This window comes from Ovis aries, chromosome 6 (assembly GCF_016772045.2).
Source record: "Ovis aries strain OAR_USU_Benz2616 breed Rambouillet chromosome 6, ARS-UI_Ramb_v3.0, whole genome shotgun sequence".
NCBI classification, from domain to species: Eukaryota; Metazoa; Chordata; class Mammalia; order Artiodactyla; family Bovidae; genus Ovis; species Ovis aries.
In genome coordinates, this window is record NC_056059.1 from 5,788,230 (window position 1) to 5,860,079 (window position 71,850).

Genomic DNA, 71,850 nt, shown 5'->3' on the forward strand with positions numbered 1-71,850 from the left:
CTTTAACAGAAATATCTGTTTTACTGAAATGCTTTCTTCTAGCTTCATGTTATATAAAGGAATGGAAATAGATTATAAGTAGGGGCTTATATTCTATATACAAGCATTTTACTTCGTCATTACCTGAATTATAAGCTTTGCCTTTAGAATATAGATAATAATTTAACAATAGTTATTTACTCACTTGTTTAAAAATGTTTAATTTATGGCAGCTTTTCTCGCTTCTTTTTTTACAGTCTGTTACTATAACAGTGACAAATTCAGACACAGTGAGTGATGTTATCAATATGTCACTTTCAAAGCTACGAATAACTGTAAGTTACCTGCAAGTTATTTTTAGTTAAAAAGCAACTTTGATTTTTGAGATTTGTGTGTGTGTGTGTGTCTGTGTTTGTGTATAATGTATCTGTTATCACAAGATAGCCGATTATTTCAGATAAGTCCATCATATTTTGTAGAATTCGAAGGCAGCCAAACTATATTTAATAACCTATGTGTGTGTTAGTCACTTAGTCATGTCCGACTGGTTGAGAGCCCATGGATTATAGCCCACCAGGCTGATCTGTCTATGGAATTCTCCAGGCAAGAATACTAAAGTAGGTTGCCATTCCCTTCTTTGAGGATCTTCCCAACCAAGGGATCAAACCTGGGTCTACCATATTGTAGGCAGATTCTTTACTGTCTGAGCCACCAAGAAAGCCCCTTAATAATCTATACAGATGTGTTTCTTGTGTATTCCCACTGTAAATTTTGTGTGAACTGAAGTCATAGCATAATGAAATCAGGCTATAATTTTACAGTGTTAATGAAAAAATTTATTTTATTATATATATATATATGTGTATATATATATACACACACACATAGACAAGAAAATATTTATGATTCTAAATATTTCCTCCTCTATTGGATTATTCTTTTTGTATCTTCTTTCCTGATTCCTCTTGTCCCATCTCCATTTACCCCGATTGCACCTGAGGACTCAATCTCAGTATGAGAAAATCCTAATTGATATGTTTTTTGTTGTAAATTTGACATAAAGACCACCTGGCAAGAGGCTACATCCCCTTGCTGCAGGTCCTAGAATGCAATCGCTAATGCTTCTTGTGAACTGCTGAAGAAGACAAGTTCTGAATAAGACCATGGGTCTGGGGGTGTTTGTGTACACATCTCTTTCATCTCATTTTGTTTTCAAGGGTCTGCTCTTTTATGTTTCGATAGGACTGTTATGCTTGTTAAAAACTTTTTAGTGAAAGAGATGGCTATGTTTGAGGATGAGGGAAAGAGGAAAGAGGAAAGAGGAGTGGAACATTCAGATGGACAGAACTGAAGAAAGCACTTGTAAAGCATAGATCCTTATATAAAATTATATATATATATATCAATGTGTAAAATGTACATATAAATATAATTATGAAAACATATTTATACATAAATGTGAAAATGTCTTGCTATTGTGATATGACATAATTATAATATTTGTATTTGTGTTTCTCAATGGTATAATAAAGCCCTTAAAACCTCAAGGCAGCCAGAATTTGGCATAAGACATCAAGATTTCTGTAAAAATATAATTTAATAATACATTTTAAATAAAATTGAATTCATATGCATCGAGTACAGCACCCCTCTGCACTGATTTCTAATCTATATGATATATATGCCCTGAATGAGAATTAAATCTTAGAAGAAAGTGGCTTTAGGGATAAGGTTGGGGAGACTGATTAATGTTAAAACTCATTTTATTTCATTTCTGTAACTTTCCTTTGCTTAACGTGGTCAATCTCACTAGACAAAAATTTCTATTTCAGTGAATAACTAAGGTTATTTGCCTATATACATATGCCTGATTTAAGGGATTCCATCATAGTTTTTCCAATTTTTATCTTAAAAGATTTTTATCAGCTCTCTCATTTCTATTTGCAATGCAATTTTGAGCCTATTTAGTTACGTGTGTGTTTGTGTGTGTGAGATTGCGTCCATGCCTGGGAGTTTGCTTCCTTCGTGGCAAGGCCATGATTTTTAATCAGGAGTCAAAGGTAAGCATAATACCTAGTACCTATCACCAACAACTCTATTTCAAACATTTTTTGCTTCTCTTCTCCTGGAGGGCTCTTTAATTGAGCAGTCTTTGTAATTTATACTTGTTTCAAATGGAATATTCAGAATTCCTAGGCAGTGATTCTGCTGGAAGAAACTGTTTTCTTCATCTGACTCCTTCTTCAGGTTAGAGTCCTTGTCCCTTCTCTCTCTTGAGTGGTGCTTGCCTACATCACAGCCAGTAGGCTGCCATCTACTCAAAGCCTCTTGGGCATCTGTCTCATTTTGTTAACGGTTGCTGAGCTAATGCTGCCTTTCAAGTTTTACTTTGTTCAGGAATAGTCATGGCAGAGTATGTGGCTTTCTGGACAACATGCTTGACTGGGCAGGGGCATTTTAAGGCAAAAGCCAGCATTCTCCAAGGAGTCTCAAAACAGCAGAAAGCAGGATTCTTGAGATTAGACTTCTGTTGCATAGTGAAGAGAGGTTTTTTTTTATTTTTAATTTATAAATTTTATTTATATATTTATAATTTTATTTAAAATTACTATGATTTTTTTTATACATGGACCACCCACAAAGTGAGAGGCTGACTGTGACTGCACTGTGGTTCCACAGATCCTCACCCTTTATCAAAAAGGACAAGAATCTCATGGTCCTTTGGAGGCTATGAGAAAGGGACAGGGGCTACTGGAATCAGCACTGTTAACTCCAAAATTGTTGCCACTCCCATGGACCCAAAAGCATTTATGCTGGCCCCAATTCTCCTTTTGAAAGTGTAGAAATGCTAAGGAAATGAGCTCTTCAAGTACCCACTATGCACTGCTACTGCTACTGCGACACATAGTTTCTCTTTCTTTCCCAGGGCTCTAAGAAAGGTTACCAGTGGGTCAGTTTCGGTGAGAAAAAGGCCTTATATCCACTTACTGGTAAGTGTCAGGGGAAACCTAAGATGGAGCTGGTTGGGACCCAAATTGCAACTTTAAAATCTCAAAGTAATGGTTGATCAGTCTTAAGCTTAAATGCCCTTAAACTGAAAATCTCTTGCACTATTCATTCATACATGTCTTAAATAATTCTAAGCACCTGCTCTATCCCAAGCACAGAGAGCATCTCTTCATGCAGCAGCTGATGGTCTATTTGGGAACAGCAGTGTAAATTTTTCTTTACTTTTTCCACTTGACAAACAGAGTTGTCTTGAAAACAATTACTTACTCTTTATTTACTCACTTAGGTATGAAAGCAACACACGCGGGAATTTCTTTTGCTCATACATTATTTTTCATATTCCAGTCTTGACGTTCTCAGTTCCACTTTCTAACTACTAAGTTGTCTCTATTTTGTGATAATCTTCTAAAATCCAGCCATACCTCTGACCTGAAATACATGTATTTAATACCGATTCTGTGCCCAAATCTTTTTTCAGCATCATAAAGAAAATGAAATAATCACCCTCCGATGCTTAGATTCTTCACTGACTAAACCACCTGCATGCGCTTTGCTGTTTCTCAAGCTGAGTTCACTAGCACTGCTCTTGAAATTTTTGATAAATAGACTACATCTTTCCTAAAGTAGTTATCATAGCTAGTTAACTACAAATAATAATGCCCATTCTTGGATGAGCAAATCTGGCAGGGTGGTCAGTGAAAAAAGGAGGGATTAAAACAAGGGAAAAGACAAAACCTGTAGTGGAACTTGCAGTATAGTCACGGTGACAATGACTTCTGCTAGAAACCTTAGAGCACTTCTTCTTTTAACTTTTTTCATCTGTTCAACAATCCTGTGAGTCTGTTACTCCATCTGAGAAACATTTTCATGTGGTCTGGAGAATCTAAACAACTAAGTTTTTTCATGCTACGTATATTCCCAGTCTTAGAATACATGGAGTCACCAAGTAGAAAGCTAAAGACAAAATCACCTCACCCATTTCATGTGTTTTTCTTGTCTTGTTGACATCCTTGTAAAAGTCAGTCAGCAGTAAATTGAATATTTAAACATATTTAGTTTAATAAAATGTATTAATTTAAATAAAACCATGTAGGTGACAACTTTTTAGCTTAGAACAGCTTCAAACACCATGGCTGGCTCTAAGGACTCCTCAGAGGCTGTCTTTCATGATGCTGCCTCAGCAGTCATTCTGAATGCATTTCTTAACATGTCCTCAGTTCACAATTATGGATTAGCTCCTGGTTATCCTGGTGACTTGGTTGTATTTTATTACTCTCACAGAAGCTTCTTTTGCCTTAAAGGATGGAAGTCGCTGTGATTCTTGTTCTGAATAGAGCACGGACATTGTGTTTATGCCAGATATAAAGCGAAAGCAAGAACTCCAGTTGCATTTAATAAATCAGAAACAAAAGAAAAGGAGCTTTCATGCAATTCTTTAAAGATGGAATCCACAGGACAGCACAGGGTCTTAGAGAATTCTATGGAAAGGAAGCCATCTATAGCATGAAAGAGCAAAACAAATCACTTGGCAGGCACCTCCCGATGATTTCTGGTGTGGTTTTCCACCATGTAAACACTGTTTTGCACTTTACTTCTGGGTTTTCTCAGCCGTGCAGGCTTGTCTCTGATCACTGCCTCGTAGGAAACCCCTTAGAGGGAAGCAGCAGTGGGAGGAAACATTAAGGCAAACCACCCCACTGCACTCTGCCTGCTGAACTGACAATAGGAAATGGAAAATCTGTTAAACTGACATGTGGGGCAGAACACTGATCAGAGCCATTCTTAACATAATAGTCTGATTAAAAATATTAAGCACCAATGCTTATTAATATATTTACTTTGATCCTTGTGAGTCTATGTGTGAGGGTCAGTGTTTCAAAGGAGGAATGTTAAGGCTAGCACTTTGCCTAAGATGTACAGGTGTAGTGTGTCAAGGCAGAAACTAGAAGGCCACAAATATTCTCGGATGGAAACATGATGAAAGTCAATACTGTGCAACTCACTGATGAATATATACCTTCCAAGCCAAGCAAGGTGTCTAAAAACATTCTTCTTGTGATGTTTTAAACTCTTCTGCATGGGCACCTGCTTTTGCATCGTCCCCTTGAGTGCACATTGTGCTTACTCGGGAGTCACAGCCTTCTCTATCTAGAAGCCCTGAAGGTCAGCAGTCACACCAGTGTGGCACACTCGCTCACGGTAAGGTGGGTTTGATCACACCATCACCATCGGTCTGAATCTATATTTAGATTTTTCTCCATATAGGTCGTGGACATCCCTATGGAATTAAAATGAGAGATGTTCCAGATACTGGGCTGCTGCAGCAGGGACTGGAGGGCTCCATTTCTGGTTCTGCCCTCCAGGAGGCCTTACTGGAGGGGCCCGAAGAGATCCAAGAACAGTTTATCCTGAAACCCAGGCACTCAGCCACGAACCAAGCCTGGAAGCAGCAAGGGAAAGGTGAGCCCCTTCCCTTCCTGCAAGTGGCTTCTCTCGGCTCGTCTCTACTCCTGAAAACAAACTCTTGACGTTCAGACAGTTCTCCATGTGGGGCTGGAGGGCAGTAGAGGCAGGCACCAATTCCACCCAGAATCAGGCCCAGCGAAGCCCCAGTGGTTTGAAATCAAGACCCAATTCACTTCTAGGAAGGCTTTTTTTTATATTAAATTCCTCGAGGTTGACAGCATAGCACTTCCTACATATAATTACGTATTCACACATCTGTGTGGGCTTTGCTGGTGGCCTAGATGGTAAAGCATCTGCCCGCAACACAGGAGACCTGAGTTCAATCCCTGGGTCAGGAAGATCCCATGGCAAAGGGAATGACTATCAGCCACACCAATATTCTTGACTGGAGAATCCCACTGACAGAGGAGCCTGGCAGCCTACATTCCATGGGATCATAAAGAGTCGGGCACAACTGAAAAACTTAAAGACACATACATGCATACACACACACACACACACACACACACACACACACACACAATCTATGTATCTTATTAAAACATGAGCTTCTTATGGCCTGGGAACACACGTTCCCCATCCCAAGGTTTTGTCCAGTATCTTGGGCCCCTCACAAGGAGGTACTTAGATGACTGTGTGGTTTAGATAAAACCCAGAATCTATTCTGGGCTTAGGCTGAAGTGTCCTTGGTCATTCTGGTTAGACTTGAACTCTCTCTCTTTTTTTTTTTAGTGTTAGTATAGTTATTGAAGAAATATGTTTCAAAAAAAAAACAGTAACTAAACCATTTGCTATTTGCTAGCAATATTAATTTTCTCTCAGTGTATTTTGTAATTATGAAAGTCCAAATGCTCCTGCATATACACTATAAGCATAGAAGGTAAATTAGCAAGCACCTTGGTCACATATCTATTTATAGAAAATCTAATATTTGGTTTTAACTAGTTTAACTTAGAGTCTTGCAATATAATTCAGTTATCAACATTCTTGTTTTTCCTGTCAGTAAACTGAATGTGCTAGTTCTCTCTGGGGAAGACTATTTTACTCAATATTTTCCTACGCTTTTGATTTTCAAGAGAAATCTTAAGACACTTGTGTTCAAATGTCTGGTATTGTGCCTACTGAATACTTTACTAATACTAATTAGTGTTATCATTAGTAAAATGTTCATTCTGATTACTTATGCTGGTTTAAAGTGACCTATGATAAAAGACATATATCAATTAGGTATGTTTTGGGTTGACATGTACACACTGCTCTGTTTAAATGGATAACCAACAAGGACCTATTCTGTACCACAGGGAACTATGCTGAATACTCTGTAAGAACCTAAATAGGAAAAGAATTTGAAAAAAATAGATATATGTATAATTGAATCATTTTGCTGTACACCAGAAGCCACCACAACATTACTAACCAGTTATACTCCAATATAAAATAAAGCATTAAAGAAAGAAAATAAACTTTCGCAGAAGACAAAAATAGCAATAAAAACTAAACAACATTGTTCAGTTCAGTTCAGCTCAGTCACTCAGTCATGGCCAACTCTTTGCCACCCCATGGACTGCAACACGCCAGGCCTCCCTGTCCATGACCAATGCCCAGAGTTTACTCAAACCTGTGTCCATCGAGTCGGTGATGCCATCCAACCATCTCATCCTCTGTCGCCCCTTCTCATCCTGCCTTCAATGTTTGCCAGGATCAGGGTCTTTTCAAATGAGATAGTTCTTTGCATCATGTGGCCAAAATACTGACGTTGCATCTTCAGCAACAGTCCTTCCAATGAACATTCAGGAATGATTTCCTTTATAATGGACAGGTTGGTTCTCCTTGCTGTCCAAGGGACTCTGAGGAGTCTTCTCCAACAGCACAGTTCAAAAGCATCAATTCTTTGGTGCTCAGCTTTCTTTATTGGAGAAGGCAATGGCAACCCACTCCAGTACTCTTGCCTGGGAAATCCCATGGACGGAGGAGCCTGGTGTAGGCTACAGTCCTTGGAGTCGTGAAGAGTCAGACACGACTGAGCGACTTCACTTTCACTTTTCACTTTCATACACTGGGGAAGGAAATGGCAACCCACTCCAGTGTTCTTGCCTGGAGAATCCCAGGGACAGGAGCCTGGTGGGCTACCATCTGTGGGGTCGCACAGAGTTGGACATGACTGACGTGACTTAGCAGCAGCGGCTTTCTTTATAGTCCAACTCTCACGTACATTCATGCCTACTGGAAACATCATAGCTTTGATTAGACGGACCTTTGTTGGCAAAGTAATGTCTCTGCTTTTCAATATGCTGTCTAGGTTGCTCATAACTTTTCTTTCAAGGAGCAAGCATCTTTTAATTTCATGGCTGCAGTCACCATCTGCAGTGATTTGGGCACCCAAAACATAAAGTCTGTCACTGTTTCCCCATCGATTTGCCGTGAAGTAATGGAACTAGATGCCATGATCCTAGCTTTCGGAATGTTGAGTTTTAAGCCAACTTTTCACTTTCCTCTTTCACTTTCATCAAGAGGCTCTTTAGTTCTTCTTCACTTTCTGCCATAAGGATGGTGTCATCTGCATATCTGAGGTTATTGATATTTCTCCTGGCAATCTTTTTTCTTTTTTAAAAGATTTATTTATTTTAATTGGAGGCTAATTACTTTACAATATTGTATTGGTTTTGCCATACATTGATATGAATCCACGACAGGTGTACATGTGTTCCCCATCCTGAGCCCCCTCCCACCTCCCTTGCCATCCCATCCCTCTGGGTCATCCTAGTGCACCAGCCCTGAGCACCCTGTCTCATGCATCAGACCTGGACTGGCGATCTGTTTCACATATGATAATATGCATGTTTCAGTGTTATTCTCTCAGATCATCCCACCAGCAATCCCACGGTGTGTATGCCCAGAAGTGGGATTGCTGAATCATATGGCAGTTCTATTTCCAGTTTTTAAGGAATCTCCACACTGTTCTCCATAGTGGCTGTACTAGTTTGCACTTCCACCAACAGTGTAAGAGGGTTCCCTTTCTCCACATCCTCTCCAGCATTTATTGTTTGTAGGCTTTTGATATCAGCCATTTTGACCAGTATAAGATGGCACCTCATTGTGGTTTTGATTTGTATTTCTCTGATAATGAGTGATGTTGAGCATCTTTTCATGTGTTTGTTACCCATCTGTATGTCTTCTCTGGAGAAATGTCTGCTTAATTCTTTGGCCCATTTTTTGATTGGGTGGTTTATTTTTCTGGAATTGAGCTGCAGGAGTTGCTTGTCAATTTTTGAGATTAATTCTTTGTCAGCTGCTTCGTTTGCTATTATTTTCTCCTATTCTGAAGGCTGTCTTTTCACCTTGCTTATAGTTTCCTTCATTGTGCAAAAGCTTTTATGTTTAATTAGGTCCCATTTGTTTATTTTTGCTTTTATGTCCATTACTCTGGGAGTAATGGATCATAGAGGTCATAGAGGATCCTGCTATGATTTATATCAGAGACTGTTTTGCTTATGATTTCCTCTAGGAGTTTTGTAGTTTCTGATCTTACATTTAGATCTTTAATCCATTTTGAGCTTATTTTTACGTATGGTGTTAGAAAGTTTTCTAGTTTCATTCTTTCATTCATTCATTGGTTGGCCAATTTTCCCAGCACCACCTTTTTAAAGAGATTGTCTTTCCTCCATCGTGTATTTTTTCCTGCTTTGTCAAAGATAAGGTGTCCATAGGTGTGTGGATTTATCTCTGGGCTTTCTGTTTTGTTTTATTGATTGATATTTCTGTCTTCGTGCCAGTACCATACTGTCTTGATGACTGTGGCTTTGTAGTAGAGCCTGAAGTCAGGCAGGTTGATTCCTCCAGTTCGAGTCTTCTTTCCCAAGAATACTGTGGCTATTCAAGGTTTTTTTGTATTTCCATACAAATTGTGAAATTATTTGTTCTAGTTCTGTGAAAAATACCATTGGTAGCTTGATAGGGAGCATCCCAGGGACAGGGGAGGCTGGTGGGCTGCCGTCTATGGGGTCACACAGAGTCGGACACGACTGGAGTAACTTAGCAGCAGCAGCAGCTTGATAGGGATTGCATTGAATCTGTAGATTGCTTTGGGTAGTATACTCATTTTCACTATATTGATTCTTCCAATCTATGAACATGATATTTCTCCATCTATTTGTGTCCTCTTTGATTTCTTTCATCAGTGTTTTATAGTTTTCTACATATAGGTCTTTTATTTCTTTGAAAGTGAAAGTGAAGTTTCTCGTGTCTGACTCTTTGCAATCACGTGGACTGTAGCCCACCAGGCTCCTCTGTCCATGAGATTCTCCAGGCAAGAATACTGGAGTGGGTTGCTATTTCCTTCTCCAGGGGATCTTCCCAACCCAGGGATCGAACCCAGGTCTCCTGCATTGCAGGCAGACGCTTTGACCTCTGAGCCACCAGGGAAGCAGGTAGATATATTCCTAAGTATTTTATTCTTTTTGTTGCAATGATTAATGGAATTGCTTCCTTAATTTCTCTGTTTTCTCAGTGTTAGTGTATAGGAGTGCAAGGGATTTCTGTGTGTTAGTTTTATATCCTGCCACTTTACTATATTCATTGATTAGCTCTAGTAATTTTCTGGTGGAGTCTTTATGGTTTTCTAGATAGAGGAGCATGTATTCTGCAGACAGTGAGAGTTACTTCTTCTTTTCCAACCTGGATTCCTTTTATTTCTTTTTCTGCTCTGATTGCTGTGGCCAAAACTTCCAAAACTATGTTGAATAGTACTGGTGAGAGTGGGCACACTTGCCTTGTTCCTGACTTTAGGGGAAATGCTTTCCATTTTTCACCGTTGAGGATATGTTTACTGTGGGTTTGTCACTATGTTGAGGTATGTTCCTTCTCTTCCTGCTTTCTGGAGGTTTTTATCATAAATGGTTGTTGAATTTTGTCAAAGGCTTTCTCTGCATCTATTGAGATAATCATATGGTTTTTATTTTCAGTTTGTTAATGTGGTGTATTACATTGATTGATATGTAGATATTGGAGAATCCTGTATCCCTGGGATAAAGCCCATTTGGTCATGATGTATGATCTTTTTAATATGTTGTTGGATTCTGTTTGCTAGAATTTTGTTAAGGATTTTTGCATCTATGTTCATTGGTGATATTGGCCTGTAGTTTCCTTTTTGTGACATCTCTGTCTGGTTTTGGTATTAGGGTGATGGTAGCCTCATAGAATGAATTTGGAAGTTTATCTTCCTCTGCAAATTCTGGAAAAGTTTGCATAGGATAGGTGTGAGCTCTTCTCTAAATTTTTGGTAGAATTCGGCTGTGAAGCCGTCTGGTCCTGGGCTTTTGTTTGCTGGAAGATTTCTGATTACAGTTTTAATTTCCGTGCTTGTGGTGGGTCTGTTAAGATTTTCTATTTCTTCCTGTTCAGTTTTGGAAACTTATACTTTTCTAAGAATTTGTCCATTTCTTCCAAGTGGTCCGTTTTATTGGCATATAGTTGCTGATAGTAGTCTCTTGTGATCCTTTGTACTTCTGTGTTGTCTGTTGGGATTTCTCCATTTTCATTTCTAATTTTGTTGATTTGATTCTTCTCCCTTTGTTTCTTGATGAGTCTGGCCAACGGTTTGTCAATTTTATTTATCCTCTCAACGAACCGGCTTTTTGCTCTGTTGATTTTTTCCTATGGTCCCTTTTGTTTCTTTTGCACTTATTTCTGCCCTAATTTTTAAGATGTCTTTCCTTCTAACCCTGGGGTTCTTCATTTCTTCCTTTTCTAGTTGCTTTAGGTGTAGAGTTGGGTTATTTGTTTGACGTTTTTCTTGTTTCTTGAGGTAAGCGTGTATTGCTATGAACCTTCCTCTTAGTACTGCTTTACACTGTCCCATACATTTTTAGGTTGTTGTGTTTTCATTTTCATTCATTTCTATGCATATTTTGATTTCTTCTGTGATTTGTTGGTTATTCAGAAGCGTGTTGTTCAGCCTCCATATGTTAGAATTTTTAATAGTTTTTTTCCTGTAATTGACATCTAATCTTACTGCATTGTGGTCAGAAAAGATGCTTGGAATGATTTCAATTTTTTGAATTTACCAAGGCTAGATTTATGGCCCAGGACGTGATCCATCCTGGAGAAGGTTCCGTGTGCACTTGAGAAAAAGCTGAAATTCATTGTTTGGGGCTTGAAATGTCCTATAGATATCAATTAGGTCTAATTGGTCCATTGTGTCATTTAAAGTTTGTGTTTCTTTGTTAATTTTCTATTTAGTTGCTCTATCCATAGGTGTGATTGGGTATTAAAATCTTCCACTATTATTGTGTTACTGTTAATTTCCCCTTTCATACTTGTTATATTTATAATTGTTAAGTCTTCTTGGATTGATCCTTTGATCAGTATGTAGTGTCCTTCTTTGTCTCTTTTCACGGCCTTTATTTCAAAGTCTATTTTAATTGATATGAGTATTGCTACTCCTGCTTTCTTTTGGTCTCTATTTGCATGGAATCTCTTTTCCAGCCCTTCACTTTCAGTCTGTATGTGTCCCTTGTTTTGAGGTGGATCTCTTGTAGACAGGATATATAGGGGCTTGTTTTTGTATCCATTCAGTCAGTCTTTGTCTTTTGGTTGGGACATTCAACCCATTTACATTTAAGGTAATTATTGATAAGTATGACCCCGTTGCCATTTACTTTGTTGTTTGGGGTTCGAGTTTATATACCCTTTCTGTGTTTCCTGTCTAGAGAAGATCCTTTAGCATTTGTTGGAGAGCTGGTTTGGTGGTGCTGAATTCTCTCAACTTTTGCTTGTCTGTAAAGCTTTTGACTTCTCCTTCATATTTGAATGAGACCCTCACTGCATACAGTAATGTGGGTTGTAGGTTTTTCTCTTTCATCACTTTTAGTATGTCTTGCCATTCCTTCTGGCCTCAAGAGTTTCTATTGAAATATCAGCTGTTATCCTTATGGGAATCCCCTTGTGTGTTATTTGTAGTTTTTCCCTTGCTGCTTTTAATATTTGTTCTTTATGTTTGGTCTTCATTAATTGGATTAGTATGTGTCTTGGGGTGTTTTGCCTTGGGTTTATCCTGTTTGGGACTCTGGGTTTCTTGGACTTGTGTGACTATTTCCTTCCCCATTGTAGGGAAGTTTTAAACTACTATCTTCTTGAGTATTTTCTCATGGCCTCTCTTTTTGTCTTCTTCTTCTGGGACACCGATGATACAGATGTTGGGGTGTTTCACATTGTCCCAGAGGTCTCTGAGGTTGTCCTCATTTCTTATAATTCTTTATACTTGTTTCCTCTCTGCTTCGTTTATTGCTACCATTCTCTTTTCTACCTCACTTCTCCTACCTTCTGCCTCTGTTATTCTACTGCTGGTTCCCTCCAGAGTGTTTTTGATCTCATTTATTGCAGTATTCATTATATATTGACTATTTTTTATTTCTTCTAGGTCCTTGTTACCTTTCCTGCATCTTCTCAATCCTTGTCTCCAGGCTATTTATCTATAATTCCAATTTGTTTTCAAAATTGTGGATCATTTTTACTATCATTACTCTAAATTCTTTTTCAGGTAGACTCCCTGTCTCCTCCTTTTTTGTTTGGTTTGGTGGGCATTTATCATGCTTCTATACCTGCTGAGTATTTCTCAGCCTTTTTATCTTGTTTAGATTGCTGTGTTGGGTTGGCCTTTCTGTATTTTGGCAGCTTGTGGCTCCTCTTTATTGTGGAGGTTCCTCACTGTGGCTGGGGTTGTGCGGGTGGCTTCTCGAGGTTTCCTGGTTAGGGAAGCTTGCATCCATGTTCTCTTGGGAGGAGCTGGATTTCTCTCCAGAGTACAATGAAGTGTCCAATAGTGAGTTTTGAGATGTCTATGGGTTTGATGTGACTTTGGGCAGCCTATATATTAAAGATCAGGGCTATGTTATTGAGTTCCTGCAAAATTTGTGTGGTATGTCTTGCTCTGGAAATGTTGGCTGTTGGGTGGTGCTTGGTTTCACTGTATGGAGGCTTTTGGATGAGCTCTTATCCATTAATGTTCCCTGGAGTCAGGAGTTCTCTGGTGTTCTCAGGATTTGGACTTAAGCCTCCTGCCTCTGGTTTTCAGTCTTATTCTTACAGTAGCCTCGAGACTCCTCTATCTGTACAGCACCAATGATAAAACATCTAGGTTAATGATCAAAAGCTTCTCCACAGTGAGGGACACCCGGAGAGGTTCACAGAGTGAGACGGAGAAGAGAAGAGGGAGGAGGGAGATAGAGTTGACCAGGAGAAGAAGAGGGGGACTCAAAAGGGGAGAGAGCAGGCTAGCCAGTAATCAATTCCCTGTGTGCTCTCCACAGTCTGGACCCCTCAGAGAGGTTCATGGAGTTACACAGAGAAGAGAAGAAGGAGGAAGGAGACAGAGGTGACCAGGAGGAGAAAACAGGGATTCAAAAGGAGAGAGACAGGTCCAGCCAGTAATCAGTTCCCTAAGTGTTCTCCACAGCCCGGAACACACAGAGATTCACAGAGTTGGGTAGGGAAGAGAAGGGTGAGGTGGAGATAGAGGTGACCTGGTGGAGAAAAAGGAGCGTGAAAAGGGGGAGAGAGCCATCAAGCCAATAATCACACTCCCAACTAAAAATGGGTAGAGAAGATTGGGTTCCTAAAGGTACAAAATTGATAACAAATACCAAAAAGCACAGATTAAAAGTCTAGAGTTAACGTGAACTCCCCAAAATACAATATTTTTAAAAAAAAGGTCACAAAAAATGATAAAATAAATATATGAAGCTTGTTTTAAAAATAGGGTCCTTTTTTTTTCCCAAGGTAATAGTAGGTTATAAAAATGAAAATGGAAGGAGTAATAGAAGACTTAAAAATTAAAATAAATTTTTTTAAATGACAATGGTAAAAATATATCTAAGAATTTTTCTGGAGCTGTTGTGGGCAGTGTGGGGTTAATTCACTTTCAGATAGTTCCTTGATCCAGCTTATACATCACAAGATCTATAGGCCCCTTCCAATGTAGTCAGTGCTAACTACAAGGTTTGAATCTGTTGCAGCTGTCATTTCCAGAGCGGTTCCCTCTGTTTATTTTAGCTTCTTCTGTTTGCTGGTCTCTTCAGTGTCTAATTTCCGCCCTGACATAGGGGATCGAAGGTGGTCACTCATTTAGGCTAACTGATTCAGTCGTGCTGTGGGCAGGTTGGAACACTGCAAACCAATATCACTGGCGTATGCTCACCAGGTCCCGGCCGCACTGGGGTTGCCCCAGCTCACGGTGTGTGTGCTTTCCCAGTCTACACTGCTCAGGCTCCAGGTTGCTCTGCCTGGAACTGTCTGAGGTGGGCCCTGGAATGCATGCACTTCCCAGGTCTAAGCCACTCTGGTTCAGGTTGGTTCTCAGGTACTCCATAAAGGCTCAGACTCAGTTGGACCTGCCTCTTCTGCACTTCCCCAGTCTGACCAGCTTAGGCGACCAGGTGGTGGGCGAGCACAGTCACCCCCAGGTGTGGTGCGTCTTATCACCTCCTCCATCCCAGCCGCTCGGTTTCCTGGGTGGCAGCAGGTGTGCCCGTCTCAGGTATGCCATGTGTCTCTTCTGGGGAGCTGATCCCTGGCTGCGACCCTCTCGGCGGATGTCAACCACCCAGAATCCTAAGATGTCTTGGTAGGCAAATGAGAGCCTGCTTACAGTTTTGTAGAGGATGCCCCTCTGGGGCTGAGATTGCCCCTTTCTGGCTCTGGCTGCCCCCGCCTGCCTCCCTGTCTCCAGCCAGTGCACAGCCAGCTAGCTCTCCTGTGCTCAGTCCTTTGTTCTGTGAGTGGGCCAGGAAGTGCTTTAGGTTAGGCCTTTTCCCAGGATAGTTCTCTCTCTCTCTTTTTACTTTCTGTCTGGCTATCCCACAGTTTGGGTCAGATTGCCCTCAGGGCATTCAGGCCAGGTGCTTACAATGCAGCCCACACCTCCCTGTTCAGCCCCCTGCTTGCTGGTGGCAAATGTGAGTGTCTGGACTACTTCTCTGCTGGAAGTTGCTGTTAGGCACGTAATTGGTGGGTTTTATTTATTTATTTAGTGTTCCTCCCCGTTATGTTGCCCTCTGAGATTCCAAAACTCCTCACTGACCTGCCAGTGAGAGTGTTTCCTGCTGTTTGGAAACGTCTCCTCTTTTAAGACTCCCTACCTGGGACAGATCTCCGTGCCTACCTCTTTTGTCTCTCTTTTTACCTTTTATATTTTTTCTTACCTCCTTTCGAAGACAATGGGCTGCCTTTCTGGGTGCCCGATGTCCTCTGCCAGCATTCAGAAGTTGTTTTGTGGAATTTGCTCCGGCTCAAATGTTCTTTCCATGAAGTTGTGGGGAGAAAGTGATCTTTCCATCCTATTCCTCCGCCATCTTACGACCGCCCCTGAGACTTGAACTCTGGATTCTACCTCCACAGCAAGCTCACTTTCCATTCTGCTTCAGACCCAGGTTGCAAATGGAACTGGACTGAATGTTTATATGTCTGTTTGTTTGCTTTAAAATCTTTCCTCTCACAATGATCCCTGATACCACCGCAATTTTGTCTCATGGACATTTCTTCATCTGAATAAAATGTCTGACTATTTAAGGATGTATTCAGGCCAGAATAGAATTTCTACTGAAAGTATTTGTCTTCTTATAATTGTTATTCTACACCCACAACATTTCACAATTTCACTTCTTAACGTTCAAACCCTAATTTGAGCATGAGGAAACACCAACCTAAATCTTGCCAGGACTGTTTAGGAAAGATGAGGTTATAAAGTTAACCTTTTTAACAGTCCCTGGCAACCCACTCCAGTATTAATATCCGGGACATCCACAGACAGGAGCCTGACAGGCTATAGTCATGGGGTCGCATTGTTGGACACGACAGAACACATGAGCACCATACTTTTCATGGCTATACTATATATTTTTCTTGGTCACAGAGCAAACAAGAACTCTAACACCAACCAATGTACATAACGAAAGGTCCACCTAGGCCTGAAAATAAAAGTATAGGGCTTAATGTCTATTTTGCTTTCCGACTATGTTTATAAATGAGCTGGACGTAGAGCTTTGTAGCAACTAATAGAGCTTTCTTCCTACGAATATTCTTATTAAAGCTGAACAATGAAGGAATACATTTGGAATATATGAATACCTGTGGGTAGCTTAGAAATAAAAGAATCAGGTTAAGAGTAGGGAAACCAGGGTGCATAAAGCAACTCAACCCATATAAACATGTATTTTTGTTTAACATTTGTACATGTTAACTGGGAGAATCTCTTCCTGAATTTAAGAATGCATTTGCTTTCTTCATTATCTCCTTTTAAAATGATGGCAGTATGAATCGCAGGGCAGGAGGAGCCTAAGGCAAAATGATGGCATTCCTCTAGGAATGTACACCTTCTGGAGGCTGCAAAATCAAATGGAGAATGGGGGTGGAGTCTGCTTGGGGGGAGATGACTGATGTCTAGGCTGCCTTAGGCCCTTTGAAGGATGGAAATGACCTTTATTAAGGCTGCTATGTGCCATGTCTTGTGATGAGTAGTACCTGATGTTATGTAGTCCAGTGAGGTGTAAGTAGCATCATTTCTGTTAAGTCTGAGCAAAGTGAAGCTCAAAGACTTTTAGGCAACTTATCCAATTAAGAGGCAGAATAGGAGCCTTCTAGTTCTCTCACCCAGCACCACAAGTGGTTCAGTCCCTTGAAAGGACATGGTGATGTACTCACTATGTCTCAGAACAGACAAGAGGATGGGCATTTTAAAATATTTGGTTACATTCTCCTGTTGGTTTTTCTACAACTTGGCTCCTCTGTTGACTTCTTTAGCTGGATATTTAAGCAGGTTATTTAAGGAAATATTAAGCAGGTTTATTGAGCAAATACCAGGGAAACATGCTTAGCTGGGCATGAGAAACTCTGAACTCCATTTCTCATTGCTGATCACTCTTTCTTTGAAAAGCCCTTCATCTGCATTCCTTTGACAGGGGCTGTTAATAGTTAACATTCATCTTTGGGTTAGCTGAGTAAGGTGTTACAGACAAATGGCCAACTGTAATCCTACCAAGTAGTCTGCATTTAATGACTACTTCCCAAGGACCCTGAGGGCAGGAAGTCATCCCTGGAGCTGACTGAGGTGTGTGGCCTCCCAGAGGAGAGGTCCAAAGACTGACTGAAAAGCAGGATGAGGCAGGATGTCTCATGAAAGGCGATTGTTTTGATGGGAGAAAATTGGGCATGACTGGTGTTCAGAAAGCCAAACAGGTCATTGAACCGAGGAAGGAAACTTACTACAAAAGTAAATGATAACCAAATGCTGCTTGATATGAATATTAAATATTTTGCTTTTAAAATGTGATCTGATACCAGAATCCACTGATAATACTTACCATTAGGAAACCTGTATAACTACAGCTTAAGTGCCTCATGACACAGGGCAAAGGGAATAGATAGCACTGTCTGGGGAGTACTGTCACAGGGAGAATCACCCCTGAGTCTGATCACGCCTCTAGGTTTGCAGAATATGGGGAAGAAGAACATGTTAACACCACAAGGATGCAATTAGCCTGTTTCAGAGTGTGGGGAATTCTATATAACAAATGGTTCAGTTTCTCTCTTTCAGCCTCTGCCATGAACATGCTGCTGAATGTAACTGGTGGAAATAGGCTAAATAAGCTAAAGTACTACTACTGAAAATCTCTCTTCTACATTTGATTCAGACAAGAAGACAGTTAATAAGAGTTCTGTCAAAAACTCGGCCTTTTGGTGTAGCTCCAGGACTCGCGAGGACAACCAAGACCCACCTCTACCACCCAGAAAGCAAAAACAGCTCTTTGGAGCTCCTCTTGAAGCTGTATGTGATAATGACACCCTGCCCACCCCAATTCTGGTAGGTCGTCTTTTGGTTTTGGTAACCTTCCTGAGGAGGGGAGTTCGCAGAGATCAAGTGTTCTCTTCCCAATCTACTCCACATGAAGAAGTCTGGCTTTGTCCGATAAGTTTCACAATGTTATTTCAAAGAAAAAGATCTGATTTAGGTACTGCAGCGTCAGAAGGCAAATACAAGATGAAAAGTTACTCTCATCCATTCCACTGATTTCAAGAAATACCATCTATACCAGCTCAGACCAGTTAACGTGGGCTCTTTGAAGTAAGGCAGTTAGAGAAGGCGAGGCTGAGAAAAACGATGACACCTGGCACCTTACAAATCACCTTTAATGAGGCGAGACGGGGCAGCAGTCAGATTAGGGAGCTGCTGCCCTTACCCAAGAAGAGGAAGTCTATATAGGCACGGATGTGGAAAGCTACTGTCTTAAGGGCGCCCATTCTTCTGCAAGGTTATTCAGAGTAGTTATCTCTTAAACATCTGGGGCAAGGAATTTTGGAGATCGGCCAGAGGCTGGGACCGGGTGGGAGCCGGGCATAATCAACCCTATGTCCATTTTTTTCTTTGGGTGAGAGAGCTCTTGGTTTTGCATAGAATGGTGGGGAGGACCTGGAGGGGAGTTTAACTCCAGGCTATGTTGAGCCCTGTAACTTTCCTCAGACTCTGTGTGTAAGAAGCTCTGAGAGTCCACCTCATCCTCACATTGTCTCCTGGTCTCCTCCCTTGAAATCCACACTAGTCTCAAGTCTCCTTCAGCTGAGTCTGCTCGCCCTATGACTCAAAATGTCTCACACGGATTTGATATGTAACTCAAGTGTTTAAGCATAAAGTAGGCATCCTCTGCAAAGATGAATCCTTTGATCCTGCCAGAATGTGTCAAAAGAGAGTCACAGAGTTTGGACTGTGTATTGAACTGTAGTAGTGTATTGAAGTGTAAGCATTAACTCTTGTTCACTGTCCACTCTCTCTCCAAGCACTACACTAGATGCAGGGAATTGTATGCTATATATGGAGAAATTTATCATACCAGTTATGTGCTAGCTACTACCCCAGACCTTGCGCTTTCACAGAAAATTTAGGCAGTAGCCATGACTATCACCACCCTCACTTCATAAAAGAAAAACAAAAGAGCCTCACCCAAGAATGTGCTATGCCCACAGTCACACAGTGGATGAGGAGCATAACAGATTCCACAATCCTTGAAACACCTAGCTCCAATATCTGTTATCTCTCTAACTTTGCAGACAGCAGAGGACATGAAAATACAGGAAAAGGAACTAGAAAGGCTGATGAGAAAGGAATGAGATCAGAGGAGGAGGAGCCTGATTAAGCCTGAGTTTGAGGGGAGGGAATACAGGAAACAGGAATGAATGGGGTGGACAGTCCCTGGAAGGGGAATAAACAAATGGAGCATGAATATGGCAAAAAGATTTCCACACTCAGGGAAGAGCATCTATAATAGGGAATAATGAGAAAGCAGCGGTGAAGGAGGAGAGGGTGACTCCTCAAAGGCCTCAAAGCAGAGACAGTTAATACAGTAAATTCACTGAAACAGAAAATCTGACTACACAAGTGTTTAAAATGTTTCAGTGTATGACTCAAATCGATTGTTGGGTAGGAAATATATTTACAGACACTGAAGTAAAAATTTCAAATTAACTTGGGTGCTGTTCTAGAACTGTACCCTCATATACCACAACTCTGTCAAAACAGGAGCAAGCTTGTGCTCTGGGCTTCTAGATAGGAAATGTCCCACAGTTTTCTTCTCTTTCCTTCCCTATAGGAGATGCTTTCCTTTATCAATCAGAAAGGGCCGTTCACAGAAGGCATCTTCAGAAAACCAGCCAGTATAAAATCCGCAATAGCCCTAAAGGAGAAACTAAACGCTGGACACAAAGTTAACTTTGATGATGAACCCATTCTCGTAGTATCGTCGGTCTTAAAGGTAAGGAAAGCTTGAGCATCGTCCACACACAGAGTCAGTCTAAAGCTGTATGACTGGTCCTTCACTATGAATGCCCAAGAAGCATAATAGGCATAAGAGAGGAAGGATCTGAAACGTGGAAAACACTTCACAAAGTCAAAAGTGAAGGAAGGTACCTCAAATGTTATGAGCCCTGCCGCGGCCAGCACAAGCAAGAGTCGCACCTGCACAGGGAGAGAACGGAGCGTCCCCGCTAAGAAAATAAGAGAGAGACAAAAGATGGGGTTGAGAGGATCAGCCCCAAATGGCTGATACCTTGCTTTATTGTGCTGCGGTATATATAGGGTAAAGTACGTGACTTAAGGCACTCACAAGGTTGTTTTTTAATCTCAGGATACAATCACCAGACCCTTACCATTGTATACAGAACACAATCAGAATATCTATCATCTATGAAATATACACAATAAGATAATCTATCTTCTATGAAATGTTGCCGAAACCAAACATCTTGGAGCCTTAAGGGTTATAAAAACTCTTGAGGGTGGCGGGACAGGGAGCTTAGGCACGTGTCCTAGGGCCCGGCATACCTGCCAGGGAGCTCCCAAGACTTAACCCTTCACGGGTCGTCCCCCGCAAGCCCCATACATTAGATATATTCCTTTTTCATTGCACATCTTGGCTCCTGAACACCCCATGAAGAAGAAGAATAAATTTCAAAATACCCACCTACCACGTTGATCGTTTACCAAACAAGCTTCCAGCTTTGGATGACTTCCTCATCAGCTTCCTAATGAAGGCAACATTTCCAAAATAAAATTCATATTAAGCTTTTGGAAACAGTTAACAGAAGTAACTTCCAGGTGGCTCAGACAGTGAAGAATCTGCCTGCGATGCAAGAAACCTGGGTTTGATCCCTGGGTTGGAAGGATCCCCTGGAACAGGGACTGGCATACGACTCCAGTCGTATGGACGGAGGAGTCTGGCAGGTTATAGTTTATGAGGGGGCCCAGAACTGGACACGGCTGTGGCAAGTGAGCATGGATGCAAGACAGATGTTTACTCACTATGGTAAACTCATGAGTGTGTGTGTTAGTCGCCTAGTCGCATCCGACTCTCTGTGATCCCATTGACTGTAGCCCAGCAGACTCCTCTGTCCATGCAACCCTCCAGGCAAGAATCCTAGAGTGGGTTGCCATGCTCGACTCCAGGGGATCTTCCTGCCAGGGATCAAACCTGCCTCTCTTGCATCTCCTGCATTGGCAGGCAGGTTCTTTACCACTAGCCCCACCTTGGAAGCCCATTTCTCTTACAATGAACCAAACAATGCTCTGATCACTTCGAAAATCTCTGATCACTTCATCATCCTTCCTTCCCCTGTCTCTCAATGGTTTTTACTTTAAAATTAGTGTAGGGATGACTCCACCATTTGTTCCCCATTTTCCTCCTTTTCTCTCCCTTCCCATCTTTAACAACCTTTGTTAATATCTGTACGTTTTATCCACCGCCCAAGGTTACAGTTACATGGTAACCAGTTTTACTATATGCCCCATCTTATAAATCTAATTTTTAAAGTGAGTCCAACAGTCAAAATCAGTTTAGAATTTGGAAAAGTTCCATCGATTTATACAAAAAATAGACTGAGGTTGAAATGATACAGCTAAATCACAAGCGTGTAGTTAAATTTCTACCAGGGTGATAACAGAACAGAAAAAAAAAATTAATCAATCCATCTTTGAATCTGTTAGAAGCTATGAACAAAAATATATTGATGTAGTAATAACTATAAACAGGTTCAAAATTATGTTAGAAACTAAATAACATGTGGTGTTTCCTTGTCCCATTGTTAATGTTCGATTGTATGATAATAGCAACAGTGCAGTTATGACTTAGAGGTGAGCCCTAGTACACTTGCACCATCATAATACACACTAGGGATGCAAATAGCAAGTAGAGTGCTACCCTCTATAAGGTGCACACTAGGAACTGATTTGATTTGTGAGCAGGTGTTACTAGGCTCTTGCCTGTTTCCATGCTATAAGCGTACAGGTCTTAGACAATCTCAAAGCTTTCTCTTCCTAAAGTTGATTGATCTTGGTGGGGAATCAAACTTTGCACCTTTGGCCTTGAGAATACCATATGTCCAAGCAACCACAGAGTTGCTCTGAATTAGAAGTGAATATCATCAGAACCACATTGAGTTTTCCATTAAACTGTCTATAAACAGAGGGCCAATAGCAAATAGCCACGGCATATTCTGTATGAGTCATGTCCTGGCTTAAGCACAAAGGGCCTGCTGCACACCCCCAGACTCCCAGAAGCCAAAGCCAGATGAGATGGTTGAATGGCATCACCAACTCGATGGACATGAATCTGAACAAGACCCAGGTGTTGGTGATGGACAGGAAAGCCTGGTGTGCAGTGCATGGGGTCGCAAAGAGTAGGACTGGACTGAACGGCTGAACTGAAATGGAGTGCTTCCTCCCTCCCAATACACTGTGGACACTCCATAAGAAGCATAGAGAAAACCTAATGACCATGATTGGGTACTGTATACCAATCACAAGAAAAAGTATGAGAGGACTGAGACTCTGTACGTTATCTTCATACTCTATCCTCAGTACTCAAAGGAATGCCGGACAGAAGCAGCAGCTCAGTAAGTACTGAAACAAGTGAACACTGACGGGATTATAATCATGACAGTTGCCGCAGAAACACTGCCTGAAGCAGATACTCTTCAGAGAAGTCAGGCTGTATATTAAGACCAGTGGAAGCAAGTTGTGCCTTTGAAACTGGCAAGGCAATGCAATCATTTCCCCTCAGGCTTGCACAACAGTTTACAACTTCATCCATTTTCATAGGCCCCATTCTATCATATTAAGACTTGGTCACCACGATAAACTTTCCAGGCCTCCACTTAGGAAGCTTACATTTGCAGATTCTATCCCACAGGTGTGAAGTTGCCATGTATGTAAATTTTCAGCTTCCTCTTTGGGGAGGATATATTCCATTCAAAGAGTTGCAAGGGTAACGTGTAGTTTACCCATTGGGGCTTTTGGTTTATTACTAACACCTGCTGCTTAAAACTCTGTAGAACTGAACTTTTATATGTTTTTTTTTTTTTTAAGTAAAAGATCGAAGCGATTTCCATACTAGCTTTTTCCCAAAGAACACACATACCTCCGGTTTCTCTTAATATGTGTATAAGAGCATGTAGGGGTGTAGTCTTGTTTTATTTCAGAACTACTCTTTCTTGAATTCAGAGCAAGCACTGTGTCTGAAGCAAACAAACAAAATGGGTATGTGCATTTCTTTTCAGGAAACGAATAGGATTTTGGGTGAGTTATCACCAGACCTTGCCAGTTTGTACTAATGTGTTAACATGTACACAAAGAGTAAGCTCCAGGTGATAGAAGGAGCTTTAGCCTCATTCTCACCACAGCCTAGACTCTACTTTTAGGCTTCTAATTTTAGCTGGGGAAAATCCAACCAGTACTCGGAGTGTGCAAGGCTGTGGAGAGTCACAGTCAAGCTCCGTGTGAATCAGTCTGCGTGGCTGTGATGGAATTGCGGACTGAATTGAATTTTTCAACTAAATATTTTCTTTGCAATTTCTCCATTGAATTTATCATAAGAATAAAACATATTTTTCTGATCTACATAAGGATTTTCTTCGAAATATCCAAGGGAGCATCTTTTCAGCCCGTCTCTACGATAAATGGCTTGATGTTATTGATCAAGGGAATGAGGAGGAGAAAATAACTGCGACCCAGAGGTAATGATGCAATAATTACTCAACTCTGAGAAAATACAACCAACATACTCTTAGGAAAATATCAGCTTATAGTTTACAGCTGTGTCCTCTGAAATAATGAGCAGTATCAAGTGCTTTCACTTGATACCCCTGGAAGCCAGTTTGAAGAGAGATGCATGCCTTATTGGCGACACTGTTTTTCTCCTAATCTTATTAACATGGAATGCTTGACCATTTTACACCTTCTGAATACATGAAACTGTTGGAGATGAAATCCACTGGCGTAGAAAGAGATGATAAAGAACCAATCCGCCAGGGGTATGATCTTAAATACAAACACATAACTAACCAGAGTAGGGCTTATCTGGTTCAGGAATTAAAATCAGTGAAACATTTTTGTGTGCATCCATGCCTGGCACTGTGAGAATGGACTGTGTACCTGGTAGGAAAAGAAGTACTGTGTTCTCTGTATTTCCACTTACTAAGCAAAATGACTCGCTTTATTCATAAGTGCTTTTTCTGTCATTAGGCTTGTAGACCAGCTACCGAAAGCCAATGTAGTTTTTTTGCGACACCTTTTTGGAGTGTTACACAACATTGAGCAACATTCCTCATCCAGTCAGATGACAGCTCATGATTTATCCTTGTATCTCACCCCAAGCATCCTTTGTCTGCTTAATTCTGGCAGCTCAGCATTTGAAAATGTCAGCAAAAAGGTAACAAGATCTCTCATTTTATGCCTTGTGGGGCAGAGTCCCCATTTTGAACCTGAAGTCTTGGTATTAACGCTGGTGAATCCGTGTTTTAAAGTGCACATTTTAATTACACCGCCTTGGAGTGGCAGAGTCCTACTCTGGTTGGGCATGGGAAGGTGTCTTTTAACTGAGAACAGCTGAGTCACTTCTCCCTTGCCATCCAAGGGATTAAACAACAGAGAGGTAAGAGTAGGACGATATGATAGAAAAGAACCTGGCTTTGGAACCGGAGAGCCAAGGTTCAACTCTCAGCCTCATCACTGAGGGTGTAAGAGCCTCCAAACTGGGAGCTCATCATTACACAACGATGACAGACCCAATACATCTGGTCCCTGTCGGCACATCTTAGGCGGCCTGGGCCATACAAGCACCCGAGGCTCCACACACGCTGGCCGCACTCTGCCAGTTGTGGCTCATTCAGGAAAATACTTGGCTTCTATTGTGTCTCCGCTAGAGGATGAGCAAGCTAGTAAAATATTTCAGAACATCCTAACAGAGCCATACCATGCCTAATAAGATCATAGCTCTTCTCCAAGCTCCCCTAGACAGCAAGTGGGAGGCAAGGCAAGGTAGATAGACAGACAGACAGACAGACATGTTTTCTCTCCAGATGCTTTCTTCCTTCACAACCTCCCTCCCGCCCCCCACCTCACACAGAAACCTCTGCTACCTAACTTTCAGATATTTCTTCACTGAAGTGAATTTCACCATTTCTGTTGTATTTGATACTTAATAAGTTTTAGTAAGATGCTATATATAAATACTATATCATTAAAACTAGAAAAATTTTAATAAAACTAAAACTTAATACGACAATATACATTTTTGTCCCAAACATCCTATGTGGGCTACTTACAAATCATCCTAGTTTTAAGCATGTAACCATCATTACAAAATTTTAGCTATTAAACCAGCCCACATATTATAACTTTAGCCCACCAATTAAAACAATTTTAATACTTGTGCCCAAAGTACTCTTGAAAGTATCAGTTATTTCTAAGAAAAAACTGATACATATATATTATATATATATATGTCCATATATACATATATTTAATCAAGTCTGAATTATTTTCATACCTCTTTTGGATTTTGTGTTAGAGCCCAGGTTCATCTATGAAGTGTGATTTCCTATTACACCATACATACAGTAATACACCATTTTTTTTGCCCCATTGTGTTACAGGTTTCTGTGATACAATTCCTCATTGAAAACTGTCTCAAGATATTTGGAGAAGATATCACTTCTCTCTTTGGAGAGAACTCAGTGAGTTGTGATAACAGTGATATCACTGATAACAGTGAGATTTCAGGTAGGTGAATAATGTAACTGGCTTTGATGCAAAAGACAGCAAGGCTGCCAGGGCTCCATGGGAGATCCTAGAGCCCAAATCACATTGTAAGGGCAATAATTTCCATCAGCTCTAAGACATGGGAAGTTTCCCACTTGTGAGATCAAAGAAAGGATAACACTGTTCTGATTTCAAGAAGCAACTAGTACAGCTTTAGGAGACATCACGGTTCAGTTGAGTTCAGTTGCTCAGTCGTGTCCGACTCTTTGTGACCCCAAGGACTACAGTGCCCCCAAGTCCTTGGGGTCGAGGACTGCAGCGTGCCAGGCCTCCCCTGTGCATCACCAACTCCCGGAGCTTACTCAAACTCATGTCCATCGAATCGGTGATGCCATCCAACCATCTCATCCTCTCTCGTCCCCTTCTCCTCCTGCCTTCAATCTTTCCCAGCATCAGAGTCTTTTCCAAAGAGTCAGTTCTTCACATCAGGTGGCCAAAACAGTGGAGTTTCAGCTTCAGCTACAGTGAGATTGTTGTGTTTCGGGTGGCCTTTCTGTATTCTGGCAGCTTGTGGTTCCTCTTTATTGTGGAGGTTCCTCACTGTGGCTGGGGTTTTGCAGGCGGCTTCTCAAGGTTTCCTGGTTAGGGAAGCTTGCGTCCATGTTCTGGTGGGTGGGGCTGGATTTCTCTCTGGAGTGGAATGAAGTGTCCAGTAGTGAGTTTTGAGATGACTGTGGGTTTGGTGTGACTTAGGGCAGCCTGTATATTGATGCTCGGGGCTATGTTCTTGCATTGCTAGAGAATTTGTGTGGTATGTCTTGCTCTGGAACTTGTTAGCTCTTGGGTGGTGCTTGGTTTCAGTGTAGGTACGGAGGCTTTTGGATGAGCTCTTATCCATTAATGTTCCCTGGAGTCAGGAGTTCTCTGGTGTTCTCAGGATTTGGACTTAAGCCTCCTGCCTCTGGTTTTCAGTCTTATTCTTACAGTAGCCTCGAGACTTCTCTATCTGTACAGCACCAATGATAAAACATCTAGGTTAATGATCAAAAGCTTCTCCACAGTGAGGGACACCCGGAGAGGTTCACAGAGAGACGGAGAGAGGGAGAAGGGTAGATGATAGAGTTGACCAGGTGAAGAAGAGGGGGAATCAAAAGGGGAGAGAGCAAGCTAGCCAGTAGTCAATTCCCTGTGTGCTCTCCTCGGTCTGGACCCCTCAGGGAGGTTCATGCAGTAGTTAAACAGAGAAGAGAAGAAGGAGGAAGGAGGCGGAGGTGACCGGGAGGAGAAAAGAGGGATTCAAAAGGAGAGAGACCAGATCCAGCCAGTAATCAGTTCCCTAAGTGTTCTCCACAGCCCGGAACACACAAAGAGATTCACAGAGTTGGGTAGGGAAGAGAAGGCTGAAGTGGAGATAGAAGTTACCTGGTGGAGAAAAAGGAGAGTCAAAAGAGGGAGAGAGCCATTAAGCCAGTAATCACACTTCCCAACTAAAAATGGGTAGAGAAGATTGGGTTCCTAAAGGTACAAAATTGGTAACAAATACCAAAAAGCACAGATTAAAAGTCTAGAGTTAACGTGACACTCCCCAAAATACAATATTTTTTAAAAAGTCACAATATATGATAAAATATATATATGAAGTTTACTTTAAAAATAGGGACTTTTTTTTGCAAGGTAATAGTAGATTATAAAAATGAAAATTAAAGGAGTACTAGAGGACTTAAAAATTTAAAGAAAATTTTTAAATGATAATAGTAAAAATATATCTAGGAATTTTTCTGGAGCTGTTGTGGGCAGTGTGGGGTTAGTTCGGTTTCAGATAGCTCCTAGATCCAGCTTATACATCTAAAGATCTATAGGCCCCTTCCAATGTAGTCAGTGCTAACTACAAGGTTTGAATCCGTTGCACCTGTCATTTGCAGAGTGGTTCCCGGTGTTTATTTTAGCTTCTTCTGTTTGCTGGTCTCTTCAGTGTCTAATTTCCGCCCTGACATAGGGGATCGAAGGTGGTCACTCATTTAGGCTAACTGATTCAGTCGTGCTGTGGGCAGGTTGGAACACTGCAAACCATATCACTGGCGTATGCTCACCAGGTCCCGGCCGCACTGGGTTTGCCCCCGCTCACGGTGTGTGTGCTTTCTCAGTCTACACTGCTCAGGCTCCAGGTTGCTCTGCCTGGAACTGTCTGAGGTGGGCCCTGGGTTGCGTGCACCTCCCAGGTCTAAGCCACTCTGGTTCAGGTTGCTTCTCAGGTAGTCCACCAAGGCTCAGACTCGGTTGGACCTGCCTCTTGTGCACTTCCCCGGTCCAAGGAGCTCAGGCGACCAGGTGCTTGGCGAGCACAGTCACCCCCAGGTGTGGTGCGTCTTATCACGTCCTCCATCCCAGCCGCTAGGTTTCCTGGGTGGCAGCAGGTGTGCCCGTCTCAGGTATGCCATGTGTCTCTTCTGGGGAGCTGACCCCTGTTGCGACGCTCTCGGCGGATGTCAACCACCCAGAATCCCAAGAAGTCTTGGTAGGCAAATGGGAGCCTGCTTGCAGTTTTGTAGAGGATGCTCCTCTGGGGCTGAGATTGCCCCTTTCTGGCTCTGGCTGTCCCCGCCTGCCTCCCTGTCTCCAGGCAGTGCACAGCCAGCTAGCTCTCCTGTGCTCAGTCCTATGTTCTTTGAGGGGGCCAGGAAGTGCCTTAGGTTAGGGCTTTTCCCAGGATAATAGGGCTTTTCCCAGGATAGTTCTCTCTCTCTTTTTACTTTCTGTCTGGCTATCCCACAGTTTGGGTCAGATTGCCCTCAGGGCATTCAGGCCAGGTGCCTACAATGCAGCCCACACCTCCCTGTTCAGCCCCCTGCTTGCTGGTGGCAAATGTGAGTGTCTGGACTACTTCTCTGCTGGAAGTTGCTGTTAGGCACCTAAGTGGTGGGTTTTATTTATTTATTTAGCATTCCTCCCTGTTACGTTGCCCTCTGAGATTCCAAAACTCCCCACTGATCTGCCAGTGAGAGTGTTTCCTGGTGTTTGGAAACTTCTCCTCTTTTAAGACTCCCTTCCTGGGACAGATCTCTGTCCCTACGTCTTTTGTCTCTCTTTTTACCTTTTATATTTTTTCTTACCTCCTTTCGAAGATAATGGGCTGCCTTTCTGGGTGCCTGATGTCCTCTGCCAGCATTCAGAAGTTGTTTTGTGGAATTTGCTCAGGCTCAAAAGTTCATTCCATTAAGTTGTGGGGAGAAAGTGATCTTTCCATCCTATTCCCTCCGCCATCTTAGGACCGCCCCTGAGACTTGAACTCTGGATTCTACCTCCACAGCAAGCTCACTTTCCATCCTCTTCAGACCCAGGTTGCAAATGGAACTGGACTGAATGTTTATATGTCTGTTTGTTTGCTTTAAAATCTTTCCTCTGCAATGATCCCTGCTACCACACCAATATTGTCCCATGGACATTTCTTGATCTGAATAAAACGTCCTACTAATTTTGGAAGTATTCGGGCCAGAACAGAATTACTACTGAAAGTATTTTTCTCCTTATAGTTGTTATTCTACACCCACAACATTTCAAATTTCACTTCTTAATGTTCAAACCCTAATTTGAGCATGAGGAAACACCAACCTAAATCTTGTGAGGACTGTTTAAGAAAGATGAGGATATAAAGTTAACCTGTTTAACAGTCCCTGGCAACCAACTCCAGTTTTATTATCTGGGACATCCACGGACAGGAGCCTGACAGGCTATATTTATGGGGTCGCAAGAGTTGGACACAACTGAACAACTAAGCACCATACTTTCCATGGTTATACTGTATATTTTTTTGGTCACAGAGCCAACAAGAAATCTAACACCAACCAATGTACATAACAAATGGTCCATCTAGACCTGAAAATAAAAGTACAGGGCTTAATGTCTCTTTTGCTTTGCATCTATGCTTATAGACGAGCTGGACATACACCTTTGTAGCAACTGATAGCGCTTTCTTCCTAAGAGTATTCTTATTAAAGCTGAACAATGCATGAATACATTTGGAATATATGAATACCTGTGGGTAGCTTAGAAATAAAAGAATCAGGTTAAGAGTAGGGAAACCAGGGTGCATAAAGCAACTCAACCCATATAAACATGCATTTTTTTAAACATTTGCACATATTAATTAGGAGATTCTCTTCCTGAATTTAAGAATGCATTTGCTGTCTTCATTATCTCCTTTTAAAATGATGGCAGTATGAATCGCAGGGCAGGAGGAGCCTAAGGCAAAATGATGGCATTCCTCTAGGAACGTACACCTTCTGGAGGCTGCAAAATCAAATGGAGAATGGGGGTGGAGTCTGCTTGGGGGGAGGTGACTGATGTCTAGGCTGCCTTAGGCCCTTTGAAGGAGGGAAATGACCTTTATTAAGGCTGCTATGTGCCATGTCTTGTGATGAGTAGTACATGATGTTTTGTAGTCCAGTGAGGTGTAAGTAGCATCATTTCTGTTAAGCCTGAGCAAACTGAAGCTCAAAGAATTTTAGGCAACTTATCCAATTAAGAGGCAGAATAGGAGCCTTCTAGTTCTCTCACCCAGCACCACAAGTGCTTCAGTCCCTTGAAAGGACATGGTGATGTACTCACTATGTCTCAGAACAGACAAGAGGATGGGCATTTTAAAATATTTGGTTACATTCTCCTGTTGATTTTTCTACAACTTGGCTCCTCTGTTGACTTCTTTAGCTGGTTATTTAAGCAGGTTATTTAAGGAAATATTAAGCAGGTTTATTGAGCAAATACCAGGGAAACATGCTTAGCTGGGCATGAGAAACTCTGAACTCCATTTCTCATTGCTGATCACTCTTTCTTTGAAAAGCCCTTCATCTGCATTCCTTTGACAGGGGCTGTGGTAGTTAGAATTCATCTTTGGGTTAGCTGAGTAAGGTGTTACACAAAAATGGCCAACTGTAATCCTACCAAGTAGTCTGCATTTAATGACTACTTCCCAAGACCCTGAGGACAGGAAGTCATCCCTGGAGCTGACTGAGGTGTGTGGCCTCCCAGAGGAGAGGTCCAGAGGCTGACTGAAAAGCAGGATGAGGCAGGATTTCTCATGAAAGGCGATTCTTTTGATGGGAGAAAATTGGGCATGACTGGTGTTCAGAAAGCCAAACAGGTCATTGAACCGAGGAAGGAAACTTACTACAAAAATAAATGATAACCAAATGCGGATTGATTTGAATATTAAATACTTTGCTTTTAAAATGAGATCTGATACCAGAACTGTCTGATAATACTTACCATTAGGAAACCTGTATAACTACAGCTTAAGTGCCTCATGACACAGGGCAAAGGGAATAGATAGCACTGTCTGGGGAGTACTGTCACAGGGAGAATCACCCCTGAGTCTGATCACGCCTCTAGGTTTGCAGAATATGGGGAAGAAGAACATGTTAACACCACAAGGATGCAATTAGCCTGTTTCAGAGTGTGGGGAATTCTATATAACAAATGGTTCAGTTTCTCTCTTTCAGCCTCTGCCATGAACATGCTGCTGAATGTAACTGGTGGAAATAGGCTAAATAAGCTCAACTACTACTACTGAAAATCTCTCTTCTACATTTGATTCAGACAAGAAGACAGTTAGTAAGAGTTCTGTCAAAAACTCGGCCTTTTGGTGTAGCTCCAGGACTCGCGAGGACAACCAACACCCACCTCTACCACCCAGAAAGCAAAAACAGCTCTTTGGAGTTGCTCTTGAGGAAGTATGTGATAATGACACCCTGCCCACCCCAATTCTGGTAGGTCTTCTTTTGGTTTTGGTAACCTTCCTGAGGAGGGGAGTTCGCAGAGATCAAGTGTTCTCTTCCCAATCTACTCCACATGAGGAAGTCTGGCTTTGTCCGATAAGTTTCACAATGTTATTTCAAAGAAAAAGATCTGATTTAGGTACTGCAGAGTCAGAAGGCAAATACAAGATGAAAAGTTACTCTCATCCATTCCACTGATTTCAACAAAGACCCATCTATACCAGCTCAGACCAGTTAACGTGGGCTCTTTCAAGTAAGGCTGTTAGAGAAGGCGAGGCTGAGAAAAACGATGACACCTGGCACCTAACAAATCAACTTTAATGAGGCAAGACGGGGCAGCAGTCAGATTAGGGAGCTGCTGCCCTTACCCAAGAAGAGGAAGTCTATATAGGCATGGATGTGGAAAGCTACTGTCTTAAGGGCGCCCATTCTTCTGCAAGGTTATTCAGAGTAGTTATCTCTTAAGCAGCTGGGGCAAGGAATTTTGGAGATCGGCCAGAGACTGGGACCGGGTGGGAGCTGATCGTAATCAACCCAATGTCCATTTTTTTCTTTGGGTGAGAGCTCTTGGTTTTGCATAGAATGGTGGGGAGGACCTGGAGCGGAGTTTAACTCCAGGCTATGTTGAGCCCTGTAACTTTCCTCAGACTCTGTGTGTAAGAAGCTCTGAGAGTCCACCTCATCCTCACATTGTCTCCTGGTCTCCTCCCTTGAAGTCCACACTAGTCTCAAGTCTCCTTCAGCTGAGTCTGCTCGCCCTATGACTCAAAATGTCTCACACGGATTTGATATGTAACTCAAGTGTTTAAGCATAAAGTAGGCATCCTCTGGCAAAGATGAATCCTTTGATCCTGCCAGAATGTGTCAAAAGAGAGTCACAGAGTTTGGACTGTGCTATATCCAGCTAGTGTATTGAAGTGTAAGCATTAACTCTTGTTCACTGTCCACTCTCTCTCCAAGCACTACACTAGATGCAGGGAATTGTATGCTATATATGGAGAAATTTATCATACCAGTTATGTGCTAGCTACTACCCCAGACCTTGCGCTTTCACAGAAAATTTAGGCAGTAGCCATTACTATCACCACCCTCACTTCATAAAAGAAAAACAAAAGAGCCTCACCCAAGAATGTGCTATGCCCAAAGTCACACAGTGGATGAGGAGCATAACAGATTCCACAATCCTTGAAACACCTGGCTCCAATATCTGTTATCTCTCTAACTTTGCAGACAGCAGAGGACATGAAAATACAGGAAAAGGAACTAGAAAGGCTGATGAGAAAGGAATGAGATCAGAGGAGGAGGAGCCTGATTAAGCCTGAGGTTGAGGGGAGGGAATACAGGAAACAGGAATGAATGGGGTGGACAGTCCCTGGAAGGGGAATAAACAAATGGAGCATGAATATGGCAAAAAGATTTCCACACTCAGGGAAGAGCATCTATAATAGGGAATAATGAGAAAGCAGCGGTGAAGGAGGAGAGGGTGACTCCTCAAAGGCCTCAAAGCAGAGACAGTTAATACAGTAAATTCACTGAAACAGAAAATCTGACTACACAAGTGTTTAAAATGTTTCAGTGTATGACTCAAATCGATTGTTGGGTAGGAAATATATTTACAGACACTGAAGTAAAAATTTCAAATTGACTTCGGTGCTGTTCTAGAACTATACCCTCATTTACCACAGCTCTGTCAAAACAGGAGCAAGCTTGTGCTCTGGGCTTCTAGATAGGAAATGTCCCACAGTTTTCTTCTCTTTCCTTCCCTATAGGAGATGCTTTCCTTTATCAATCAAAAAGGGCCGTTCACAGAAGGCATCTTCAGAAAACCAGCCAGTATAAAATCCGCAATAGCCCTAAAGGAGAAACTAAACGCTGGACACAAAGTTAACTTGGATGATGAATCCGTTCTCGTAGTATCGTCAGTCTTAAAGGTAAGGAAAGCTTGAGCATCGTCCACACACAGAGTCAGTCTAAAGCTGTATGACTGGTCTTTCACTATGAATGCCCAAGAAGCATAATAGGCATAAGAGAGGAAGGATCTGAAACGTGGAAAACACTTCACAAAGTCAAAAGTGAAGGAAGGTACCTCAAATGTTATGAGCCCCATACATTAGATATTTTCCTTTTTCATTGCACATCTCGGTCCTGAACACTCCATGAAGAAGAAGAATAAATTTCAAAATACCCACTTACACATTGAGCGTTTACCAAAACAAGCTTCCTGCTTTGGATGACTGCCTCATCACCTTCCTAATGAAGGCAACATTTCCAAAATAAAATTCATATTAAGCTTTTGGAAACAGTTAACAGAAGTAGCTTCCCAGGTGGCTCAGACAGTAAAGAATCTGCCTGCAATGCAAGAAACCTGGGTTCGATCCCTGGGTTGGAAGGATCCCCTGGAACAGGGACTGACATACGACTCCAGTCGTATGGACGGAGGAGTCTGGCAGGTTATAGTTTATGAGGGGGCCCAGAACTGGACACGGCTGTGGCAACTTAGCATGGATGCAAGACAGATGTTTACTCACTATGGTAAACTCGTGTGTGTGTGTGTGCTTGTGTGTGTGTGTGTGTTAGTCGCCTAGTCGCATCGGATTCTCTGTAATCCCATTGACTGTAGCCCAGCAGACTCCTCTGTCCATGCAACCCTCCAGGCAAGAATCCTAGAGTGGGTTGCCATGCTCGACTCCAGGGGATCTTCCTGCCAGGGATCGAACCTGCCTCTCTTGCATCTCTTGCATTGGCAGGCAGGTTCTTTACCACTAGCCCCACCTGGGAAGTCCATTTGTCTTACAATGAATCAAAAAATGCTTAGTGAGGCGACCAAAATCTCTGATCACTACATCATCCTACCTTTTCCTGTCTCACAATGCCTTTTATTTTACAATTAGTGTAGGGATGTCTCCACAATTTGTTCCCCCTTTTTCCTCTTTTTTTCTCCCTTCCCATCTTTAACAACCTTTGTTAATATCTGTAAGTTTAACCCACCACCCAAGGGTATATTTATATGGTAACCAGTTTTACTATATGCCCCATGTAAAAATCTTATTTTTAGAGTGAGTCCAACAGTCAAAATTAGTTTGGAATTTGGAAAAGTTCCATACATTTATACAAAAATAGACTGAGTTTGAAATGATACAGCTAAATCACAAGCATGTAGCTAAATTTCTACCAGGGCGATAACAGAACAGAAACAAAAAAATTAATCAATCCATGTTGGAACTTGTTAGCAGGTATGAAGAACTATATTGATGTAGTAATAACTATAGATAGGTTATTAAAATTATCTTAGAAACTAAATAACATGTGGTGTTTCCTTGTCCCCTGTTAATGTTCGATTGTATGATAATAGCAACAGTGCAGATATGACTTAGAGGTGAGCCCTAGAACACTTGCACCATCATAATACACACTAGGGATGCCTATAGCAAGTAGAGTGCTACCCTCTATAAGGTGCACACTTGGAACTGATTTGATTTGTGAGCAGGTGTTACTAGGCTCTTGCCTGTTTCCATGCTATAAGCGTACAGGTCTTAGACAATCTCAAAGCTTTCTCGTCTTAAAGTTGATTGATCTTGGTGGGGAATCAAACTTCGCACCTTTGGCCTTGAGAATACCATATGTCCAAGCAACCACAGAGGTGGTCTAAATCAGAAGTGAATACATAATGAGAACCACATTGAGTTTTCCATTAAACTGTCTATAAACAGAGGGCCAATAGCAAATAGCCACGGCATATTCTGTATGAGTCATGTCCTGGCTTAACCACAAAGGGCCTGCTGCACACTCCCAGACTCCCAGAAGCCAAAGCCAGATGAGATGGTTGAATGGCATCACCAACTCGATGGACATGAATCTGAACAAGACCCAGGTGTTGGTGATGGACAGGAAAGCCTGGTGTGCAGTGCATGGGGTCGCAAAGAGTAGGACAGGACTGAACGGCTGAACTGAAATGGAGTGCTTCCTCCCTCCCAATATACTGTGGACACTCCATAAGAAGCATAGAGAAAACCTAATGACCATGATTGGGTACTGAATACCAATCACAAGAAAAAGTATGAGAGGACTGAGACTCTGTACGTTATCTTCATACTCTATCCTCAATACTCAAAGGAATGCCGGACACAAACAGCAGCTCAGTAAGTACTGAAACAAGTGAACGCTGACAGGATTATAAGCATGACAGTTGCCGTAGAAACACTGCCTGAAGCAGATACTCTTCAGAGAAGTCAGGCTGTATATTAAGACCAGTGGAAGCAAGTTGTGCCTTTGAAACTGGCAAGGCAATGCAATCATTTCCCCTCAGGCTTGCACAACAGTTTACAACTTCATCCATTTTCATAGGCCCCATTCTATCATATTAAGACTTGGTCACCAGGATAAACTTTCCAGGCCTCCACTTAGGAAGCTTACATTTGCAGATTCTATCCCACAGGTGTGAAGTTGCCATGTATGTAAATTTTCAGCTTCCTCTTTGGGGAGGATATATTCCATTCAAAGAGTTGCAAGGGTAACGTGTAGTTTACCCATTGGGGCTTTTGGTTTATTTCTAACACCTGCTGCTTAAAACTCTGTACAACTGAACTTTTATATATATATATAGATTTTTTTTTAAGAAAAAGATCGAAGCGATTTCGATACTAGCTTTTCCCCAAAGACCACACATACCTCCGATTTTCTCTTAATATGTGTATAAGAGCATGTAGGGGTGTAGTCTTATTTCAGAACTTCTCTTTCTTGAATTCAGAGCAAGCACTGTGTCTGAAGTAAACAAACAAAATGGGTATGTGCATTTCTTTTCAGGAAACGAATAGGATTTCGGGTGAGTTATCACCAGACCTTGCCAGTTTGTACTATTGTGTTAACATGTACACAAAGAGTAAGCTCCAGGTGATAGAAGGAGCTTTAGCCTCATTCTCACCACAGCCTAGACTCTACTTTTAGGCTTCCAATTTTAGCTGGGGAAAATCCAACCAGTACTTCTGAGTGTGCAAGGCTGTGGAGAGTCACAGCCAAGCTCTGTGTGAATCAGTATGTGTGGCTGTGAAGGAATTGCGGACTGAATTGAATTTTTCAACTAAATATTTTCTTTGCAATTTCTCCATTGAACTTATCATAAGATAATATTTATTTTTCTGATCTACATAAGGATTTTCTTCGAAATATCCAAGGAAGCATCTTTTCAGCCCGTCTCTACGATAAATGGCTTGATGTTATTGATGAAGGGAATGAGGAGGAGAAAATAACTGCGACCCAGAGGTAATGATGCAATAATTACTCAACTCTGAGAAAATGCAACCAACATACTCTTAGGAAAATATTAGCTTATAGTTTACAGCTGTGTCCTCTGAAATAATGAGCAGTATCAAGTGCTTTCACTTGAGGATACCCCTGGAAGCCAGTTTGAAAAGAGATGCATGCCTTATTGGTGACACTGTGTTTTTCTCCTAATCTTATTAACATGGAATGCTTGGCCATTTTACACCTTCTGAATACATGAAACTGTTGGAGATGAAATCCACTGGCGTAGAAAGAGATGATAAAGAACCAATCCGCCAGGGGTATGATCTTAAATACAAACACATAACTAACCAGAGTAGGGCTTATCTGGTTCAGGAATTAAAATCAGTGAAACATTCTTGTATGCATTCATGCCTGGCACTGTGAGAATGGACTGTGTACATGGTAGGAAAAGAAGTACTGTGTTCTCTGTATTTCCACTTACTAAGCAAAATGACTCGCTTTATTCATAAGTGCTTTTTCTGTCATTAGGCTTGTAGACCAGCTACCGAAAGCCAATGTAGTTTTTTTGCGACACCTTTTTGGAGTGTTACACAACATTGAGCAACATTCCTCATCCAGTCAGATGACAGCTCATGATTTATCCTTGTATCTCACCCCAAGCATCCTTTGTCTGCTTAATTCTGGCAGCTCAGCATTTGAAAACGTCAGCAAAAAGGTAACAAGATCTCTCATTTTATGCCTTGTGGGGCAGAGTCCCCATTTTGAACCTGAAGTCTATGGTATTAACGCTGGTGAATCCGTGTTTTAAAGTGCACATTTTAATTACACCGCCTTGGAGTGGCAGAGTCCTACTCTGGTTGGGCATGGGAAGGTGTCTTTTAACTGAGAACAGCTGAGTCACTTCTCCCTTGCCATCCAAGGGATTAAACAACAGAGAGGTTAGAGTAGGACGATATGATAGAAAAGAACCTGGCTTTGGAACCGGAGAGCCAAGGTTCAACTCTCAGCCTCATCACTGAGGGTGTAAGAGCCTCCAAACTGTGAGTTCACCATTACACAACGATGACAGACCCAATACATCTGGTCCCTGTTGGCACATCTTAGGCGGCCTGGGCCATACAAGCACCCGAGGCTCCACACACGCTGGCCGCACTCTGCCAGTTGTGGCTCATTCAGGAAAATACTTGGCTTCTATTGTGTCTCCGCTAGAGGATGAGCAAGCTAGTAAAATATTTCAGAACATCCTAACAGAGCCATACCATGCCTAATAAGATCACAGCTCTTCTCCAAGCTCCCCTAGACAGCAAGGGTCAGGCAAGTAAATGTAGACAGACAGACAGACATGTTTTCTCTCCAGATGCTTTCTTCCTTCACAACCCCCCTACCGCCCTCCACTCCACACAGAAACCTCTCCAACCTACCTTTCTGATATTTCCTCACTGAAGTGAATTTCGCAATTTGTGTTGTATTTGATACTTTATAAGTTTTAATAAGATGCTATATATAAATTGTATATCATTAAAACTAAAAAAAATTTATAAAACTAAATAAAACTCAATAAGACAATATACATTTTTTCCCAAACATCCTATGTGGGCTACTTACAAATCATCCTAGTTTTAAGCATGTAACCATCATTACAAAATTCTAGCTATTAAACCAGCCCACATATTATAACTTTAGCCCAATGACTAAAAGAATTTTAAAATTATTGCCCAATGTACTCTTGCAACTATCATTTATTTCTTAGAAATAACTGATGTATATACATAATATATATATATAATGTATGTATATATACATCCATATATACATATATTTAATCAAGTCTGAATTTTTCTCAGACCTCTTTTGCATTTTGTGTAAGAGCCCAGGTTCACGTATGAAATGTGATTTACTATTATGCCATATGTACAGTAATACACCATTTTTTTTGCCCCTTTGTGTTATAGGTTTTTCTGATACAATTCCTCATTGAAAACTGTCTCAAGATATTTGGAGAAGATATCACTTCTCTCTTTGGAGAGAACTCAGTGAGTTGTGATAACACTGATAACAGTGAGATTTCAGGTAGGTGAATAATGTAACTGGCTTTCATGCAAAAGACAGCAAGGCTGCCAGGGCTCCATGGGAGATCCTAGAGCCCAAATCACATTGTAAGGGTAGTAATTTCCATCTGCTCCAAGACATGGGAAGTTTCCCACTTGTGAGATCAAAGAAAGGATAACACTGTTCTGATTTCAAGAAGCAACTAGTACAGCTTTAGGAGACATCATGGTTCAGTTGAGTTCAGTTGCTCAGTCGTGTCTGACTCTTTGTGACCCCAAGGAATACAGTGACCCCGAGTCCTTGGGGTCGAGGACTGCAGCGTGCCAGGCCTCCCTGTGCATCACCAACTCCTGGAGCTTACTCAAACTCATGTCCATCGAATCGGTGATGCCATCCAACCATCTCATCCTCTCTCGTCCCCTTCTCCTCCTGCCTTCAATCTTTCCCAGCATCAGAGTCTTTTCCATAGAGTCAGTTCTTCACATCAGGTGGCCAAAACAGTGGAGTTTCAGCTTCAGCTACAGTGAGATTGTTGTGTTTGGGGTGGCCTTTCTGTATTCTGGCAGCTTGTGGTTCCTCTTTATTGTGGAGGTTCCTCACTGTGGCTGGGGTTTTGCAGGTGGCTTCTCAAGGTTTCCTGGTTAGGGAAGCTTGCATCCATGTTCTGGTGGGTGGGGCTGGATTTCTCTCTGGAGTGGAATGAAGTGTCCAGTAGTGAGTTTTGAGATGACTGTGGGTTTGGTGTGACTTAGGGCAGCCTGTATGTTGATGCTCGGGGCTATGTTCCTGCATTGCTAGAGAATTTGTGTGGTATGTCTTGCTCTGGAACTTGTTGGCTCGTGAGTGGTGCTTATTTTCAGTGTAGGTACGGAGGCTTTTGGATGAGCTCTTATCCATTAATGTTCCCTGGAGTTAGGAGTTCTCTGGTGTTCTCAGGGTTTGGACTTAAGCCTCCTGCCTCTGGTTTTGTCTTATTCTTACAGTAGCCTCGAGACTTCTCTATCTGTACAGCACCGATGATAAAACATCTAGGTTAATGACGAAAAGCTTCTCCACAGTGAGGGACACCCGGAGAGGTTCACAGAGTGAGACGGAGAAGAGAAGAGGGAGGAGGGAGATAGAGTTGACCAGGAGAAGAAGAGGGGGAATCAAAAGGGGAGAGAGCAAGCTAGCCAGTAGTCAATTCCCTGTGTGCTCTCCACAGTCTGGACCCCTCAGAGAGGTTCATGGAGTTACACAGAGAAGAGAAGAAGGAGGAAGGAGACAGAGGTGACCGGGAGGAGAAAAGAGGGATTCAAAAGGAGAGAGACAGATCCAGCCAGTAATCAGTTCCCTAAGTGTTCTCCACAGCCCAGAACACACAAAGAGATTCACAGAGTTGGGTAGGGAAGAGAAGGCTGAGGTGGAGATAGTGATCACCTGGTGGAGAAAAAGGAGAGTCAAAAGGGGGAGAGAGACATCAAGCCAGTAATCACTCTCCCAAATAAAAATAGGTAGAGAAGATTGGGTTCCTAAAGGTACAAATTGATCCCAAATACCAAAAAGCACAGATTAAAAGTCTAGAGTAAAGGTGACACTCCCCAAAATACAATCTTTAAAAAATGGAGAAGGAAATGGCAACCCACTCCAGTACTCTTGCCTGGAGAATCCCATGGAGGGAGGAGCCTGGTAGCCTTCAGTCCATGGGGTCGCAAAGAGTCGACACAACTGAGCGACTTCACTTTCACTTTCACTTTTCCAAGACAGGGCCTAAAATCCAAAGAAAATAAGATCCCTATCTTTAATGATCTTATGGTTCAGGTGGAGAACTCAAACAAACCTGTATTTCTCAAATTAGGATATGATTAATACCAGAGTCACACCAAGGCACAGAATAAGCATGACACATCTTTTGGGATGTCTGTTTTCTTTAGAAGTCTGGGGGACTTCTAATTCCAGGAGTAGAATGAAATAATTAAACTGGTCAACTCCTATGCAAAAAATAAAACTATGTCTATGTTGAAATTTAAAAGACCCTTTTATGAAAAATAACACAATTGTTATGTGTTTTTAAAGCAAAATATCAGCCCTCAAAGAAAGATGTAAGCCAGTAAACCAATAAGGACTATACCCTCAATACTAATAAACTGATTCTCTTCTGTTGTTTAGGGGTTCTTAGGTACAGAAGTTTGAGAAGTGTTAATGTATGTAAGTTAAATAAAATGTGTCCAAAAAAGAAACAAAAAAAGTCACAATAAATGTTAAATTATATATATGAATTTTGCTTTACAAATACGGTCTTTTTTTTTTTGCAAGGTAATAGTAGGGCATAAAAATGAAAATTAAAGGAGTAATAGAGGACTTAAAAATTTAAAGAAAATTTTTAAATGGTAATAGTAAAAATATATCTAGGAATTTTTCTGGAGCTGTTGTGGGCAGTGTGGGGTTAGTTCAGTTTCAGATAGTTCCTTGATCCACCTTATACTTCTCAAGATCTATAGGCCCCTTCCAATGTAGTCAGTGCTAACTACAAGGTTTGAATCTGTTGCACCTGTCATTTCCAGAGCGGTTCCCCATGTTTATTTAGCTTCTTCTGTTTGCTGGTCTCTTCAGTGTCTAATTTCCGCCCTGACATAGGGGATCGAAGGTGGTCACTCATTTAGGCTAACTGATTCAGTCGTGCTGTGGGCAGGTTGGAACACTGCAAACCAATATCACTGGCGTATGCTCACCAGGTCCCGGCCGCACTGGGTTTGCCCCCGCTCACGGTGTGTGTGCTTTCCCAGTCTACACTGCTCAGGCTCCAGGTTGCTCTGCCTGGAACTGTCTGAGGTGGGCCCTGGATTGCGTGCACTTCCCAGGTCTAAGCCACTCTGGTTCACGTTGGTTCTCAGGTAGTCCACAAAGGCTCAGACTCGGTTGGACCTGCCTCTTGTGCCCTTCCCCGGTCCGAGCAGCTCAGGCGACCAGGTGCTTGGCGAGCACAGTCACCCCCAGGTGTGGTGCGTCTTATCACCTCCTCCATCCCAGCCGCTCAGTTTACTGGGTGGCAGTAGGTGTGCCCGTCTCAGGTATGCCTTGTGTCTCTTCTGGGGAGCTGATCCCTGGCTGCAACCCTCCCTGAGAATGTCAACCACTCAGAATCCCAAGAAGTCTTGGTAGGCAAATGGGAGCCTGCTTGAGGTTTTGTAGAGGATGCTCCTCTGGGGCTGAGATTGCCCCTTTCTGGCTCTGGCTGCCCCCGCCTGCCTCCCTGTCTCCAGCCAGTGCACAGCCAGCTAGCTCTCCTGTGCTCAGTCCTTTGTTCTGTGAGTGGGCCAGGAAGTGCCTTAGGTTAGGGCTTTTCCCAGGATACTTCTGTCTCTCTCTTTTTACTTTCTGTCTGGCTATCCCACAGTTTGGGTCAGATTGCCCTCAGGGCATTCAGGCCAGGTGCTTACAATGCAGCCCACACCTCCCTGTTCAGCCCCCTGCTTGCTGGTGGCAAATGTGAGTGTCTGGACTACTTTTCTGCTGGAAGTTGCTGTTAGGCACGTAATTGGTGGGTTTTATTTATTTATTTAGTGTTCCTCCAGGTTATGTTGCCCTCTGAGGTTCCAAAACTCCCCACTGACCTGCCAGTGAGAGTGTTTCCTGGTGTTTGGAAACTTCTCCTCTTTTCAGATTCCCTTCCTGGGACAGATCTCCATCCCTACGTCTTTTGTCTCTCTTTTTATCTTTTATATTTTTTCTTACCGCCTTTCGAAGACAATGGGCTGCCTTTCTGGGTGCCCGATGTCCTCTGCCAGCATTCAGAAGTTGTTTTGTGGAATTTGCTCCGGCTCAAATGTTCTTACCATGAAGCTGTGGGGAGAAAGAGATCTTTCCTTGCTATTTCCTCCTCCGTCTTAGGACCGCCCCTGAGACGTGAACTCTCCATTCTACCTCCACAGCAAGCTCACTTTCCATTCTGCTTCAGACCCAGGTTGCTAATGGAATGGGACTGAATGTTTATATGTCTGTTTGTTTGTTTTAACATCTTTCCTCTCGCAATGATGCCTGCTACCACTCCAATATTGTCCCATGGACATTTCTTTATCTGAATAAAATGTCCTACTAATTTAGGAAGTATTTGAGCCATAATATAACTTCTACTGAAAGTATTTGTCTTTTATAGTTGTTATTCTACACCCACAACATTTCAAAATTTCACTTCTTGATGTTTAAACCCTAATTTGAGCATGAGGAAACACTAACCTAAATCTTGCCAGGACTGTTTAAGAAAGATGAGGTTATAAAGTTAACCTGTTTAACAGTCCCTGGCAACCCATTCCAGTATTATTATCCGGGACATCCACGGACAGGAGCCTGACAGGCTATAGTCCATGGGGTTGCAGGAGTTGGACATGACTGAACAACTGAGCACCATACTTTTCATGGCTGTACTGTATATTTTTATTGGTCACAGAGCCAACAAGAACTCTAACACCAACCAAAGTACATAACGAAAGGTCCATCTAGACCTGAAAATTGAAGTACAGGGCTTAATGTCTATTTTGCTTTCCATCTATGCTTACAGACGAGCTGGACGTATAGCTTTGTAGCTACTGATAGAGCTTTCTTCCTAAGAGTATTCTTATTAAAGCTGAACAATGCATGAATACATTTGGAATATATGAATACCTCTGGAAGGTTAGAAATAAAACAATCAGGTTAAGAGTAGGGAAACCAGAGTGCGTATGGCAACTCACCCCATATAAACATGTATTTTTTTTTAACATTTGTACATGTTAATTAGGAGAATCTCTTGCTGAATTTAAGAATGCATTTGCTTTCTTCATTATCTCCTTTTAAAATGATGGCAGCATGAATCGCAGGGCAGGAGGAGCCTAAGGCAAAATGATGGCATTCCTCTAGGAATGTACACCTTCTGGACACTGCAAAAGCAAATGGAGAATGGGGGTGGAGTCTGCTTGGGGGGAGGTGACTGATGTCTAGGCTGCCTTAGGCCCTTTCAAGGAGGGAAATGACCTTTATTAAGGCTGCTATGTGCCATGTCTTGTGATGAGTAGTACCTGATGTTATGTAGTCCAGTGAGGTGTAAGTAGCATCATTTCTGTTAAGTCTGAGCAAAGTGAAGCTCAAAGACTTTTAGGCAACTTATCCAATTAAGAGGCAGAATAGGAGCCTTCTAGTTCTCTCACCCAGCCCCACAGTGCTTCAGTCCCTTGAAAGGACATGGTGATGTACTCACTATGTCTCAGAACAGACAAGAGGATGGGCATTTTAAAATATTTGGTTACATTCTCCTGTTGATTTTTCTACAACTTGGCTCCTCTGTTGACTTCTTCAGCTGGTTATTTAAGCAGGTTATTTAAGGAAATATTAAGCAGGTTTATTGAGCAAATACCAGGGAAACATTCTCAGCGGGCATGAGAAACTCTGAACTCCATTTCTCATTGCTGATCACTCTTTCTTTGAAAAGCCCTTCATCTGCATTCCTTTGACAGGGGCTGTTGGTAGTTAACATTCATCTTTGGGTTAGCTGAGTAAGGTGTTACACAAAAATGGCCAACTGTAATCCTACCAAGTAGTCTGCATTTAATGACTACTTCCCAAGACCCTGAGGGCAGGAAGTCATCCTTGGAGCTGACTGAGGTGTGTGGCTGACTGAGGTCCAGAGGCTGACTGAAAAGCAGGATCAGGCAGGATGTCTCATGAAAGGCGATTCTTTTGATGGGAGAAAACTGGGCATGACTGGTGTTCAGAAAGCCAAACAGGTCATTGAACCGAGGAAGGAAACTTACTACAAAAGTAAATGATAACCAAATGCTGCTTGATTTGAATATTAAATATTTTGGGTTTTAAAAGGAGATCTGATACTGGAATCCTCTGATAATACTTACCATTAGGAAACCTGTATAACTACAGCTTAAGTGCCTCATGACACAGGGCAAAGGGAATAGATAGCACTGTCTGGGGAGTACTGTCACAGGGAGAATCACCCCTGAGTCTGATCACGCCTCTAGGTTTGCAGACTATGGGGAAGAAGAACATGTTAACACCACAAGGATGCAATTAGCCTGTTTCAGAGTGTGGGGAATTCTATATAACAAATGGTTCAGTTTCTCTCTTTCAGCCTCTGCCATGAACATGCTGCTGAATGTAACTGGTGGAAATAGGCTAAATAAGCTAAACTACTACTACTGAAAATCTCTCTTCTACATTTGATTCAGACAAGAAGACAGTTAATAAGAATTCTGTCAAAAACTGGGCCTTCTGGTGTAGCTCCAGGACTCGCGAGGACAACCAACACCCACCTCTACCACCCAGAAAGCAAAAACAGCTTTTCGGAGCTCCTCTTGAAGATGTATGTGATAATGACACCCTGCCCACCCCAATTCTGGTAGGTCTTCTTTTGGTTTCGGTAACCTTCCTGAGGAGGGGAGTTCGCAGAGATCAAGTGTTCTCTTCCCAATCTACTCCACATGAAGAAGTCTGGCTTTGTCCGATAAGTTTCACAATGTTATTTCAAAGAAAAAGATCTGATTTAGGTACTGCAGCGTCAGAAGGCAAATACAAGATGAAAAGTTACTCTCATCCATTCCACTGATTTCAACAAAGACCTATCTATACCAGCTCAGACCAGTTAACATGGACTCTGAAGAAAGGCAATGAGAGAAGGCGAGGTTGAGAAAAAGAATGAGACCTGGCACTTTACAGATCAGCTTTAATGAGGCGAGATGGGGCAGCAGTCAGATTAGGGAGCTGCTGCCCTTACCCAAGAAGAGGAAGTCTATATAGGCACGGATGTGGAAAGCTACTGTCTTAAGGGCGCCCATTCTTCTGCAAGGTTATTCAGAGTAGTTATCTCTTAAACAGCTGGGGCAAGGAATTTTGGAGATCGGCCAGAGACTGGGACCGGGTGGGAGCCGGGCGTAATCAACCCTATGTGCATTTTTTTCTTTGGGTGAGAGAGCTCTTGGTTTTGCATAGAATGGTGGGGAGGACCTGGAGGGGAGTTTTAACTCCAGGCTATTTTGAGCCCTGTAACTTTCCTCAGACTCTGTGTGTAAGAAGCTCTGAGAGTCCAACTTGACTCTTGAGTCTCCTCCCTTGAAGTCCACACTAGTCTCAAGTCTCCTTCAGCTGAGTCTGCTCGCCCTATGACTCAAAATGTCTCACACGGATTTGATATGTAAATCAAGTGTTTAAGCATAAAGTAGGCATCCTCTGGCAAAGATGAATCCTTTGATCCTGCCAGAATGTGTCAAAAGAGAGTCACAGAATTTGGACTGTGTATTGAACTGTAGTAGTGTATTGAAGTGTAAGCATTAACTCTTGTTCACTGTCCACTCTCTCTCCAAGCACTACACTAGATGCAGGGAATTGTATGCTACATATGGAGAAATTTATCATACCAGTTATGTGCTAGCTACTACCCCAGACCTTGCGCTTTCACAGAAAATTTAGGCGGTAGCCGTGACTATCACCACCCTCACTTCATAAAAGAAAAACAAAAGAGCCTCACCCAAGAACCTGCTATGCCCAAAGTCACACAGTGGATGAGGAGCATAACAGATTCCACAATCCTTGAAACACCTGGCTCCAATATCTGTTATCTCTCTACCTTTGCAGACAGCAGAGGACCTGAAAATACAGGAAAAGGAACTAGAAAGGCTGATGAGAAAGGAATGAGATCAGAGGAGGAGAAGCCTGGTTAAGCCTGAGTTTGAGGGAAGGGAATACAGGAAACAGGAATGAATGGGGTGGACAGTCGCTGGAAGGGGAATAAACTAATGGCGCATCAATACGGCAAAAAGATTTCCACACTCAGGGAAGAGCATCTATAATAGGGAATAATGAGAAAGCAGCGGTGAAGGAGGAGAGGGTGACTCCTCAAAGGCCTCAAAGCAGAGACAATTAATACAGTAAATTCACTGAAACAGAAAATCTGACTACACAAGTGTTTAAAACGTTTCAGTGTATGACTCAAATCGATTCTTGGGTAGGAAATATATTTACAGACACTGAAGTAAAAATTTCAAATTGACCGATGCTGTTCTAGAACTGTACCCTCATTTACCACAGCTCTGTCAAAACAGGAGCAAGCTTGTGCTCTGGGCTTCTAGATAGGAAATGTCCCACAGTTTTCTTCTCTTTCCTTCCCTATAGGAGATGCTTTCCTTTGTCAATCAAAAAGGGCCATTCACAGAAGGCATCTTCAGAAAATCAGCCAGCATAAAATCATGCAGAGCCCTAAAGGAGAAACTAAACGCTGGACACAACGTGAACTTGGATGATGAATCCGTTCTCGTAGTATCATCTGTCTTAAAGGTAAGGAAAGTTTGAGCATCGTCCACACACAGAGTCAGTCTAAAGCTGTATGACTGGACCTTCACTATGAATGCCCAAGAAGCATAATAGGCATAAGAGAGGAAGGATCTGAAACGTGGAAAACACTTCACAAAGTCAAAAGTGAAGGAAGGTACCTCAAATGTTATGAGCCCCATACATTAGATATATTCCTTTTTCATTGCACATCTTGCCTCCTGAACACTCCATGAAGAAGAATAATAAATTTCAAAATACCCACTTACACATTGAGCGTTTACCAAAACAAGCTTCCTGCTTTGGATGACTGCCTCATCACCTTCCTAATGAAGGCAACATTTCCAAAATAAAATTCATATTAAGCTTTTGGAAACAGTTAACAGAAGTAGCTTCCCAGGTGGCTCAGACAGTAAAGAATCTGCTTGCAATGCAAGAAACCTGGGTTCGATCCCTGGGTTGGAAGGATTCCCTGGAACAGGGACTGACATACAACTCCAGTCGTAAGGACACAGGAGTCTAGCAGGTTATAGTTTATGAGGGGGCCCAGAACTGGACACGGCTATGGCAGGTTAGCATGGATGCAAGACAGATGTTTACTCACTATGGTAAACTCGTGTGTGTCTTTGTGTGTGTGCGTGTGTGTTATTCACCTAGTAGCATCCAACTCTCTGTGATCCCATTGACTGTAGCCCAGCAGACTCCTCTGTCCATGCAACCCTCCAGGCAAGAATCCTAGAGTGGGTTGCCATGCTCGACTCCAGGGGATCTTCCTGCCAGGGATCGAACCTGCCTCTCTTGCATCTCCTGCATTGGCAGGCAGGTTCTTACCACTAGCCCCACCTGGGAAGTCCATTTGTCTTACAATGAATCAAAAAATGCTTAGTGAGGCCCCCAACATCTCTGATCACTTCATCATCCTTCCTTCCCCTGTCTCTCAATGCCTTTTACTTTAAAATTAGTGTAGGGATGACTCCACCATTTGTTCCTCCTTTTTCCTCCTTTTTTCTCCCTTCCCATCTTTAACAACCTTTGTTAATATCTGTACGTTTAACCCATCACCCAAGGTTACAGTTACACGGTAACCAGTCTTACTACATGCCTCAACTTATAAAGCTTATTTTTAGAGTGAGTCCAACAGTCAAAATCAGTTGGGAATTTGGAAAAACTCGATCGATTTATACAAAAAATAGACTGAGTTTGAAATGATACACCTAAATTACAAGCGTGTAGTTAAATTTCTACCAGGGCAATAATAGAACAGAAAAAAAAATTCAATACATCTTGGAACTTTAGCAGCTATGAACAAAAATATATTGATGTAGTAATAACTATAGACAGGTTATTAAAATTATCTTAGAAACTAAATAACATGTGGTGTTTCCTTGTCCCCTGTTAATGTTCGATTGTATGATAATAGCAACAGTGCAGATATGACTTAGAGGTGAGCCCTAGTACACTTGCACCATCATAATACACACTAGGGATGCAAATAGCAAGTAGAGTGCTACCCTCTATAAGGTGCACACTTGGAACTGATTTGATTTGTGAGCAGGTGTTACTAGGCTCTTGCCTGTTTCCATGCTATAAGCATACAGGTCTTAGACAATCCGAGAGTGTTCTCTTCCTAAAGTTGATTGATCTTGGTGGGGAATCAAACTTTGCACCTTCGGCCTTGAGAATACCATATGTCCAAGCAACCACAGAGGTGGTCTAAATCAGAAGTGAATACATCGTCAGAACCACATTGAGTTTTCCATTAAACTGTCTATAAACAGAGGGCCAATAGCAAATAGCCATGGCATATTCTATATGAGTCATGTCCTGGCTTAAGCACAAAGGGCCTGCTGCACACCCCCAGACTCCCAGAAGCCAAAGCCAGATGAGATGGTTGAATGGCATCACCAACTCGATGGACATGAATCTGAACAAGACCCAGGTGTTGGTGATGGACAGGAAAGCCTGGTGTGCAGTGCATGGGGTCGCAAAGAGTAGGACAGGACTGAACGGCTGAACTGAAATGGAGTGCTTCCTCCCTCCCAATACACTGTGGACACTCCATAAGAAGCATAGAGAAAACCTAATGACCATGATTGGGTACTGTATACCAATCACAAGAAAAAGTATGAGAGGACTGAGACTCTGTACGTTATCTTCATACTCTATCCTCAGTACTCAAAAGAGTGCCAGACACAAACAGCAGCTCAATACGTACTGAAACAAGTGAACGCTGACAGGATTATAATCATGACAGTGGCCGCAGAAACACTGCCTGAAGCAGATACTCTTCAGAGAAGTCCGGCTGTATATTAAGACCAGTGGAAGCAAGTTGTGCCTTTGAAACTGGCAAGGCAATGCAATCATTTCCCCTCAGGCTTGCACAACAGTTTACAACTTCATCCATTTTCATAGGCCCCATTCTATCATATTAAGACTTGGTCACCACGATAAACTTTCCAGGCCTCCACTTAGGAAGCTTACATTTGCAGATTCTATCCCACAGGTGTGAAGTTGCCATGTATGTAAATTTTCAGCTTCCTCTTTGGGGAGGATATATTCCATTCAAAGAGTTGCAAGGGTAACGTGTAGTTTACCCATTGGGGCTTTTGGTTTATTTCTAACACCTGCTGCTTAAAACTCTGTACAACTGAACTTTTATATGTTTTTTTTTTTTTTTTAAAGAAAATGATCGAAGCGATTTCGATACTAGCTTTTTCCCAAAGAGCACACATACCTCCGGTTTCTCTTAATATGTGTATAAGAGCATGTAGGGGTGTAATCTTATTTCAGAACTTCTCTTTCTTGAATTCAGAGCAAGCACTGTGTCTGAAGTAAACAAACAAAATGGGTATGTGCATTTCTTTTCAGGAAACGAATAGGATTTCGGGTGAGTTATCACCAGACCTTGCCAGTTTGTACTAATGTGTTAACATGTACACAAAGAGTAAGCTCCAGGTGATAGAAGGAGCTTTAGCCTCATTCTCACCACAGCCTAGACTCTACTTTTAGGCTTCCAATTTTAGCTGGGGAAAATCCAACCAGTACTTCTGAGTGTGCAAGGCTGTGGAGAGTCACAGCCAAGCTCTGTGTGAATCAGTCTGCGTGGCTGTGAAGGAATTGCGGACTGAATTGAATTTTTCAACTAAATATTTTCTTTGCAATTTCTCCATTGAACTTATCATAAGAATAATATATATTTTTTGATCTACATAAGGATTTTCTTCAAAATATCCAAGGAAGCATCTTTTCAGCCCGTCTCTACGATAAATGGCTTGATGTTATTGATCAAGGGAATGAGGAGGAGAAAATAACTGCGACCCAGAGGTAATGATGCAATAATTACTCAACTCTGAGAAAATACAACCAACATACTCTTAGGAAAATATCAGCTTATAGTTTACAGCTGTGTCCTCTGAAATAATGAGCAGTATCAAGTGCTTTCACTTGAGGATACCCCTGGAAGCCAGTTTGAAAAGAGATGCATGCCTTATTGGCGACACTGTGTTTTTCTCCTAATCTTATTAACATGGAATGCTTGACCATTTTACACCTTCTGAATACATGAAACTGTTGGAGATGAAATCCACTGGCGTAGAAAGAGATGATAAAGAACCAATCCGCCAGGGGTATGATCTTAAATACAAACACATAACTAACCAGAGTAGGGCTTATCTGGTTCAGGAATTAAAATCAGTGAAACATTTTTGTGTGCATCCATGCCTGGCACTGTGAGAATGGACTGTGTACCTGGTAGAGAAAGGAGTACTGTGTTCTCTGTATTTCCACTTACTAAGCAAAATGACTCGCTTTATTCATAAGTGCTTTTTCTGTCATTAGGCTTGTAGACCAGCTACCGAAAGCCAATGTAGTGTTGTTGCGATACCTTTTTGGAGTGTTACACAACATTGAGCAACATTCTTCATCCAATCAGATGACACCTTATAATTTATCCGTGTGTCTCGCCCCAAGCATCCTTTGTCTGCTTAATTCTGGAAGCTCAGCATTTGAAAAAGGCAACAAAAAGGTAACAAGATCTCTCATTTTATGTCTTGTGGGGCATAGTCCCCATTTTGAACCTGATATCTGTGGTATTAACACTGGTGAACCCGTGTTTTAAAGTGCACATTTTAATTACACCGCCTTGGAGTGGCAGAGTCCTACTCTGGTTGGGCATGGGAAGGTGTCTTTTAACTGAGAACAGTTGAGTCACTTCTCCCTTGCCATCCAAGGGATTAAACAACAGAGAGGTAAGAGTAGGACGATATGATAGAAAAGAACCTGGCTTTGGAACTGGAGAGCCAAGGTTCAACTCTCAGCCTCATCACTGAGGGTGTAAGAGCCTCCAAACTGTGAGTTCATCATTACACAACGATGACAGACCCAATACATCTGGTCCCTGTCGGCACATCTTAGGCGGCCTTGGCCATACAACCACCCGAGGCTCCACACACGCTGGCCGCACTCTGCCATTTGGGGCTCATTCAGGAAAATACTTGGCTTCTATTGTGTCTCCGCTAGAGGATGAGGAAGCTAGTAAAATATTTCAGAACATCCTAACAGAGCCATACCATGTCTAATAAGATCACAGCTCTTCTCCAAGCTCCCCTAGACAGCAAGTGTGAGCCAAGGCAACGTAGACAGACAGACAGACATGTTTTCTCTCCAGATGCTTTCTTCCTTCACAACCCTCCTCCCGCCCCCCACCCCACACAGAAACCTCTGCTACCTAACTTTCAGATATTTCTTCACTGAAGTGAATTTCACAATTTGTGTTGTATTTGATACTTTATAAGTTTTAATAAGATGCTATACATAAATTCTATATCATTGAAACTAGAAATATTTTAATAGAACTAAATAAAACTCAATAAGAGAATATACATTTTTGTCCCAAACATCCTATGTGGGCTACTTACATACCATCCTAGTTTTAAGCATGTAAGCATCATTACAAAATTTTTGCTATTAAACCAGCCCACATATTATAACTTTAGCCCACTGACTAAAAGAATTTTAAAATTTGTGCCAAAAGTACTCTTGAAAGTATCACTTATTTCTTAGAAAAAAATGATATATATATTTTATATATATATATATACATACATACATATATATATATATTTAATCAAGTCTGAATTTTTCTCAGACCTCTTTTGCATTTTGTGTAAGAGCCCAGATTCACGTATGAAACGTGATTTACTATTACGCCATATGTACAGTAATACGCTATTTTTCCCCCAAACTGTGTTACAGGTTTCTTTGATACAATTCCTCATTGAAAACTGTCTCAAGATATTTGGAGAAGATATCACTTCTCTCTTTGGAGAGAACTCAGTGAGTTGTGATAACAGTGATATCACTGATAACAGTGAGATTTCAGGTAGGTGAATAATGTAACTGGCTTTCATGCAAAAGACAGCAAGGCTGCCAGGGCTCCATGGGAGATCCTAGAGCCCAAATCACATTGTAAGGGTAGTAATTTCCATCAGCTCCAAGACATGGGAAGTTTCCCACTTGTGAGATCAAAGAAAGGATAAGGCTGTTCTGATTTCAAGAAGCAACTAGTACAGCTTTAGGAGACATCACGGTTCAGTTGAGTTCAGTTTCTCAGCCGTGTCCGACTCTTTGTGACCCCAAGAAGTACAGTGACCCCAAGTCTTTGGCGTCAAGAACTGCAGCGTGCCAGGCCTCCCTGTGCATCACCAACTCCCAGAGCTTACTCAAACTCATGTCCATCAAATCGGTGATGCCATCCAACCTTCTCATCCTCTCTCGTCCCCTTCTCCTCCTGCCTTCAATCCTTCCCAGCATCAGGGTCTTTTCCGAAGAGTCAGTTCTTCACATCAGGTGGCCAAAACAGTGGAGTTTCAGCTTCAGCATCAGTCCTTCCAATGAATATTCAGGACTGATTTCCTTTAGGATGCACTGGTTGGTTCTCCTTGCAGTCCAAAGGACTCTCAAGAGTCTTCTCCAATACCGCAGTTCACAATGTACATCTCAGTATTTTATTGCATTTGGTAATATTTAAAATAAAACTTTAAATGCAACTCATGTATAAAAGATGTGCTCTGGCTGAACCTATGGTGAGGGGCTCAGAGCACTGCCTGGTTTATTCTCCTCTCCTTCCTTTTTCTGGTCAGTGGTCCCTGAGGCACTGCAGGTTTCTAGTGCCTTTGAAGTAGTTTGAAAAGAACCAGCATCATTGAGGAAAAAAAGGAATAATATCAGAATAACTTTCCAGACTATAAACTCTTGTACCACTATTCACCAGTTGCGTTAACTTTGGCCAATTATTCTAGCTCAGTTTCAGTTTCTTCATCTCTACGATGTGAATAATAAATATCTCAATCTTAGGATTGCTGTAAAGATTAAATATATAATTGATATAAAATAAATCCTTAAAGAAGCAATTCATAGGGCTAGTAGAAGTTTTCATGAGATTAGAGTTAGTACTACTTGAGCCTAGCTAATCACAGCTTACTGGTAGCAGTCCATTTTTACAAGGCAGCATTTAGATTCAGAACCTGAGGACATGAATCATTGGTCCCTTTATATTTTTAATATATCTTGGTTTTATGACACTTATCTCATTGCTTTGAGGAAATCTTTAGGACAATCCATTTAATTAGGCATTTAAATGTGTCTAATATCTGAGAACATGCTCAAACTAAGACAACTATTTGCTTTCATTTCATCAGGGACAACAGAACAATCTCTTGAATCCAAGCCAGTGAGGGTGACAATGATTTACGAGAAGGTACAACTGCAATATGATGCTATGACCTCATCAAGGATGGGTCCACCCACTGACCTGTCTACAGTATTCTAAATCCCTGAAGATTACAGTCCCCATAATCACACTTTACCCTTCCTTTTTCTTTATCCTATAATATCTCACTTCAAGAACACTTACTTATAAAACATTTGCACGATTTTGTTGAGTTTGAATTAAATGCTCAGATATATCCAGAAATAAATGAATCTCCTGGCACAAGAATGAACATGAGGCACTTATTCCAAGAAAACCACTTTGGATCATTCAGTGAAAAAGAAGACCTTTCAAGGTCCCAGCTTATACCATTTCAGTTTTTCTTGACCCTTGACCCATATTTGAGAAAATATTCCCCCCAGAGTATCTCTTCTTTCATTCCTACCATATTATATTATTTTTTGTACGGTATTATACATTTTTATATTGATGCAATAAAAATAGGTTAGAAAACCATTTCATTTGCTTATGATTCATTTTAACACTTTGGTAGAGGCTCAACTGGCAGTTTGGGTCTCAACTAAGATCGCTTATGAACCTGTAATCAGTTGGCAGCTCAACCTGGAGTAAGCTACATGTCTGCTGTTTGAAGTTGGCTCTGGGTTGATCCCCATGTCTTCAACAAGAACACTGGTCTACTTCATATGGTGGAAGAAGAGTTCCCAACAGCAAGAGAGGCTTTTCAAGAGTCAGCGTAGAAAAGGGCTCCACAGAAGACTACAGAGACAATGAGTTATTCATTATTTACTGAGGAAAGTAAGGGAGTCCGGAAAAACATCTCTGTCTGTTTCAGTGACTATGCTAAAGCCTTGGACTGTATGTATGCATGGTGCTCAGTTGTGTCAGGCATGTCTGACTCTTTGCAACCCTATGGACGGTAGCCCACCAGCCCGTCTGTTCATGGGGCTTTCCAGGCAAGAATACTGGAGTGGGTTGCCATTTCCTCCTCCAGGGGAATCTTCCTGATCCAGGGATCAAATCCATGTTTCTTGAGACTCCTGTGCTGGAGGTGGTATCTTTACCTGTTGAGCTATCAGGGAAGTCCTTTGACCATATGGATCACAACAAACTGAAAGATGATTAAAGAGATGGGAGTACCAGACCACCTTCTCCTGGGAAACCTGTATGCCAGTCAAGAAGCAACAGTTAGAATCGAACATGGAACAGAGGACTGGTTCATAATTTAGAAAGGCTGTATATCATCACTCTGCTTATTTAATTGATATGCAGAGTATATCATGTGAAGTGCTGTGCTAGATGAATCAAGTTGGAATCAAGATTTCTGGGAGAATTATCAACAACCTCAGATATACAGATGATACCACTCTAATGGCAGAAAGTGAAGACAAACTAAAGAGTCTCTTGAAAAGGGTGAAAGAGGAGAGTGAAAAAGCTGGTTTGAAACTAACCATTAGAAAAACTAAGGGACAGCTAGATCATTTCCTCAGAGGAAAGGAAATTACAGAAGTATAAGAGAAAAAGAGAGCATTTTGTGGCTTCTGAGTTTTGAAAACTTAGTTTCCTAGGAAACAAAAACAATGCATGGCAGAGGGTAAAGATCTAGGTAGAAACCTCATGGGAAAAGCCTCAAATCATTAGGTGTATGGAACACATGCCACATTTCATAAATAGAAAGCAAGGGGAAATAGGAAGCCCCCAGAGAACAATTAAATAACATGTCTAAGAAAGATGGGGCATTGTACATTCATACAGAATTACTGGTACCTCAACATGGAACAGATCAGTGAAGTTATTCCCATCAACATGAGAATTACCATATGGAAGGAACAAAGAGAACCACTGGATCTGAGTAACACATGTCTCAGTAAGAGTGGTACAGGCCAGTCACCTGGGACAAGAGAGCAAGTAGGACATTTCAGCAGATGTCCAGCATACACAGATGACACAGTGGATAAATGTCATGCCTCACTCCACAATCACCTAACTCCTTAGCATTAGAAGACTCCAGAACATGGGTACATTCATGGAGAAAATGGAAAGACCTTGAATTTCTGCCAATCTGGGAACAAAGGATTACACTAGAAATAAAATGTACCATTTAAAACTATACAACAGTACGTATCAATATATCACAGTTTGTAGACTGAGATTGATACCAACATATATAGAATGCTCGATCCATGCATTGTTTCCCTAGCAAGGGTTCCAGGGTCAAACAGGTTTGAGAAATGCTGTATTTTCCTACTGGAAATCAAAATGCCCAGTAACATATTAATGTCTTAGAGAAGACTCACAGTAAAGAAACCCAGTATTTTCCACATCTGACCTGAGAGGTTGTTTTGGAGGAACCCTATTAATGAACGATCCTAGGAACAGACATAAATAAACACTGCTCTATCGACTTAGGTCACCGAAGATCCTCTGCAATGCGACCTGCTCCAGTAATCCATTTTTTCTTCACTATGTCTCAGTGTAGATCCTTTTCTTTAGCTAGGTCAGACACTTCACTGTTTCCTGAACAAGATACACACATATCTCTAAGTATAATTATCAACTCCTCTTTGTCTCTAAATATACACAGACTAGATAGCTACTTGGGTTCTACTCACTCAGAAATTTCACGAAAGATATCCGTGACCATTCCAGCTCAAATTAATTGCTCTTTTATAATGCATAAACATTTGACCCCATTAGATACTGGCTCACATGCTGCTATGCACCATCAGGAACTACACTGTTATTTTTATACATAGCTCAACAATCCAAATTCCTGTGGTAAATGATTATTCGTTGTGTTAGTTTTATATTACTTTTAATGCCTGGGTAAATGATTATTCGTTGTGTTAGTTTTATATTACTTTTATTTATTTATTTATTTTCTTTTTTTTGGTTGGTCTTTTATTTATTTATTTATTTATTTATTTATTTTTTAAATTTTAAAATCTTTAATTCTTACATGCGTTCCCAAACATGAACCCCCCTCCCACCTTCTTCCCCATTATATTACTTTTAATGCCTGGGTAAATGTCTACTAAAAAAGGTATAAATGAATTTGTGAATTTTTCTAAGTATGGAAATTTTACATTAACTGGTAATGACTGCAAATTTTAAAACTGAAGAGGTAGAAAACAACGCAAATGGAATTTTAGTGAGTAGCAGTAAGACATAAGTTTTAGATAGTCACTCTTTTTATTCATCTAGCAAAAATGGGATACTGGTGTGATATATTTGGGGATAATTGCATGCTTGTATAAATTTTCTTTTAAGTAGAAACAATTCCATAACAAAAAGGGGTAAAAACATGGCTGGGCAGTGTATCTGTGAGTTTTTAGGCCAAGAAAGATAAACAAAAGTCTCTCAAATCTGAAAAGGAGAAATAACAGGAGATAAAGAAAAGCTGAAAATAGTCTGTCAACTGTAACTCACAGAGGAGATTCTTGCCATGTAGAAATGGCAAATAAAGGTTAGCTTTCCCATAGGAGACTCACCAAGAAAATCAAGTTATTAATTTTTAGAAAAGATTCTAGGAACTGATAAACTATAAAAGGACCCACTTGTCTAATGTAGAATGAATAAAAGGCAATTCGATTTTCTGATATTAGTCTTTACTATAGCTAGTAAGATCTGTGTAACCATCAGACAACTTTCACTTCGTGATGTAATTAAGGTTAAATATTTTCAAAAGCAAAGCAAAGATACTAAGGATGAAAATATTGATTTATTCCAGAAAGAAAGCTATTCAAAGGCTTTAAGAGGAAACTAATTCTTTATGGTGATTAATAATTATGATATATTGCTAGAATATGAATGTAATACAAATATTCAATTTTTATTCCACTGCATTAGCTATATCATAATTATTTTTATTTTTTAGTATTTTAGTTTTTTAATCATTCAGTTAATACATGTTATAATTTTGTGAATTATTCTTTAATCCATACATTGTTTATACTTTCCTTTTTTTCAGGTTCCTATACTGAAGAATTTTCATTACTATTTGTAATAGTTAATTTATAATTTTAATAGAGTAGTGACTAGTTAATATGTGAATGATTGTGATTCTTTGTGACTGCAAGTATATAGTAAATTGTAAACTTTTAAATGTTGTATGCATGCTTTAGAAGAGTGTATATTCTCTGTTGGGTTCTCTTTTGGGTACAAAGATGCATATATATTTAAAATTGTGCTATATATGTTACTCTGGAGAAGGACATGGCAACCCACTTCTGTACTCTTGCCTGAAAAATCCCATGGATGGAGGGGCCCTGGTGGGCTGCAGTCCATGAGATCGCGAAGAGTTAGACAGGACTGAGCAACTTCCCTTTCACTTTCACTTTCCTGCATTGGAGCAGGAAATGGCAACCCACTCCAGTGTTCTTGCCTGGAGAAGCCTAGGGACAGGGGAGCCTGGTGGGCTGCCGTCTATGGGGTCACACAGAGTCGGACACGACTGAAGCGACTTAGCAGCAGCATATGTTTTACTCAAATCCTCTTTGTACATTCTCCAAATTAGTAGTTTCTAAGAGAGATGTTAAACTCTCCCATTATGATAATAAGTTTGTCAATTTTATTTTGTAATTCTGAGTTTTTATAGTTGTTTTTGGAGGGGGGTTACAGCCTACATCTATATGAAGCATACACAAAGTTATAATTTTTATACTCTTTTCATAAATATTCTTTATTAACGTTAATGCATCTGCCTTATATTCTATTCTGAATAATATTTTTATTTCAGCTCTTCTTTTGGTCCATATATGCCTGGAATATCCCTTTTGCTTTTTCTCTTTTTAAATTTTCCGTGTTGGGGTGGGTACGCACCGATTTGGTGGTGTGTGTGTTTTTGCGTCAGTGTCTCCTATAAACACCATATAACTGATTTTTTAAATATCTAAGCTAGTAATTTTATTTTTAATTTAACCAGAGTCATGTAATCTATTTACATTTGTTGTCACTACAATGTATTTTGAGTTACACCATTTTATTCCATAGTTTGGTTTCATCAGCAGTTTATAATGGCTTCATTTGTCCTCCTTCTTCTAACTTTTCTTGGATTAGTACACTGTAGATGAGTATTTTTCCTATTTATACATATTAAAACTTCTCAGACATTATCTCACTGAATATGTTGCTGTAACATTCCTCTATTGAACATCATATCTCAAAATTTTTTCAATTTTTTTCTTTATACTGCATCTTGGGTACAATTCTTAGTTCTCTCTTCCAGTTTGTTAGGTCTTTAAGTTTGTCCCATTCCAGAGTTTATGTTTTAAATTTTATGAGTTTTCAAATGCTGATATATTTTCTAGGGTTACCAACTGGATCTTTTCCCTATCCAAATGATTATATATACATATATTTTAATACAGATCATTCCTTTTCCTTTCCAATTCTGGTACCAAGAAGTAGGCTGCTGCTGTAACAATACCTAAAAATGTGGAAGGTAAACTGGATAGTGAGCAGAGGCTTGGAGGAGTTTTTGAGATATATGCTAATAAAAGCCTGAGTTACTGTGACGACAATATTGTTAGAACTATAGAAGTTAGAGGTGATTCTAGTAAGGATTCAGAAAGAAAAGAGGAGAGCTTGAGAGGCAGTCTATCTTCTTAGAGAATAAACAAATAATTATGAACAGAATGTTAGTAGAAATATGGACATTCAAGGTCATCCTGGTGAAACCTCAGATGGAAATGAAGAACATGTTACTGGAAACTAAGAAAAGATAACCACGTGATAAAAGGCAAAGAACTTGGTTGAACTGGTGTTCTACTTCTCTGAAAAAAAGAACTTGCAAGCAATAAAAATGGGTACTTAGTTCAGCGGCAGTGATTTGCACTACTCTGTCTTCTGGCTCACTGATCTGTTGCCCTGTATCATTCAATCTACTGTTGATTCCTTCGAGTGTATTTCTATTTCAGTTATTGTGCTCTTCACCTCTATTTGGTTGTTTGACTCTTTGTTAAAAGCTTTTAACTTCTCACGTAGTGCATCCACTCATACTGTGGAAAACACTGTGGAGGTTTCTAAGCAAAACTAAAAAGAGAACTACCATATGACTCAGCAATCTCACTCCTGGGGATATATCTGGAAAATACAAAAATTCCCTCGAAAATATACATGCACCCCAATGTTCATAGCAGTATTATTCCACTTTCAAGACACAGAAGCAACCTAAGGTCCATTGACAGATGAATGGAATGCACATATATACAATGGAATACCACTCAGCCATAAAAAAGAATAAATTTTTTCCATTTTCAGCAATATGGATGGACCTGGGGCAGAGCATTATGCTAAGCGAAATAAGACAAAGAAAAATACTGGATGATATCACTGATATGTGGAATCTAGTGAATAAAAGGAAAAAGCAGCAGACTTACAGATATAGAGAGCAAATAGTGGTTACAAACTGGGAAAAGGAAGAGGGGAAGGGCATGATAAGAATAGGGAATTAGGTACAAGCTATTAAGGATAAAATCACCTACAAGGGTATACTGTACAATAAGCAAATAACAGTGAATATTTTATGATAACTATAAATGGAATATAACCTTTACAAATTGTGAACTATTATATCAGACACTGACAACATGTAGCAACTATACTTAAAAAATTGATTTTTATAATAAAATAAAATGGAATATCCAAAAAAGTGGGTTTTTAGCTGTACAGGTTGCTCAGCAAAGTGTTAAAGGACCAGTGTGGTTCCTCCTGACTGCTCACAGTAAAATGCAAGAAGAGGGAGCGGGAATGAAGAAGGAACTGTTGCACAAAAAGGAAGCAGCACTTGAACACTTAGAAAATTTTCCATCTATGCATTTTACAAAAAAAAAAGATTAAGGTTTTCTACAGAAAAAACAGAGGGTATGGCTATACAACCTTTGACAATAAGACCACTAGGGATTAGAATCACAAAATTATCCACCACCTCAGCAAAAACCAGGAATAGATATAGGATTTTATTAGCAGAAACACTGCCAATTAGGGATACTGAAACAGGATGAAATGCAAGAAGGCTGTTAAACTGCTTAGATTCTGGAAGAGGGAAGCACAGAGCTATCTGGCTGCAAATGTACACTATTCTTTAAGAAACAAAGAGAGACTCCAAAGGCCATTCAGAGATCATCAGATTCCTTCTTAAGCTTGAAAGCAGGGCCATCACCTTGGTTTCAACAGGTCATATGGCCTCCAACTGAAGCCTTGGGGATGAGACCTCCACCTGGCAAAGCCACAGGACTGCCACCCCAGTGGGTCCAGAAGGTGGGGCATGGAGCCAAAGAGGATTATTCCCAAGATATATGCTGGAGAGGGTATGGAGAAAAGGGAACACTCTTACACTGTTGCTGGGAATATAAATTGATACAGCCACTGTATCAGCTGTGGAGAACAGTATAGAGGTTCCTTAAAAAATTAAAAATAGAACTATCATATGACCCAGAAATCCCACTCTTGGCATACGCCTGGAGAAAACCATAATTCCCAAAGATACGTGCCCCTCAATGTTCATTGCAGCACTATTTACAATAGCCAGGACATGAAAGCATCCTAAACATCCATCAACAGAGGAGTGGATAGAGCGTGGATATGTATGTATGTATGTATGTACGCATGCATGTTAAGTTGCTTTAGTTGTCCTTGACTCTTGGCAACCCTATGGACTATAGCCCACCATCCTCTGTCCATGGGATTCTCCAGGCAAGAATACTGGAGGGGATTGCCATGCTGTCCTCCAGGGGGTCTTCCAGACCCAGGGATCGAACCCACATTTCTAACGTCTCCTGGCAGGCAGGTTCCTCACCACTAGCACCACCTGGGAAACCTAATGTGTGTGTGTGTGTGTAAGTTCAGTTCAGTAGAGTTGCTCAGTTGCACACCAGGCTTCCCTGTCCGTCACTAACTCCCAGAGCTTGCTCAAACTCATGTCCATCAAGTCAGAGATGTCATCCAACCATCTCATCCTCTGTTGTCCCCTTCTTCTCCCACCTTCAGGCTTTCCCAGGATCAGGGTATTTTCAAGTGAGTCACTTCTTTTTATCACGTGGCCAGAGTATTGGACTTTCCGCTTCCACATCAGTGCTTCCAAAGAATATTCAGGACTGAATTCCTTTAGGATTGATTCATCTCCTTGCAGTCCAAGGGACTCTCAAGAGTCTTATTCAACACCACAGTTCAAAAGCATCACTTCTTTGGCACTCAGCTCTTTATAGTCCAACTCTCACATCCATACATGACTACTGGAAAAACCATAGCTTTGACTAAACAGACCTTTGTTGGCAAACTAACGTCTCTGCTTTTTAATATGCTGTCATAACTTTTCTTCCAAGGAACAAGTGACTTTTAATTTCATGGCTGCAGTCGCCATCTGCAGTGATTTTGGAGCCTCCCAAAATAAAGTCTGTCATTGTTCCCACTGTTTCCCCATCTATTTGCCATGAAGTGATAGGACCAGATGCCATGACCTTACCTTTCTGAATACTTAGCTTTAAGCCAACTTTTTCACTCTCCTCTTTCACTTTCATCAAGAGGCTCTTTAGTTCTTCTTCACCTTCTGCCACAAGGGTGCTGTCATCTGTGTATCTGAGGTTGTTGATATTTCTCCTGGCAAACTTGATTCCAGCTTGTGCTTCATCCAGCCTGGTATTTTGCATGATGTACTGTGCATGTAAGTTAAATAAGCAGGATGACAATATACAGCCTTAACGTACTGCTCTCCCGATTTGGAACCAGTCTGTTGTTCCATGTCCAGTTCTGACTGTTGCTTCCTGACCTGCATACAGATTTCTCAAGAGGCAGGTCAGGTGGTCTGTATTCCCATCTCTTTAAGAATTTTCCAGTTTGATGTGGTCCACACAGTCTGCACAGTAAATAAAGCAGAAGTAGATGTTTTTCTGAAACCTTCTTGCTCTTTGGATGATCCAACAGATGTCAGCAATTTGATCTCTGGTTCCTCTGCTTTTTAAATCCAGCTCGAACATCAGGAAGTTCATGGCTCATGTACAGTTGAAGCCTGGCTTGGAGAATTTTGAGTATTACTTTGCTAATGTGTGAAATGAGTCCAATTTTGCAGTAGTTTGAACATTCTCTGGCATTGCCTTTCTTTGGGATTGGAATGAAAACTGACCTATTCCAGTGCTGTGGCCACTGCTGAGTTTTCCAAACTTACTGGCATATTGAGTGCAACACTTTCACAGCATCATCTTTCAGGATTTGAAATAGCTCAACTGGAATTCTATCACCTCCACTAGCTTGGTTCACAGTGATGCTTCCTAAGACCCATTTGATTTTGCATTCCAGGATATCTGGCTCTAGGTGAGTGATCACACCATTAGGATTATATGGGTCATGAAGATCTTTTCAGTATACTTCTTCTGTGTAATCTTGCCACCTCTTCTTAATATCTTCTGCTTCTGTTAGGTCCATACCATTTCTGTCCTTTACTGAGCCCATCTTTGCATGAAATTTTCCCTTTGTACCTCTAATTTTCTTGAAGAGATCTCTAGTCTTTCCCATTCTCTGTTTCCCTCTATTTCTCTGCACCAATCACTGAGGAAGGCTTTCTAATCTTCCCTTGCTATTCTTTGGCAAGGTGTATTCAAATGGGTATATCTTTCCTTTTCTCCTTTGCCTTTCACTTCTCTTCTTTTCACAGCTATTTGTAAGGCCTCCTCAGACAACCATTTTCCTTTTTGCATTTCTTTTCCTTGGGCATGTTCTTGTTCCCTGCCTCCTGTACAATGTCATGAACCTCTGTGCATAGTTCTTCAGGCACCCTGTCTAACATATCTAATCCCTTGAATCTATTGGTCACTTCCACTGTTATCAGTTCAGTTCAGTTCAGTCGCTCAGTCTTGTCTGACTCTTTGCGACCCCATGAATCGCAGCACACCAGGCCTCCCGATTCATCACCATCTCCTGGAGTTCACTCAGACTCACATCCATCGAGTCAGTGATGCCATCCAGCCATCTCATCCTCTGTCATCCCCTTCTCCTCCTGCTCCCAATCCCTCCCAGCATCAGAGTCTTTTCCAATGAGTCAACTCTTCGCATGAGGTGGCCAAAGTACTGGGGTTTCAGCTTTAGCATCATTCCTTCTAAAGAAATCCCAGGGCTGATCTCCTTGAAGTCCAAAGGACTCTCAAGAGTCTTCTCCAACACCACAGTGCAAAAGCATCAAGTCTTCGGCACTCAGCATTCTTTATGGTCCAACTCTCACATCCATACATGACTCCTGGAAAACCATAGCTTTGACTAGACAGACTTTTGTTGGCAAAGTAATGTCTCTGCTTTTTAATATGCCATCAAGGTTGGTCATAGATTTTCTTCCAAGGGACAAGGGTCTTTTAATTTAATGGCTGCAATCACCATCTGCAGTGATTTTGGAGCCCCCCAAAATAAAGTCACTGTTTCCACTGTTTCCCTGTCTATTTGCCATGAAGTGATGGGACCGGATGCCATGATCTTAGTTTTCTGCATCTTGATCTGTAAGCCAAATTTTCACTCTCGTCTTTCACTTTCATCAAGAGGCTTTTTAGTTCTTCTTTGCTTTCTGCCATAAGGGTAGTGTCATTTGTATATCTGAGGTTATTGATGTTTCTCCCTGCAATCTTGATTCCAGCTTGTACTTCATCCAGCCTGGCATGTCTCATGATATACTCTGCATATAAGTTAAATGAACAGGGTGACAACATACAGGCTTAACATAGTCCTTTTCCAATCTGGAACCAGTCTGTTGTTCCATGTCCAGTTCTAACTGTTGCTTCTTGACCTGCATACAGATTTCTCAAGAGGCTAGTCATGTGGTCTGCTATTCCCATCTCTTTAAGAATTCTCCACAGTTTTGTATGGTCCACACAGTCAAAGGCTTTGGCATAGTCAATAAAGCAGATGTTTTCTGGAACTCTCTTGCTTTTTTGATGATCCAACAGATGTGGGCAATTTGATGTCTGGTTCCTCTGCCTTTTCTAAATCCAGTTTGAACATCTGGAAATTCATGGTTCACATACTGTAGAAACCTGGCTTGGAGAATTTTGAGTATTACTTTGCAACTGTGTGGGATGAGTGCAATTGTGCAACAGTTTGAACATTCTTTGGCATTGCCTTTCTTTGAGATTGGAATGAAAACTGATCTTTTCCAGTCCTGTGGCCACTGCTGAGTTTTCCAAATTTGCTGGCATATTGAGTGCAGCACTTTCACAGTGTCAGCTTTTAGGATCTGAAATAGCTCAACTGGAATACCATCACCTCCAGAAGCTTTGTTCATAGTGATGCTTCCTAGGGCCCACTTGACTTTGCATTCCAGGATGTCTGGCTCTAGATGGGTGATCACACCACTGTGTTTATCTGGGTCATGAAGACCTTTTTGTATCGTTCTTCTGTGTATTTTGTGTATCAATGCAAAGAAATAGAGGAAAACCATAGAATGGGAAAGACTAGAGCTCTCTTCAAGAAAATTAGAGATACCAAGGGAGCATTTCCTAGAAAAATGGGCATAATAAAGGACAGAAATGGTATGGACCTAACAGAAGCAGAAGATATTAAGAAGAGGTGGCAAGAATACACAGAAGAACATTAATAATACATAGTTTAAATATGAGACCTATAAGAGGAAATAGCACAATGTACTTGTCTAATTTAGAAAGATGTTGCTCTCCCATTACCTCCTGAATCAAATAAAATTTCCACATTTTACATATAATTTTAAACATCCACTATGTATTGGGTAAAGCTATAAGTGCTGGATGTTTACAGGTAACCCAGTACTTCAGGGTCTCAATCTTTCCAGATGTGTTTCAACTAGTACTCATTGTGCAGGCTCTTTGTTCTGCATGGTCAGTCTCCCAATATCAAGTTCCATCATTCCAGCTCCAGCACTGGTGTTCTCGCTGTCGCCACTCCTCTGTGGTTCCCTTCTTGTCCTCTTCTCCTGTCCAGATTCAGCATACAGAGTGTCAGCTTCCCAGTAAAGTCTGTCTTGATTTGTTCAGTCAGACTGGCATTTCCTCTTCTGAATTTCTACAGCCTTGTAATCATTTTCACATAATTTTTGTGAAATGTAGTCTTAAGGCACATGTTTTTTTTATTTTTAAAAAATTTTGTGAAATTGAAATATTTCTTTATATATACATGAGTGCTGAGGTCCAGCCTCAGCAGAGTCCAGGGATATCCTCAGGATGGACGACGTCGGCGAATGAAGAAAGATAGATAAAGAGATAAAGAGACAACACGGGGTGACTAAGCTTTTTCAGTGAGTGAGGCCCATTTACTTTATTTTTTGGGGGGCGTTTATACCCTGAGTTATACATACAGCAAGGTGAAAAATGCAGAGTCAACTCAACATTTTATCAGTAATAATTTTTGTCAGTATCAGGTTCCTTCTTGTAAGAGTCTTATTCTCTGTACATCATCTTTTGTTTTGGAGGCCTGTTGATATTTCATGACCTCCTTTTGATAAAGGTTGGTCAGCCAGAACACCAGAACAATGATTTTCCCTTAAAGTGTTTTTTCTTAAAGTCTTAGCCTGCATCACCCTTAAAGTACAGAGTTACATTTTTATGGAGCAAAGATTTAGCAGGTTACAGCAAAAAAAGAACTTATTAACTCAAAGTCTTATGTTGCTAATGTTAAAGCTGCTGCTTATTATTTTTATATCTTAACTATATGCACTCCCAGGAACACAATGGATAAGGGATGTGAGAACCTGGCAGCAAGCATAGGCTCAACAATGTTGCAAGAGTCTGGATAAGTCTGCCAAGTAAGCTAGAATGCTAACAGAGGATTTGAAACACTCCTTTTATGCCCAGGAGATTTATTAACTAAAGCCCTAAGTTAACTCTTTTGGTCAGGGACAGCCCCCTGCTAATGTCAGAAGAGCTGGTGAAAGACATAAAATAGGAAGACAGACAGATTCTGGTTCAGGGTAGATGCTCGAGCAGGTCCAGGGGGTCCGTCAAGTCCTGAGGCCTTGCTCATCAGAACTCTTTTGCATGACCTTGTCATGGGTCGGATGGCCCAGGGATTCCCTCGAGTCCTGCATGACCTTGTCATGGGTGGGATCTCCCGTGCTGGCTCCTGGCACATGAGTAGTTTTTTTTTTCCCCAGTGATTCTCTGCCTCCAAGCAAATGTGTTCAAGTGAATGCGTACATATAATCCATGGGCTCTAGAAACTGGGAAAATAGGAAATCTTGACCTCTCAATGGCTCTCAGGTGGTGTTCCACAGCACCTCCAGGAGCCACCAGGAACAGGGCTGAAACAGTGAGAAACCAAGATACACCAGTGAAGCCCTGCTCTGGTCCCTCCTATAACTTCAACAAGCAGCTCAACTTATTCTCTTTTTTAAATCTAATTTTTGCTTTGTTATTTTATTCATGCATATGAACAAAAGATTTTGTGAACCTAGAAATATGCATGTAAATGCTTAGTATGTCTCAGCTTTGTCTTTCTCATTAGATTCCAGGCTTCTGCACCCAAAGGGCCTGGCACAGTAATTGCTAGATGACTGGGTCAGCTTGTTCCCGATGGGCTCCTCTGCACATGTACAGATGACAACCATAGTGATCACGTCTCTCAATCTTTTCAAACAACTCTACTCTAGTCTCCTAAATGCTAGTTCCTTTCTGTGTTCTCTCATTTTCTTAAATAATGGTGTCTTGGGCCTCCCAGAATGAACATGACTTATAGCTCCATTATTTCTTTATAGATAGCAAGTTTTAGCTTTCTTTCCAAAGCACACAAATGGATTTTAAGGAGATCTGTAAATGGTTATAATTTAAGATCAGAGGGTATTATCCTTGAGATAAGATTAGAATATGGCAGGAAAAAAAAACCACAACTTTTATTTAGAAACTTGGCAACTTGAACATAGAAGCTTACTGCAGCAGAATTTCAAGTCAGACACTTGGTTGGGATGCAAGAAGTAAAGGTTGGAAAACAAGAAGTAGGTTACATTTGAAAGGACTAAGTAGTGACTGAATTTACATCTTAAACTGTTATCTTCTTCCCCATATTTACTCTGTTGTACTGAAATGTGTTGTTTCAGGCAGAGAGAGAGAGAATGCACAAGCACTTCATTATAAGAAGCTCGCTTACATGTTCATGACGGCTGACAAGTTAGAAATCTGGAGGGCAAGCTGACAGGCTAGAAATTCATGTAGATTTAATGTCACAGTCTTGAGTCGAAATTCTGAAGGCTGGTGAGGCAAGCGAGCAACTCAGGCAGGGTTTCTACACTGGAGTCTTGAGGCTGAATTCCTTCTTTGGAAGCTAGACTGGTGCTGACCAAACTACTGCACGCCACAGGCTAGTCGAGTTGACATATAAAATTGAGCATCACTGTGTCTTGTTACTGATCGGCCTCTGTTTTCTTTTCTTTTTTTTTTTTTAATATTTTATTTTATTTTTAATTTTTTAAATTTTAAAATCTTTAATTCTTACATGCGTTCCCAAACATGACCCCCCCTCCCACCTCCCTCCCCACAACATCTCTCTGGGTCATCCCCATGCACCAGCCCCAAACAGGCTGAACCCTACGTCAGACATGGACTGGCGATTCTCTGAAATCTTTTCCTCAGTCAGCTCTACTCAGTTCCACCTCACTTCACAAAGTAAAATAAAACTTAATTTTAGTCTTTTAAGGGTCTTTCATTTGCTACAGACCAGCAATCCCTGAACTAGTCTGGATTTCAGAGAGCTTCTGGATGACACAGCCACACAGGCCAAATCCCCAAGCAGCCTTGTGTGACAGAGGCATTCCTGGCTGTTAGGTTTGGTAGAAGAGAGAACAGAGAGAGAAATGGATTATGTGAGGTAGGTTGACCCCAAAATTTCAATACAGACTTATCAGTGAATCAGTACTATTACAGACAGTATATCATTTGTATTGTTATTGCTAAAAGTAAATTTTCAAGAAGACTAAGGCAGTCCACCTACGAGGTACACACTTTAAGAATGTGGGTGAGGGTAGCTCTGAACTGCTCTTTCATCCTGTGTTTGGAATCTCAGTGGTCATCTCTATGGATTTGTTTAAAAAAGAACTGAGGTATTCAACACCCTAATTCAAGCTCCCAAAATGACATCTGTCCAAATGAACACAAGTGGCTGCATAAAATGAGCACTAAAAAATGAGGTTAACCGTAGTCATGCTTCATGAGCTCTTGTATGCTGCTTCAGTCTGCTTAAAAAGCAGACATATGCATTTCTATATTTGATGTCCTATAGATATGTAACTGGTGATATTCAGAGTTCACTTGCTAAAGGACAACTAGTAAACACCGGGGTCAGAACTAGATCACAGCCTTTTCCACTATGTCATCTAGTCTGTTAAACAGTCATAATTACTATTCTGGGAAATAGAATCATTAGGCTTCTAAAGTAAATTATGAACAAGCAGCATGGAACTTACTTGTTTAGAGGTAGGGGTTCTGACAGAAAAGAAAAAAAAACAGTGGCATTACTTTGAAAATCTCTTATTGTGAATTGACATAGAAAAAATAAAATTTACATGAATCCCACTGATAAACGTTAAAAAAATGGAAGAATAAAGAAATGGCATTTTTCAGTTATGATAATAAAGGAAGCAATTTTCTTTTGTGCCTGGTAATTACACTGAAAACATAACTGCAAGTCAAATTTAGCTGAATCTCTGAAGAAGTAGGGCAGGGTAAGAGACTCATTTGTGGGTTCTGAGAATCAGCTTGATCTTTCCTTCCATCACAAAAATCAAAAAGGTTATTGTAACTTGAGAAGGAAAAGCAAGATTCAACAATGGCTGAGATGAAAGACACCGGGAGCAGATTTGCTGCCTTTTTAGTATTTTCTAATTGGGCATCCTGTCTCCAACTGGATACTCTTCTAATTGATTCTTCAAAATCTTAACTTCCAATAATTAAACTTCCATGGGGTTGCAAAGAGTCAGACACGACTGAGCCACTGAACTGATATAGAGGTGACAGTCCAGAAGGAAATTAGCATTCATTGGATACCAGTCAGTTTCTTTCATGTTGCCTTGTTTTATTTACTTCAGAGCTTTAGCTACTGCCTGAAACAACCTGAGTTGTTTGTGGTTGGTCTGCCCTTACTAGAATCAAGTTCCCTGAAAGCAGAGCTCTGCTCAGTCATGTCTTCCAGATGCTGAGGCACCAAAAGACCATAGTTGACATGGAGTAGGAGTTCATGTTTTTCAGTAAACTCTAGGCACAAGACTAGACACACTGTGAATATTACATTATATGCTCTCAAAGTGATCTTGAAATGCAAATACTATCATTCCTGTCCTTAGTAAGAAATCAAGGTTTAGAGAAAATACGTAACTTGTTAAAAATCAGGCAATTAAGGAGAGGGGATTTGAGCTAAGGTATGATTCACATTGTTTGTGTTCCATGTCATAAGGCATGTTTCCCAAAATAAACCATGGTTGGAAACAAGATGTTCATGGGGATTTTTGGACATGGTGGTGGGGGAGGGTGAATTGAAAGAGTAGCACTGAAACATATACATTCAGTTCAGTTCAGTTCAGTTCAGTTGCTCAGTTGTGTCTGACTCTTTGTGACCCCATGAATTCCAGCACGCCAGGCCTCCCTGTCCATCATCAACTCCCGAGTTCACTCAGACTCACATCCATCAAGTCAGTGATGCCATCCAGCTATCTCATCCTCTGTTGTTCCCTTCTCCCCCTGCCCCCAATTGTCCATCATCAACTCCCGAGTTCACTCAGACTCACATCCATCAAGTCAGTGATGCCATCCAGCTATCTCATCCTCTGTTGTTCCCTTCTCCCCCTGCCCCCAATCCCTCCCAGCATCAGAGTCTTTTCCAATGAGTCAGCTCTTCACATGAGGTGGCCAAAGTACTGGAGTTTCAGCTCTAGCATCATTTCTTCCAAAGAACACCCAGGACTGATCTCCTTCAGAATGGACTGGACTGGTTGGATCTCTCAAGAGTCTTCTCCAACACCACAGTTCAAAAGCATCAATTCTTCGGCACTCAACTTTCTTCACAGTCCAATTCTCACATCCATGCATGACCACTGGAAAGACCATAGCCTTGACTAGACGGACCTGTGTTGGCAAAGTAATGTCTCTGCTTTTGAATATGCTATCTAGGTTGGTCATAACTTTTCTTCCAAGGAGAAGATTTCATGGCTGCAATCACCATCTGCAGTGATTTTGGAGCCCCCCAAAAGAAAGTCTGACACTGTTTCCACTGTTTTCCCATCTATTTCCCATGAAGTGATGGGACCAGATGCCATGATCTTCATTTTCTGAATGCTGAGCTTTAAGTCAACTTTTTCACTCTCCACTTTCACTTTCATCAAGAGGCTTTTTAGTTCCTCTTCACTTTCTGCCATAAAGGTGGTGTCATCTGCATATCTGAGGTTATTGATATTTCTCCTGGCAGTCTTGATTCCAGCTTGTGCTTCTTCCAGCCCTGCCCACAATTGCACTCATCTCACACACTAGTAAAGTAATGCTCAAAATTCTCCAAGCCAGGCTTCAGCAATACATGAACTGTGAATTTGCAGATGTTCAAGCTGGTTTTAGAAAAGGCAGAGGAACCAGAGATCAAAGAGCCAACATCTGTTGGATCATCGAAAAAACAAGAGAGTTCCAGAAAACATCTATTTCTGCTTTATTGGCTATGCCAAAGCCTTTGACTGTGTGGATCACAATAAACTGTGGAAAATTCTGAAAGAGATGGGAATACCAGACCACCTCACCTGCCTCTTGAGAAACCTGTATGCAGGT

The 71,850-nt window shown here is 41.2% G+C and overlaps 3 protein-coding genes across 3 annotated transcripts; all 3 read left to right on the forward strand.

The window, feature by feature from the left end:
* Window positions 1–17,929: 17,929 nt before the first annotated feature.
* LOC132659988 (rho GTPase-activating protein 20-like) lies at window positions 17,930–24,878 on the forward strand. Its single transcript, XM_060417498.1, has 4 exons — window positions 17,930–18,307; window positions 20,088–20,249; window positions 23,894–24,003; window positions 24,512–24,878. The coding sequence occupies exons 2-4, from the start codon at window positions 20,091–20,093 to the stop codon at window positions 24,876–24,878; spliced, it is 636 nt and encodes a 211-aa protein (XP_060273481.1). The 5' UTR covers window positions 17,930–18,307; window positions 20,088–20,090.
* Window positions 24,879–25,945: 1,067 nt separating this feature from the next.
* LOC114115237 (rho GTPase-activating protein 20-like) lies at window positions 25,946–46,749 on the forward strand. Its single transcript, XM_060417499.1, has 8 exons — window positions 25,946–26,050; window positions 31,622–31,791; window positions 33,570–33,731; window positions 36,950–37,059; window positions 37,573–37,759; window positions 38,997–39,114; window positions 45,288–45,457; window positions 46,690–46,749. Exons 3-8 carry the CDS (start codon window positions 33,573–33,575, stop codon window positions 46,747–46,749), a joined length of 804 nt encoding a protein of 267 aa, XP_060273482.1. The 5' UTR covers window positions 25,946–26,050; window positions 31,622–31,791; window positions 33,570–33,572.
* LOC114115414 (rho GTPase-activating protein 20-like) lies at window positions 45,232–54,607 on the forward strand. The gene is made up of 6 exons (XM_042251111.1): window positions 45,232–45,457; window positions 47,227–47,388; window positions 50,597–50,706; window positions 51,220–51,406; window positions 52,636–52,762; window positions 54,081–54,607. Exons 2-6 carry the CDS (start codon window positions 47,230–47,232, stop codon window positions 54,209–54,211), a joined length of 714 nt encoding a protein of 237 aa, XP_042107045.1. The 5' UTR covers window positions 45,232–45,457; window positions 47,227–47,229; the 3' UTR covers window positions 54,212–54,607.
* The last annotated feature ends 17,243 nt before the right edge of the window (window positions 54,608–71,850 follow it).

Bases quoted from the DNA above. Each gene is read 5' to 3' on its own strand.
- LOC132659988 (XM_060417498.1), top strand. From the start codon at position 20,091: ATGCTTTCCTTTATCAATCAGAAAGGGCCGTTCACAGAAGGCATCTTC. The intron at 20,250-23,893 runs GTAAGGAAAGCT...GATCTACATAAG, and splicing joins TAGTATCGTCGGTCTTAAAG to GATTTTCTTCGAAATATCCA. The intron at 24,004-24,511 runs GTAATGATGCAA...TTCTGTCATTAG, and splicing joins AAAATAACTGCGACCCAGAG to GCTTGTAGACCAGCTACCGA.
- LOC114115237 (XM_060417499.1), top strand. From the start codon at position 33,573: ATGCTTTCCTTTATCAATCAAAAAGGGCCGTTCACAGAAGGCATCTTC. The intron at 33,732-36,949 runs GTAAGGAAAGCT...GATCTACATAAG, and splicing joins TAGTATCGTCAGTCTTAAAG to GATTTTCTTCGAAATATCCA. The intron at 45,458-46,689 runs GTAGGTCTTCTT...CTACCTTTGCAG, and splicing joins CCCTGCCCACCCCAATTCTG to ACAGCAGAGGACCTGAAAAT.
- LOC114115414 (XM_042251111.1), top strand. From the start codon at position 47,230: ATGCTTTCCTTTGTCAATCAAAAAGGGCCATTCACAGAAGGCATCTTC. The intron at 51,407-52,635 runs GTAACAAGATCT...ACTGTGTTACAG, and splicing joins TTGAAAAAGGCAACAAAAAG to GTTTCTTTGATACAATTCCT. The intron at 52,763-54,080 runs GTAGGTGAATAA...TCATTTCATCAG, and splicing joins TGATAACAGTGAGATTTCAG to GGACAACAGAACAATCTCTT.